Source organism: Toxotes jaculatrix, chromosome 6, assembly GCF_017976425.1.
Source record: "Toxotes jaculatrix isolate fToxJac2 chromosome 6, fToxJac2.pri, whole genome shotgun sequence".
NCBI classification, from domain to species: domain Eukaryota; kingdom Metazoa; phylum Chordata; class Actinopteri; family Toxotidae; genus Toxotes; species Toxotes jaculatrix.
This window is the reverse complement of record NC_054399.1, coordinates 21,568,153-21,640,241: the sequence shown is the minus strand read 5'-3', so window position 1 is coordinate 21,640,241 and position 72,089 is coordinate 21,568,153. Positions and strand designations below refer to the sequence as shown.

The window sequence follows — 72,089 nt, the reverse complement described above, 5'->3', positions numbered from 1 at the left end:
ATTGATGAAAAATGGTTAAATTGTAATTGTCTCCATCTCAGATCCAATGTTCCTAATTAACTGCTGTTTATGTTTATGTATAATTGTTAAATTATTATTATTTTTTTTCACAAGAAACAAGTCAGTTTTTTTTATATTGTCAAAATTGTCAAATTAAAATTGTAGCTGCACAACTGTGTCCTTGTAGGTTCAGATTAGACTTCAAATTGGAGTTGATTTCATTATTTACAAATTACCTGAGTAGCTTGTTTGTTCTCTTTGTCAGTTTGTCAGCCAATCAAATTTTTCCTATTTTGAGCTTGTACACATTCATTGATTCCTTCTTTGAGCAGCAGCAGGGTGCTGTGCTCCAAACATAAAGGCCAACTGTGTAGCTTCATTAGTTCACACAGTAGGCCAGTCACTTACATCACTTAGGGTTTATCAGACTGCTCAATCTCAGACTGCTCTGAGCTCTGGAGTTTGTGCTTTTTTTTTTTTTCTTTTATTCCCTTTTCCATTCCCGTCATTACATCTGAAGGACAGATTTTTTCCCTCATTGTCACTGTGAGATATCCTTATAAAATCACAGGTCCATGCAGGGTTGTGTGCCAGATGGGTCACCTGTGTCCTCGGCCACCTGGAGGGAGGTGAGAGAACACAGCAGGCTGTCAATCAGCCCTGGGAACAGAGCGGAGGAGGGAAGAACCTGAGAAGAAAGAGAAATGAGTATTAATGGGGAAGGGGCGCAGCATGACATTTCTGTCGGTGTTGGTTTTAAAAAAAAAGTGAACAAATAGATTCAGGTTAGATTCAAATCTGTAGGAAGGAAGGCAACTGAATTCATGAAAAACGGTGAAGGGGTTGGTTGCATTGGTTACATGAAAGTGTTTTTTTGTCCAGAATGCACCTGGTAATTAATCTCACCAGAAAGAGTGGACACACAAGATGAAACCCTCTCAAGGCCCATGCACATTCCAGGCCTGGAGAAAACAAAATATGTTCTCCAGGCCTGGCCAAAACAGGCAGCTGGGTCCTGGCAAACAAGACCTGGACCCTGTTGGAGAGAACAGAGATGCTACCACTGTCCAATGTGGTTCTCTCTGAGCCCTCAAGACAATCTACTCTCAGAGATGAAAGCATTCAGACTTGTGCAATGATTGATGCCAACCCCTAACCACTATTTATCATCTCTTCTCCTAATTCAGTCCCATTTACGACGGTGCCACAGGTGTGCCTCTGCTGTGGTTTTGTTTGCAAAAGTTACGAAAACTCTGTTTGTCCATGTGAACCACCGCATGCACCTGCTCCCTGAAGAAGGTGACAAAAGAGTCTTTAAATCTTGAATGTCACCACATCTCGGAAACATGCGTTGAAATATCACTATTAGCCAATCAATGGCAGGTTTATATTGCATTACACTGAGTCATCAGAGTTCATGTTTCAGTTGACAGAAGGTTTTAAAGTCCTTGTCTAAAGTGGATGTGACAGTTGGCATTGCTACAATCAAAGCTTTCATCGTGACTGATCTGCACAAAGTGCAGGGCATTGTAATGTTTTGTACAGCCTTTCAAACACTTAAAATGACCTCTGTGTACATATTCTGACAGGCAAAATGTTTGGAGCAACCTGTTTTTGTCATTTATGTATGAAGACTCGTTGGCCTGAAATACCAAAGATGTGAAAAAGTGCACTTTTTCTGTTCTAGTCAGCTAAATATAGGAACAAAACACTGAAATGTAATTTCCTTGTGATTTTAAAACCACTTAAAGCTTTTGTAGTTTTATAACAGAACTGACGGTTAGCATTGCATCATGATTTGTACATGATGTGCATGCAAACATTGTTCTTCTGCCTTTATAAAGACTGTTACCCTTTCTGTTGTGACTGTTTGGAATGCCTATAAAAGGATTTGGTGCAATTGCTGTCAACCTTCGACAGTGTTTTGATGTCACAGACGTCAGAGCACACTGCATGTCAACACATTAAAAGATTTTTTTCAGTCCACCTGCGGGTCTGAGATGTAAAAAGGCAGAAACAAACAAACGGAAATGGAGCTTAATTAGACCCTTCTCTGATAAAGGCTCGATATATATTGAGTATGCGGAGGTCTTCCAATAAATTCTGGGGAGTTCCAAATGAGAAGGCAGGAAACAGAAGTGCATCTGCTTTAGTCAATCAAGTGCAATTAATCTCAGTTGTGGGTGAAGGTATGGGTTGGTTGTAAAGTGCCTCACACCCCTGGCATCATTACACACTCGGATGCCCGCTGCCTTTTAAGAGGTGTACTGTGGTGGTCTATTTGTGCATCGGACCGTGCAGTGTACAAGCAAGGCCAGGGACATTACCCTCACTGTGTGTCGCGACACTGTAGCCTCATCAATGTAACCTGCAGGGAGACAATCTGTGAATGGAATTTGTCAATGCTTTAATCCAAATGTCACTTCCTTTTACATTACATTTCTTTTCCCAAAGCTTTTGTCTAAAACAACTCATATTTTTACATGTACATATAAATAAGGACCAAACTGTACAAACCAACCCAATGGCTAATGACTGACATACTCCACCAACTGAGCTATGGCTGCCACCGCCAACTTGTCACAGTGGCTGACTGGATCTTTACATATACCACACAGCATGTGGGTAGGTTGGCCTCTTCCTGCTGAACTGTGCACTGCATTTTTTATGTTTCATATTCAGGTCTGTAGGAGAAGGATAGGGAAAAAATGTATTGGGTTGTTTTACTTAAATAAAAAGTAGTGTTAGTACTATGCATAATACTCCACTTTTAGGGAGAAAGGTAATACCAGCCAAATGCACTTACATATAGTCTGACATCTTGTAGGCAAAACACTTCTTTCATGAGACACTTTGCACTTTGGGAAAAATATCTTTTTTTTTCTTTTTTTATCATGTAGGTATTTGAGAGGGTATAAAAATATATAGAGACCTCTTTAGAAATCTGCTCTGTGGCACTTCTAATATTAAAATATATATTTTACTGTGGATTATTACTGATGCAGTAACCTACAGTGCAGGTAGTATATCAATGTTGTAGCTAGTTGAGGTGGAGATAATTTATCCTTCTGCTCTGTCTGCCTGCCGACCTGCCTGTCTCTCCTGTATTTTTCCCTGATGATAGTTGGTAGGTGGAGTTGGGAGGGTCGCTGAACCTGTAACATCTGGGGCAGGCCTAAAGTGCATACAGGACTGGCCTTCTGGGCCAGCTTTCTCTCTCTCTCTCTCTCTCTCTCTCTCTCTGTCTCTGTCTCTAGGCTCCTGGCACCCTCCCCAGCCTTCTTCCTTTGTTTACCTGTTTGTTCCAGCACACAATAAACCATTCTTACACTCATACATACCGTGTGTACACAATCTTCTGCAGTACTTACACACCTTGTGTTGAATTTTTTAGTTATTTAACTTCAATGTTTTATTTTTTTGTATTCTAAGTCTGTGTGTGGATGGATTACTGGTATTCCTGCTCATACCATTTAGTCGGTTATTCAACAGAACTAACTTTGTAATGGTAAATTCTGTATCCCTGTACTGCCCACGTGAGATAGAGGCTGGATAGCTGTCTGGAACCCTCTTTCCTGGAAGGCATTAGCAATGAGGGACACTAGCTGTCCCCATTGACCCATTGCAGTAAGTGGTTAGAGCATCCAGCATAGGTGCACTTCCGACTGCCTAGGTGATTTTCAGTGTGCCAGAAATAAACCAGGTCACTGGGCTTTGTGCTTGTTGAATTCTTCCACTATTCCTGCATGAAGTCTAGGGTTGAGCGGGCCTTAATCTATTACGATATTAATCTGCAAAGTAATGTAACTAGTAACTGTAGTGATGACGTCTATCCCACTCCATTACCAGTAGCAACCACTATTGCTACAGTTCCACAGCAGCTGCAGTTTAACTGACATTTTTTACATCTAACAAAATATGGCATCTTTTCTCCACCCTCTCTATGCCCTTGTTGGGCCATTATCTCCAAATATTTCTGTCCTTAGAGCTATTTGTGAGGCTGTTCTTTTGTATGTTTACTGTTGGGCAAACTCTTATGTACTTTACTCATTTTATTTTTACTTTTGTGGACTATATGTGTGTGGTTACCAACTTAATTTTGTCTGTGGAAACTATTTTTCTTACAAGCATGAATGACAGTTTGCTACTGTATCATCTTTTTCTGATATAATCACTATAATTTCAATTAGTTGTATGCAGTGTTTCATAGCTAAGCACCTTCATGCGCAGTGAGTACAAAAAAATGTAGTGGAGTAAAAAGTACAATATTTTCCTCTAAAATATAAGGCACACAAAAAAACATTCAAATTAATTACAATACAGTTCTTGAAAAACTGTATTCCCCTGCTGGTCTGTGGTCATGCGTGTCTTTTGATTTTAGAAAGGTGAATTAAGTCAAAGACTTGGTTTTTGGCCTGTTGTGCTCTTAAAGATTGACTTTTACACATTAATTCCCCGCATCATATTTTATTGTAGTTTGCAATGTGCAATACACGGATATTCCAGTGAGCCAAAATTCTATTTTAGTCAGGAAATATGTCAAGTATTCACATGACACAACCAGACAATTTGTAGTTTTCCTCTTGATGAATTCCCCAATGTTATTAGATGGCCCAGTGCTTTCAGCTTAGCAAACATCCAAAAAGTCACCATGGTACATTTATAGTTATTAGATTTTTGCACGGACGAGAGGAAAATCCTTCCCCCTTTTGGTAATGTAATGTATATTAATCTGTTCATCCATAAAATCAGATCAAGGATTATGAGAAACGCTGAATCCAATACTTTTCATGATACATTAACCTCATATGTACTTATCGCAAATGGTGTTTGTATCATCAGCACAGTGATAACAAACAAAACCACAGGGGAGACAGAGCAAGGCAGAGATTAAACTTTCGTCTTCTTGTAATTCCAAGCCCTCTTCCTCCTCCTTTTCTCTGTTTTAGACTTTATTTTGTAGTCAAACAATGATTACACCAGAACATAATGGCTTGAACGACAATAGACTATTACTGCTGATGGAAAAAGCCACTTTGACTTTCAGGATTTCACAATTCACAGTCACTGGTGATATTCCTTTTGAGGATATGCAGTTACTCTGAAGGACATCAGACTTGTATTCTTGTCAGATGAGAAGCAGCAGACCATATAACCCTGTCCATGGTAGTAGCAGATAGGTTCAGACCTCATGTTTGACACCTTTACAATACTCTCAGAAATCTAATCACTGACACTTCTGCAGCTTGATCGTTTCTTGAAGGTACCATGTTGCTGCCACACAAGTACTATCACAGATGACATGCACCATATTTCCACGTTTTCACTAAGGAGCCCAAGGATTGCTCAGTGGATGGTCCTCGTCCAATGCAATTACACATTTTAAAGGCTCCGTCTCCCCTGGTCTGTTCCTCAGAGAGCCAAAATAGATCCATGACCAGGAGGACAAGTGATGTCAGTTGCCACTTGCTATGAGGCAGAACGTAGATGAGGAATGAGCAAGTGTTTGGGCAGATCTTGGGGGAGTTCAGATCAGACGCAGAGTCTTCATGTATTCAGGGAGAAGAATGGACAAAGGGAGGGTGGAGGTGGGAGGGAGGATGATGGAGAACAAGAGGCCAGGAGCCTGGGGAGATGGCAAGGTGAGTGTAGTGGGAGGAAGGTTCAACATTCAGAGCAGAAATGGGAAAAGTGCTTCTTTGTGCTATAATATGTGTCACCCTGACCCTTCTTCTGTTGTGGGGGGATGCATAGATCACTGGAGGGCTCTGGTTTGTTGAAGTTTGTAACAGAAAGTGTAACATCTTAAAACAACATCAGCACATCCTGCAAATATGTTACACTCACAAGACTGAAAAATATTCTTTAAACTTTTGACAAATACTGTTATGGATTATCCCAAAGTAAATGAATAGTTGTCTCAGACAATGTTAGCCTCAGACAGCAAATGCAATGATAACAGGAAAACTAAATTAACAATCACAAAACTGCTTTAAGAGAGAGTTGGATGATGTTCCCACAAAGCCAAATGTGACATAGGTAAAATCTGCTTCAATATTTGCTTGGTCATAGAGAACATTTGAGAATGTGAACTGCAACTGATGGGAACTGAAAAGCAGACTGTGACACTGACTTATTTTGAAAGACATGCCTTACAAGCCTCCTAGTGAACAAGGGCACTCACATGCAATAATTTTTATAACTCCTTGCTTTTTCTTTGACATGGGCATGTGCTCCTCTTTTTTACTTTATACCAGGAGGCCAATTTCTAACCGTGAACACAACAATGTTTTCAGAAAAAAAAGGTCTCTTTCCTGAATTAATTTGTCTTTTTGTGCAACATGTTAATTTTGTTTTGTTTAATTTGGCCAAACAACCCAAACTGTTGTCTCAGTTAAATGAATGCTGGTTATAATTAGTTTTGCCTTTTGTAGAAAAAGCAAAACTCCAAACATTTGTCATTTATATATTTTGAAAGTAAGCACGCAAAAGCTTTTATATAAACAAGGCTGTTCACATGAAAACAGAGCAAAGGTTTTGAAAATTATATTCATATTTGCTTTATTGTCTGACCTTCACTGGCACCAAAGACCGCATTTTTCTCAATCACAAAAAAAGAAAATCTGACATGTTTGCCTGAGGACCATTCCATTTCAAAGGTGGATTTTGTATGTAGACAGCAACCTAGTAATTTCCCTCGGCGCAGCAGCTGAGCACACTCGTCTGTGCGATGACAAACGGAAAGGGTTATCCGGTCCCCTCAGAATACCTCACAAACATCGCTCAGATAAACCTAATTTTGCCCAAGGCTCTCTTCACCTGTTTCAAAACTAGAGCAATAAATTTGCAAATATCTTCAAGAATTCCCACTTCTCTGAACCTGCAGTAACTATAACTCCACAGGGGCAAATCACTTTCCCTTGAGGACTTTGGGAAATGTCATTGAAGCCTTCATTTTTCTTTATTTTAATTAATTAATTTATTTTTCCAACTATATCAATTACAAATGTCTTTGAAGAAAAATCACAAGCTCCATCAGGAGCCCTGTAGCACGTTTTTTACAGGTGACATTGCCAAATTTGTTGGCTGTTTATATATTAAGTTTCTCTTTTCTTCGCATAACATTATTCATGAATATTAATGTTGCCTCATGGTGGGAACTGTTTGCAGTACTCAGTTGGCTGGAAGAAGCCACGAAACAAAGCTGGAAAAAATCTAACTCCCCAATGTGAAGTGGGAGTTGTGGGCTTTTGGTGCAGTGGGATAACTGCTCACTAACAAGTTTGACATGTTTTTAATATACATGAACAAATGGGGGAAAAGAAAAATCATCAAACCAGCCAAAAAACGGCAGTTTCCACTCAAATATTTCAGATAATTTTCTCTGACTTGCCAAAGAGCTGTCCAAGAAAAGCTTCACACCATTTTCCAAGAATAAGTCATACGGTAGCTTTGGGCTGACCTATAGTGGGTCTTTACCCTGAGACTAGAGCTGCTTTTAGAACAGACAGCCAAACTTCAGGTCAGCAGGGATTAATTAGCTTTCTGAAACCCACCCAGCAGATGTCAAGGTAATCTTGGGATGCGGGCTGCAGAGGTCAATGCAATATCTCGGAGCAGAGGGATCGAGAGCTGATCTCACCATTGTCCAAGTCTCTGCCATGCCAGGCATTGGTCTCAAATAGGCAGAGTCTGCTCAGTGCAGATCTCCAGCCCTCATTCAGGCCTCATTAATGGCAAAGCACATAATTGGGTCACACTTTTCATGCCTGCAGAAATAAACACAACTTTTAACTGTTTCATTTCAAGCCATCCATGTGTCATTGTGCAGCAGTAGAGTATGTGGAAATTGCGTTTATTGCACGAACAAAACTTAAGAGACTTTCTGATCTCCTCAGATAGATCAAGTTTTCACACATTCATTGATGAGAGATTGTCAGCTTTCCCTGGTCCCTTTTTAACTAGGTGAACAGAGTCTCACAGTGCCAGGCCAACCTCCACAGTTCTGGAGTACTGTGCCAGCACAGGAGGAAGCTCTGGCCAAACTCATTATTATTCTGTGAAAGGTGAGAAAACACTCCGGGTTGAGAGGTGTTGAGATCAGAATTGTCAAGAGCTGGTGTAAACTGTGCTAAACTTGCTGGGGCTCTTGCTAAAATATGACAGGGACATTGTAGAACATTTCAGGGACAATAACAACACTTTAGTATTTTCAGGCAATATCTTTGTGTATTTCATCACAGCCTCTCTGCAGATTACGCTGTGCTCACTATTGTACAGTCTAAATAGTTTTCTTGGGCATTTTCCATCATCAGCAAAAATCAAAGTATTAGAATACTTTTGACGTCATCATGGTGTTAGATAAAAGGTAAAGAAACACCAGCTTATTACAAATCACCCTGATGGTGACATGATTGTCTGTGCCAAAGTTCAACTGGTTCCGTCTGTAAATGGGGAAAACAGTTTTGGCAGGCGAACATTAATTGCACTAAGCCAATGTTGTGCAACAATTTGCACATGCATAATTAAACACTTGCCATAACGAGTCAGTTAACATTTGAGGGCCTTTCTCTTTTAAATAAAAACTAAAACAAAAGTTCTATGCAGATCTCCAAGATAGTGTACAGAACTAACCCAACAAGTCTGTACCACTGCAGGATAGAAAGCAGTGCATTGCAGCGGTGCATTGATGATTCAGACTAAAAAAAATGAAAACACACAACTGTCGTGCATGAAGAGGAGCTGACAAAGAGGTGACAGGTTGAAAACAAAAAGCTCACAGTATATTCATACCAGTGGTGGAGAATAGCTGGCTTTCCTTTGTTCCTGGTTGAGCCCACTATTGAGAATTGGTGACCTGCTCTGCAGGAGCACTGCATTAATGACTCAGAAAATTCAGCCATACTGATGCTTTCATGGTAGCATCAGTATGGCTGCTGTAACGTTGGACGTGCACTGCTTTAATAAGCAGGTGCAATGCTTGAATGTAGGTCTCATCAGATCCAGCAATTATTAAGTTTAGAGGAATTTTGATGGTGAGCATTTATTTCAGTAATGGCCCACTAAAAAGTTCAAAGTCATACATATAAATACTGCTCTCTGTATCCCTCTTTATATTTTGCAGGTGTGCCTGGTTATTATTCATACTTTATAATGGAATGCTATTTTCAAGGTACCAGGATATTCGAGAAATGCCACCTACATTGCTTCAGAGTAAGTGCTGAACGCAGCAAAGGTTTCTCTGAGAACCTGCAGCCTGAAGGCTCCTGTACTCCCATAAAAAACAGCTGAACTCATATCTGCTACAACAGTAACAGACACCCATTCCGATCAATGACGCTAACATTTTTGTTAAAGTTTCAGAAATAAGCTGCATGAGTGAGTTTTATGTCAAACTGTCTCATTATTTCAAAAGTGAGAAACATTTCTTGCCACGTTGACTTATAATAAAAGCACAAATCCTTTTGCACTGTATGGTGATATATGTTAGACTGTCACACTGCAATACAGAAACCCAAGAAATTTAAGGGAACAGGTGTGGCAGAATGAACCACAGGGTTTTACTGGCAAATTAACACTTCCAAAAAGTGATTCAGAGACACTGCATCAACTGAGACTTCATTTTAGGAAACAAATTGATTAATTTGTGCGGAAAAAAATGGGATGTTAGAGGGTATGTATTTCTAATTTGTGCCCCAGATGAATTTCTCGTGCATGGGCATTAATAGCTTTTGCATGAAAATTTGCAATTTGAGGTTAAGTTTTACTAATAATGAAAAATTTTACTCCTGAAACTTGTTCAGTTCCACACAAAAGGAGCCATATGACTGTTTTGCTTATCTAGTGCCCCCACTGGTATTGTAAACCATGAAAGGCAGCATAGACTACAAGTGTTTCAGATTCTAAGAAATGCTGTAATGCTCTCAGTCTACTGTTGATGCGGGGTTGCACAGTCTACACAATCTGCAATAGATTGATTAGAAGATTATTCTGGCTCAAAAGATTCACAACTAGTGCAAATGGTTGTAATATTCAGCAAAATCACAGGAGAGGTAACTGTGTGTGTGTCACTACTTCCTCTGCTCTGGTTTCCTCCGATCGCACCTACATTCTCAAACATTTTCATTCCAAGGTGCTCCGACTACAATTACATCTTGTTTTTTGCTACCATAAACTCAGTCATCTTTGAAACCTGTTGTAACATCAGGGACAGCTCACAGCAAGGTCAAGAGGCATTTCAGAGCTACTCAACATAGACAACCTGTCATGACGGGAAGAAACGTGGATTCCATGTTGACTAGAAAATGTGTCTGCTTGGAAAATTATAGCAGAAATCAATGTAGTAGCTTACACCAAGAATTGGCAGAATTGATATTTTAGAAAAAGACAAGATTACAGCTATTAACAGTTTTTTCATCAGCCTAATTTGTGTTCACCATCCACAGCATCTGCATGATTCACTTTGCATCAATGAGCAGCCAGTGCTGTCATTAATTAGAACTCTGTCCGTCATTTCCTCCTCAAATCGAGGTACATTTCTAGGCATTAGAGACTGTATATCAAACACTGTTTTGCTGTACCTTCTGTGCAGGTTGTTGATATTTCTTACATGCCTGCAGTGCAATGCAGTTTGAAAAAATAGGTTATACAGATAAATAATTTGTTAGATGCAAAAACACCAAAAAAAAAAAAAAAAACAACACTGCACAGACAGAAGGTCAGATGGATTGAAATAAATGTTTTAGCTGCTGTAATTCCAACAACATAATTTTGGACAGAAAACTGTATTATTTTTTTTCCTTTTAACTACAATTGCTTTTATCTTTTTGGCACCAAAAATTACAATCCTTTGTCCTGGTGATTTGAACTGTAGGCAGAAGGAAATATTCTAAAAGGGCCAAATATCAGTTGATGGAGAGGCTGCATGAGATGAGATGAGAGGGATACAGTGTAGCTCTGTGCAGTGAAATTCTCCTTTTTCTTGTCCCCTTCCTCATGGCAGCCAAAGGTCAAGGTCATCAACAGAAAAGCCACAGAGGAGCTGTTATAAAGATTCACGATCTTGCTTAAGGATACTTCAAGGTCCTGTACAGTTGAATGAAAGCTTCCCAGCCCACTATGAGACTCCGACGCCCCACACTTGAGATGTGCAGAGACAAAGACTCAGACAAAAAGGTCAGATGGAGAAAGTGACTTTGTTTCATTAATATTCAAAGTGCAATGACATTGTTTGGCAAAAATGAATTGCTGAGGAGTTCGTCACAAGCACATATTTAGCCATTTCACTAGCATTCATCCAACTGAGAGTAGGAAGGCAAGGCGCAGGGGAATCGGTTAATTCACAGTGACCATCACTGACGCAATTTACATTTGTTAGGCTAAGCTTCCAGTCTGCTAGCCTGCAAAGATAACATCAGATTGCCTCAAACTGTTAACTATCTTTGAAGAGAGGACGGATTGAGGAATAAAATATCTGGGAAAAAATGCTATCATTATTCAGTGACATCACTTAAAATGAAAGGGTTACTTTTTCATCTGCTGTATGTCACTTCTGTTCCTACCAACCTCAGTCTAACAGTCTGACATATAATTACTCCTAATTATGCCACATACTGTAGCTAAGATACTGTACACAACAGAGAAATGTCCACTGTTAACAGAGGCAGTGTGCCATTGTTTCCTCATAATTGGTTATTGTGGAGATTTCTCTTTGTGGAGTGTAGTCAGGCCTGACTGTGCAAGAATAGACCTGACATGACTGTTGTTCAGCCTATAAAGTGTGACAAGAAATTTGTTTTCAAAGCCATACAGTTTTACCTTCTGCTGCTGACAGTGGAGTATCACATCCAGTTTGAGACCCTCTTTGAAAACTGATAATGACTTTCTGAAAAATAAAGTTTAAAATGTAAATAAGGTTTAACCAGTTTACTTTGGAGTAAAGAATCTGTAAACCTTTATCCTTTTCTACCTCAGAATCTTGCTTTAGCTTTTCTTGTTGCTGCTAACAGATTTCATCAATAAGTAAGTAATCAGTCAGTCTTTGATCAAAACAGTCCTGCAGGGAAATATTGTGCTTATAGGCATGACAGATATGAGGAAAGAATAATTTTTTAAAAAATCTCTTATGAGCAATGTAGCTGTATTCTTCTTCATTATCTTTTAAAGCCAGCAAGGGCTTCACTGTGGCTGGGTTTTGTTCCCCTTGAGAAACCATTTACCTCCGACTGCATTTCTTTGTTTTTCCTAATTCTTTGCAAGTTGGAGAATGTGTTGTCTTTGTTCTTTATGAATTCTACATCAGAGGGAGGTGTTTATTCAAAAATGTCACATTATTCATCTCCAAGAATCAAAATGTATCACAACATCAAAATGAAATAAAAAAATAATTTAAAAAAATCATAAACTCAAATTTATCATCTGTTATTTGTGAGGAGGCCATGATCCCCAGATATACTGACCTCAGGTGTTTTGTGTGCTATCGGCCCTGTAGCTGCTATTACAGATTGTGCAGATTATCTGCAAGAAAAAGTAAAGAAAAACAGTTGTGACCTTACATAGCGGGATTCAACAGAGTTGTTGTGAGAAACATAACACTGAATACTGAATTTCCATATGAATTTAGGGCTGAGAATTGAGGACAGTCTCTGAATGTTTAATGATCATTACATCATCCCAGCCTGATCAAATGATCAGATTTGCACTTGTTTTTACTCACACTGTGAGTTTGTGTAATACACTTTTGTTATGCAAGCTAAGGGATCTACCGTATGCCCTTGGAGCTGAGATGAGAATGTTCTGAGTCAACTAAGAAGTAATCGAATCTTTATGGGTGAGAGATGGGCGTGAAAACAGGAATAAAAAATATCTACTCTATATCTACTCTTTTGCATGTAGTTTTAGGCTTTTACTTTCCAACATTAAATAACCCCCCTCCAATCAAAATCACCCCACTATAATGCTTCCAGGCTCAAGAGGACATTATGTGGGCTTTCAGCAGTTTATCATCAGTTCCCACTGTGTAAATCTCAAGAACATAGTGATGAGAACATGATGGACAGCTTTCACATTAGCCCTTGTGTTCGCCCACAGAGGTATTCATTCATATGTGGGCGTAAATGTGAATGTACATAGCCCTGCAATCTGTCATGCCTGGTCACAGTACACTGGGGAGCAATTAACTTTAAGCAGGCTTCAACTGGGTCAGTAATTCCAAAAGCAATCATAATACTCCAGATATTTTGTCATGTAGACTTTGCACCAAGCTTGTTTCTTCAACAATTGATTCACTGTTAGTAATTCTAGTTAACCATAAGCATAATCGTTCACCAAAATTTGCAAGAACAATTGGACATGAAATGAGGTGAAATTTAAAAAAAATTAAATTGCCCTAAAGATAAAAATGATTTTCCAAGCTCAGTAAACAAAACAGCCAGCACCTGCAACGTGATCCAAACATGTGAGTGTGTTTGATAAGGGCCCACATTAAAAGACAGCAATACAGTAACCGGCGAGGGTCTTATAAATAAATTAAACCCAGTCTCTATTTACACCTTATGGTAACAGAGGTCTACCCAACCTTAGCACACAGCTCACAATGATGAATGAATTGTATCATGACATAAACATGTATATCACACCCAGTTATGGGAGACTCTTTTCATAAAGAGTGATTTTTTTTTCCATCCTTGTACTTCTACTTCCAGCTATTGTATAAAACCAAGCTCAAATACTCTGTCAGTTATTTCTTTTCTTTTCTGTTTGTTTGATGGGTCTTTTAAGCTTGGCCTAGTAGAGCCAGTAATTATCTGTGAAATATTAATATTGCCGGACTGACTTAAATAATCAGAGGCAGAGCTCAGTCAATTCAAGTTAAAACCACCTAGTGCAATCATTTCTGAATTTTTATTGGGGGTTAAAAGTTCAGCTATCTCGTTGAAAACTGCGGAAGCTGTGGAAGGTCTTCACACTCCAACCACAATAAATTAATTATTTCGTGCAGTAACACACTTCCAGAGCCAAAAGCTCCAAATGTTTTTCAACTGTGACTGCACTAAGAATAGTTCAAGTAAAACAAACTTTTGTATAAATTGCCACACCCCCTCCTCTTGAATTCCTATCCAGTCCCTAAAAAGGTTGTAATCATCCAAGGCTACTTCAGAATTATTCAGTGCATCTTAACCAAGTTTCAGATGGTACCACAATACAAACCTTTTCCTATTCTTAAAATCTAAAGGATTAAGGATAGGTTGTGGGGCAGACTCTGACTTTAAAGAAGCAGTGGGGTCAGACTTCAAAACCTGTGAGACTGAGGAAGGCTCAGATGTACACACTTGTGAAAGAGTGTTAGGTTTGGTAAGACTGACCTGGCTGATACTTTAAAAGCTTGTTAAGATCCTGTTTTAGTGTTTCTGACCTTTGGTCCCAGATGTCATTACACCCCAAATGGATAATCACATTCTGTACATATAGGTACATATTTAGTAAACTGGGAAGATGATGTAAAATGTCGGCAACTTTGGCTCCTGGAAAAGAGTGGATATCAAGGCAGGTATGGAAGCAGAAGCATCAGCCATAGCTAACATGGAATCGAGCAGGGCCTCATCCTCTCTGATCTGGTGCAGCAAAGTTAATCCTGCTTTCCAGCTCGGTAATTTTCTCAGACAGACGGGCACAGCTTTTGCAGGCGGTTGGGGAGCAGACTGGAGGTATGACTTTTCAGAGTGGAGGTATGCTAGCTCATGGCTAAAAACAAACCACAGCAGCCCTGGTTGAAGGACAAATGTCTGATCCAGGAAATCAAAACAGAACTTATCAACTTATTAAATCAACAGAACTTATGACAATACAAAAAATTAAAAACACAAAGTGAAGTCAAGTTAGACAGCCAGTCCAGGCTGAAAAAAAAAAATAGGTGAACAAACAAGTGCTTTAATTACATTCAATAATAAAATAAATAACTAATTTGATCGTAGAACCGTGGAAATACTTGCAGTCATTACTTGCAGCTCTATGGTGAACTGTAATTCTTTATGTAGCCATGAACATTTGCAGTGCTGCACTTTTCTTTGTAGATTTAAGCTGTGTGTGTGTGTGTGTGACAGTGTACATACAGTATGTGTGTGTGTGTGTGTGTGTTTGTGTGTGTGTGTGTGTGTGAGTGCACATACAGTATGTGCGTGTGAAGTCCTTGTTTACATCTGTTCCAGTGTGCCGGGTTCATTGTGAGTGAGCATTAATTCGATAAAGGCTTAGAGGGATTTGAGATGAATCTTGTTTTTCTGTCCTTTTCTGCTCCCTGTTTGATTTTGGTATGAAGGCTGAAGATGAAGATTAGAAAGAGCTGTGCAACCTTACAAAGATGCGTTACGACTATCTCGGAGCTGTGTGCCTTTCATTTGACCCCTCTGCTGATTTATTTGTGACTCAATCTGACCCTGTAACAATTCAGATTCAAAGGTAGTGTATTCATAATCACTCTAACCTGTCCTTCGGTAACAAAATCCTATCAGGGTCTGACTTCTCACGCATCTTGGTGGTTCTTTATTCAGCATGATCCTGCTGGCCTCCTTCAAAATGATGTCACCTTGAAATGAAAACTTCACATTCAAAAACCTGAACAAATTCCAAATTTGCTACTGGCTCTAATCACACACATTCAAAATAACCTTGCTCTTTTGAGAAGACCAGACTTCATTATATAAAGAGTCAAAGCTGGAGACAAGCCAGTGATTCACCCTGTTAAAATAAAATAAAAAAAGACTGGTCTGTGAATGGATATTTGAAGCTCAAATTCACATTTCAACTTGCATCACTGACCGACAGCTGAATGTGAATACTATGCCCACACAGGTATCAAAAAATCAATATTGTCTGTGAGTGTTACATTGCTAGGCCAGCACTAACCTTGCATGGAAATTCCCTGGCTCGAAAGTCATAAATGCTTGTGAAAATGTGTCTCTTTAGAGCTAAAAAGCTGTAATCTTGCTGTTTTTGTCATGTCAGGATCTGTAGGATTCTCAGTGGAGAGACAAATGCTGCACCTGTTTGTGTCAGGTTGATAGTTATGACATAAGCTACATGATATCCTGCTGCCCTGGCTTATCTGATGGGGCTTCAAGCTGACACATTACCGAGGACACTGGCATCCTTATCAATATTCACTCTGAATCCTGAACCGCAACGAACAGATGGCTTTGCCGCTCTTTTTACATAAACCCACAAGAAATTGTTACAACTCATGCATACAAAACACAATGTAGGCTCAAATGCTGGGGTGGCACTCTGCATAATGTCCACATTTCTGATGGATTTGGTTTCTTAATGGATTTTTAATTAAAGCTTGTAAGTTCTGAAAGGTGCTGGTGCCCGCACTAAAGATAAGCTGCTCTAAATGTCCCACGCTCGCTTCTTGGAATCAGTGGACGTGAACGTGATGATGTTGATGGTGATGATGATAACAGCTCTATGTGTCTGTGCAGGCACCAGTCTGCCATACATCCATCTGCAGCGCTCTAATATTCTTGAACTTGGACTCAGAGCGTCATTTGTCTTAAGTGTCAAAGGCACTTGACATTACGGGCCCTGCGGCTCACATCTCAAAGAGAGGCTGACAGGGATCTGCCAGGCGATCTGGAGCTATGTGAGACAGCACTGATCCGTCAGAAGTCTCTTTCATGCACTTTAAAAGTTAACCACCAGCATTACTTTCAGGAAACTCGACCTTAGGTCTGAAAACCTCAGTCAAACATACAAGGGGAAGTAAGTCGCAAGGCTGTGGCATGCTGGAATGAGAAGATGAGCAGATTATTCACTGAGCACTGCAGCATGATGGGCTTTGGCTCATTTAGCAGTTTATCCAGAGCTGGTTAAGTGTTGGGATGCAGGATAGCAGGAGGCAGAGAAGCACTTGAATTGATTGTGTGAAGCTCTTTTTCTTATGTGTCTTATAGATCTAAAATGATCCAACTCTGCATACTCCCTTCACTATCTAATTTCTAGACTTTTATGTATCAGAATTGGTTTTAAGAAAACAGAAATTGATGCAAATTGCATTAAAGTGCAACCTTTTTCACCAACTCCCTTCCTGGTCCAGCCAATCTGGGGAAAAAAAAAAAAAAAAAAAAAAAAAAAAAACTTGAAATACTGCTATGTCTTATAAATGTCTCAGCAATGATTTATTTCTACCAGATACCCATAACGTCACCGTTCTGTCAAATTCATTCACTCTGATCAAGGAGCAATTTCAGCAGATACACTAGAAGGGCTTTTTGATTTATTTTTTGACATTTTTGCCAATATGTCTGACATGCAATATATGCAAATTGAACCTCTCTAATAAGCATCTTCTTTGGTTCAATTGGTTCAGACCTTTTTTCTCTCATCTGACAGTCTGCACGTCTAATTTTGGTCATGAAAATAGCCTTATTATTTTCCTGATAAGGGCATGCCTATTGAGTTGTCACTATTCTGTTCTCGCAGAGCAATCACCCCATCCATTCGATTTGGATTCAAAATATCACTTGCACTTCTCAGAGGAGATTGTTACCTCTCCACTGCATGTACGTAGGTACATACACAGATGCATGCACACACATTTTGGAGCACCTCATCATTGTCATCTCAAATGAGACTTAAATGATGGATGGTTTTGCAATGTATTCAAGGCTAAATAGGAATGCCGAGTTCCCTCACCTAGCTCCTCCAATTTCTTGCTCTTTGCTGTGACAGAAGAAGTGGCTAAATGTGGCATCAATATGTGGCATTGATATTTTCCTCAACTGAAGGTAAAACAACGGGTGGTTTGAGTTAGGGGTCAGTGGGAATCACTTTAACTACCTGTGGGGGGAACAGCATCAAAGATATATATAACCATGCCCTCAGCCCCTAGGAGGTTCTGATTCCACCCTGCATGGTCCCTGCACTCCCTCTATGGGTGTGTTCCCCCCGAGAGGTTGAAAAATGAATGGCACCAAAGGCGATCTGAGGAACTGTTACCGAGCAGCTGCACTGTGAAATTGATATTAATTGAAATTGATTATTCAATCTGGGACACATGGGTCATTAATTTCTAATCCCTCCCTTCAATCAATAATATATTCCTCTCTCTAAAGCATCTTTTACAGCTTTTAACTCTTGTTTATGAATAAAAATGATTACAATGATAGCATTCCTTAATTAAAACTGAGGTTTCCTAGCCTCTTTGTTATTTTACTGAATTTCATGCCTCTACAAGAGGAAAAAAAAAAAAACAAATTAAGGCAAAAGAAAAGAAAAAAGTAAGAGCAGGAGGAAACTCCTTGTTTGAACTCACTTGTTTGCATCAAATGTCTGTACTTAGATTCTGCTATACCCGTTGGATTCATTTTGATGTCAGAGACAAATGTGTTGTCTAACTCATGGGTCTGTATTTTTCTCTTAGCTATACAGGCTTTTTTTCCATCAGTGTAGGTTTGGGAGGGGACAGCACAGTCTATGAGATGATATATAGAAGGCTGTCGGGTAATTTAACACACCTTTTGGCAGTCAAGTGGAGTCTTGGGCAGCAAAGATCCAGCCTCATCAGATTATCCAAACTTTTGCTCATAATGTTGTTGAATTTGACCTGCAGACTCACAACTGCAGTGTGTTTCAAGTTAGCTTTGCTTTTGGTTTATGTATATGTATATGTGTGTATATATATATATATATATATATATATATATATATATATATATATATATATATATATATATATATATATATATATATATATATATATATATGCTTACTAGCTTTTATCATAGCTTTCACCTTCCTTAAGTTTGCTTTCTTATCACTAAGAAAGCTCAGCTGTTATCACATGACCCAAGTGTGGCACTTAGGTTGCATGATAACAAGTATGGGTTCGTAGGTGGGGCAAAAGGCAGAGCAGGAGATCCTCCAATTCATTAGTGCACTGCATTGTGGGACAATAGTATCCAAAAAGTTTTAGATTATATGCTGACTTTTTTGAGTATTAATTAATTAATTCCATCACTTTTCAAGTGTGAGCACAGTATAAACACAAAACCTGCTTAAAATTAAAATGTATGTAATATGGAATTAAGATATAGCTAGTAACCAAAATCTGTTAACAGTCACATTTCCTTAGTGTAAAATTCTCATTCAAATGAAAGCAACTTATGTTCTCACCACCAACCACTTTACATGGACACAGAAAATTAACATGGGCTTCTTCAGGCACAGTGATTTGCCACAATACAGCCTGATTGGGCGATGATTATGTTTGTTGATTCAACCTTAATTATCCCTGCTGTTTGGTATGCATCTTCTGCCTCTGACTGCTGACGCATATCACCGTGAGGTTGCGAGGAGCAGCATCCTGCGCTCGTCAACAGCAACGTCTCAAGTGCCACTGAGGCTCCTAATGATCATTTCCCAACACTCCAGGCTGCTCCGGATTTGATTTGGAGTGTGTGTGTGCCACAGGAATGAGAGCTTGTTTCAACAAATACACACAAGTATTGCTTTTTCATGAACTTGGCTATTCTTGAAAGGATGTTAAGATGTGTTTGGCTCTGAAGTGATTGAATTACCTCTTTTCTTTTATTTAAATAAGTATCTCTGTTCATTCATAAGCATACACAAATGCTTTAGATGAAAATACAGTATATTTTAACTTTGACGCACATAGAAGGATTTTATTGTGTGATTTGAAGCAATTGTATTATTCCCAAAAGAAATGATCACAATATACATCCCCAGATATGTACAGTATGTGTATAGACAGATAGAAAGATGGATGGTGATGTTTGTGTCTGTGTATGATGTGGCTTTACAGGACTGAAAGAAAGAATACAGTCAAATCAACATAAACAGTGGCTGATATCCTCTTATCGCATTAAGATTTGTGATAAGAGACCTACAATATCCCACAATCCTACAATATAACTACAATCATGCAATCATCTCATTTGATCTTGTGATAGGAGCCAGGAGGTGGATGAAAACTGCCATCATACAATCCAATCAACATGTAAACCTTGATAAGTTATAAGGAAAAAAGCATCTCCACATGAATTATAAAACAGACTGTTCCTGAGACAGCAATCCAAAAAAAAAATAATAATAATAATAAAATAAAATCTAAATCAAATCAGATCCAAAACCAAAACAAAACAAGCAATATGACAAACATGTAGAAAGGAGAAAAAAAATCAACAATCCTCATTTGCATATATATCAACAAATGACTTGTATTCATATTTGGGATGTCAAGGATAACATGTTCTTCCCATATTCCCATAGTCTCTAAATTGATAAATAAAATGATATTTTATTTAGAATGGCCTTAGAAATTTGAAGAAGACAGTGTTGTTCCCTTCACATGGTAAGTGATGTCCACCCTGCCTTCTCTTTGGGGATACAATGTTGGATTCTAAAACTGTCACCTGTAATAAATCTGAGCGCCCTGTGATACTCAGGTACTTGAGGGTGTGAACAACAGAATGCATGTAAATTAAATCTGCATAGTTAAGCACTCATAAAAATGTTGTCTGTACAATCTGTATTCTTCTGTCAAAAGAGAGGCACTGCTTGTTTCTAAAAAAAAAAGAAGCCTGCATTGAAATTTAAGTTTTTCAACATCAGTTTTAAAAGATAACTTAACATCTAATCACATATTCAGGTACTTGTAGAGTGAGGAGTTAAACACTTGAATTCTTTTTAATAACAAAAAATCATTGGCTTACACATCAAACAGAAAGGAGAAACTAAAGTCCAAACAGCCAGGAACAAAATCTCCTCTTTGGATTCCAGAGGAATCCAAAAGAACAACCAGACAGAGAAAAACAAGGAAACTAAGGAAGTCTGATATGAACACACACACACGCATGCATGCACGCACGCACGCACACACATACACACATACACACACACACACAAAAAGAAGGCAAATCCAGGTGAACACAGAAACAAACTCAGGAGCAAATCCAGCATTCACACAAACTGACACAGGCAAGCAATCCAGAAACAAACACAGGGACAACCACAGACAAACAAGAAGAAAGGGGGGACACAAAGACTTAAATACACAAGAGGTAATTGGGAACAGGTGATACACATAAGGGTGAGGCAGACAATCACAAAGGAGGGAAAAGAGACAAAGACAGGAAGTAACTTGGGATCAAATATACAAGGAACACAACTTCAAAATAAAACAGGAAATGCTAAACCAAAACACAAAAGCCAAAACTAAGGGGGCTGATCAGGACATACTTTATGTCTGTAAAGCTGTACTTTATGCACAGCTTTTATTTGTCCTAAACTGTTGTGTTGCTCAGATCTATAAGAGAGGATGGGGCTAAAATATGGGCCCACAGTTCATTTTTGCCTCAGGGCAAAGGATGTGAACACTTCTCCCTCTACTACGAGCTTAAGAAAATGACATACCTACCTAGGTACATATCTACCAATAGTATGAAACAACGTAGCCATTTCATTTTCATCAAACTCTATTTGCAGCTTACTTTGCTTTTTATACACAGTATATATTCAAATTTTTTTATCCACTTATATTACCTTCATGAAATATTACATAATACGCTCAATTTAAATTACCACACTTCACCAGCATTACCATCATCTAAGGGTAAGTCTGATGTTTGATAAGTTAAGTTGGCAAGTAATACTTTATTCAAGCATCACAGCATTGCATGGCCTCAGTTTACCAGAGAAGAAATAGTGTTGATTTCACACTCCACTCCCCAAACACACAGACAGACTCAGACATTGACTGTGGAGCGGTGTATTTGTAAAAATGTGACACAAATCCAAATAATTCATAAATGACCTTGTGTAGCACCGGTGCCTCAGTCCTCTGATGAGTACATGTCACAGCAAAGGATTGTCTAATAAGTGATGCATTGGAAAGCCTGGCCAGAGGATCCCTAAAGCAATTGTTTTGTAATTGATGTTGCAGCATAAAATGGCTCTCAGAGGGCCAAGCTGATTGGGTCTGTTTTTTGTTGCTGTCTGGCCGCTCCCCTCTCAAAAACAGTCAACTACCAGGTGGAATGACACCACATCCAGTTATCCCATTAAGCCGGATTGCATTCTTGTGTGTCCCGTCGTGTGTCTCTCATCTCATCTCTAAATGCGTGTTTGCAGACCAGTACGGTTTGCAAATTAATATGAAATCCTCATCACTGACTATCACTTTTATTGATAAACAGCGGTGAAAACAAACACAGACAAGCTGCTGGAGTTTATTCCGGAGTAAGGAATGCAATTTATAATTTATGCGGATGAATAGAGTGGGAAAAAAAAAAAAAAAAACTCCTCTTTTTCTCTTCCTTTTTTTCCTCTCAGCCCCTTTGTTTTATTTTCTGTATTCACTGCCATGTGGACTCTGGGGACTCAATGCAAATGTCCTGGTGTTCCACTTACTCCTCAATCCAACAGGGTTCATCGAGTCTAATCAGATCTGTTGACTCCCCCTCCTTGTAACAGACACAGAGAAAAGAAAAGAAATATACTTATCTGTCTTGTATGCAACCGCTTAAATTCACAAACCATTTTAGTGTATTCTGAGTCACTACATAGCATTATTGTATAAGCATTGCATGGCTGATTTTAGTACACTGTGCAATATTATACATCCTGACACATCACACATTATACACCACATATATACCCTGTAAAATATCAACTATGTTGTAAAAATCAACATAGTTTTGTGTTAGATTACCATGCAGATGTCCAGAGTAATAAACTCTGTAGCCCTTGCAAACAGCACTGTATGTAACATATGCTGCAGTTATTTAACAATTATGATAATGCTCTAAAATGAACCCACAACGTGCGTTTGTTGATCTGTGAGCAACATTGTGTATACTTGTGTTCCTCTGGGGTGTCTGAACACTGTCATTCGTACAAAAAAAAATTTAAAATTCAGTCATCAGTAAGTTATCTGTAAGTCAGTTCTGCTGTTTTACCATATTTACAATATGCATAAGTTCATAGTCATCAGTTAATTTAATTAAAAGCAGAGACAGTCCAATAATACAAATATATAATGACAAAACACTTTGAAACGGGTCCTTTATATTTACACTCTTAAATACATTTTTCTGACAATACACTTTTAGTAACATTTTGAATACAGTGATATCTACCATGTTTGCAACATGAAAAAGCTAATTATAACATGATAAAATAGTTAGAATATAACAAAAGATAGTTAGCAGTGTATTGTACTTTTTATCTCTTAGTTTCTTTCTTTCTTTAATGTTCAAATGATGACGCTTGTTTAAAGGAACACCATAATTGCTTTATCTAGTAATTGCTCTGAAATTAATGCTGAAAAAGATAATTAATTAAACAGAGATTCACCCCAAACACCAAAACACTATTCTTCCAATACATCTTTCACTCAATCTCGGCACATCCACAGTCGATGCAGCCTTTCTTCCTAATGAATGGCATTCATCTGGCACCCTGAATAATGTCATTTTATTATGCATCATAGCGGCTAATAAACTCAGGATTGATTTGTGCTTATACAAAAACACATCAGGCGGAAAACATCACATCGGTAATAAATTGATGCTGATCTGGTTGTGCGGACGGAGCAGCCAAATGCCAGGAGAATTTTATTTATTTATATTTTTTTTCTTATTGGAGGCTCCTCAGCGGTGGAATCGATCTCAGTGCAGAGCCTTTTGTTCTCTGAAGTAATAAAGCAGCATATTGATTTATTGGCGGGCGACAGTTACCTTTCGCCTCCTCCTCCTGTTCTCTGTTTCGTTCCACTGTCGGGTCCCTGGGGAGGAAAAGTTTGGTCTGTATGGAAGCTGAAGCCCTACACTTTGCTACAATACAATGCACATCCATACTGACATTGAGATTTAAGCTCCCTGAGAAAATACAATGCAAGCAGTATTGATCTGGACAAGTGGATTTTTTTGTGGAATGGTTACTGGTCAGGACTGGGGGCTTTATCACTGTGTACAAATATGTTTGTTGATTTTCTGATCGCCACTACTAATCTCCACTCAGGGATAAATAATCTCCTCAGGTTGTCATAATAGGTGTGAGCAGCCATAATCGTGTAAATGTCAGCAGGAATTAATGCAGAAGACAAAGTGGCAGATGTGAGAGCAGAAGCAACCTGACTCAGCCAGACATCACTTGCACTAACACCAATAGTACAGGGCAACACACCCAGTCATTTGTTTTTATATGAACTGGAATTATATTATATAATTATAAGGAAAGTTCACCTTAAATGCATTTTGCACAGCGCTAGTTTCCTGTTATAGGATGGCTTTTTAAATGTACATCTCCACGGTACATTACCAAAGTACTTCCTTTTCACTTGTGCAATCTTCATTTACACTCTAAAACAATACAGTAGAGTCCTGGTGTTTTACTGAAAGTGCACTAACAAATTAAGTGACTGGATGTGTCAAAAATTTACATGTTGAAAAACACCATGATTCTTCTGGACCTGCACTGAGAATGCATAACTGTTTTTATTTAAACTTTATTTTATTTTTGATGGTTTTATTAAGGAAAAAAAAAAAAGAGTTTCCTTCAGTTTGTTGTACTGGAAAAAAAAATGCGTTCTGCATGCAAGCTCACAAAGAACACTGGGTCTCTAACCAAGGTCACATCACTTCAGTTCTCAGGTCTCTGTCTGGGTTTCAGTCTGTTCAGTCTTCAGATTTGATTTTAAAATACAGCTACTCATTTATAAATCATTGAAAGGTTTTCAGGACCAACCTACATCTCAGATGTTCTGCAGGAATATCAACATAGCAGACCTCTAAAATAAACACAACATAAAGGCAAAGATGCTTTGAACACATCTCGTTGTAGTTACTTTTAATTCAGACATATGCTAGTTTCTTTTCTTCTCTTTTTCTGTGTGAAATGTTCTACAAATGAACGTGTTTGCCTCTCTGGTTTCCAGTTTCGAATGAGAATTGTTCATTTTCCCAAACATTGATTTAAGCTGCCCAAGGTCGTCATCAATATGAATGTTCTACCTCTTCATAAAATTTTCCCTCAGGTTCAGTCAAAGCAAAATGAAAAACCAAAGTAAGTAAAATCATCGTCACTAAATCACAAACAGAGAATTTAATCAAGCAGATTTACAGTGATTTGGTTGGGCTTTTTCTGCCTCAGATACCTTTGATTGACAGACCACTGAAGGTCAGAGCATCTCTAATCAAAGCGCTCTTCTTGCCACCTACTCCCACTGTCATAAAGGTGGCTGCTTAGAGTTACTGGTGGAATAAACAAAATGGAGCTATTTACAAGCCTGTGGTAATGAATTATGACTAGCTGCCTCTGCAGGACAGGTTTTTAGAAATGGTCTGGTAATTGCACGATGAGCAGAGTACTGTTAAACATCATAATTATGGGTATACTACCTTGGGATCTTTTTATTTTGCTGGAGCAGAAACATGTACTGTTGGGAAGCTGGAATTATTTTTCAGTCCTCCATTTCCGTTTTTCTTTGAAAAACACCACCAGTATCCCTAATTACTCAGGCACTGGATGTTTAATTATTATTATTATTTATTTTTTCTGTTGAAGATAAATAAAATGTATCAGTGTTTTGGCCTTGCAGTTTCTTGTTTTGTGATCCTTTTCCCTCCCGCGCACAGGGTTATACAATGGTTTGACACTAACGGTTTGCCATCTAGCTGTGAGGGACCATTTTCACGAATTTGGTGACCTCAAAGTTGAAACAAAGTCACTGTGGCCTCACAAACACAACCAGAGGTGCTGTCTCTCATTCTGTCAGAGCTGCTCTTTTCATGCTGTGGTGAAGCACTTATTTCCTCCGCATAATTGACATGGCTAGATGCAGGAAAAGACATGCTGACATTTGGTAATACATTCCACCACTCACACATCTCATCAAACACTACTCATCCATGTACAGCCCCCATCCCACGTAGCTTTTGACATGAGTTGGAGTTGATAGGAGGAGCAGATAAATTGGGGTGATGACTGTTGACCTTCACAGGTGCTTGACTTCCCTTTGCTCTGCTGTGTCACTAAAGCATGTATAAGTTAACAGATTAGGGGTGACATCGTATATCTGACATTAATAATGCAGAGAGAACCTTTCATCTACAGTAAAGAAGCACAGCAGTGTTTGGCCACTGAACTAGAAGTCTAAATGTGTGTTTAACATCAATAATGATTATTAATCTGGAAACATGAGTATAACTGATTTAAGCAAAAACAGGAAAATAGCCTGAGCTTGCCCGAGTCTGACAGAGAAGTTTACATTTTGATTTTAAACTAACACTATTACCCAACCCAGTGTTACAGTTGCTTGTTGATCCACTACTTGCTGAACATAGTTTAACATTCAAATTTCACAAATCCCAGTGAAAGCCATCCAGGCATTACTACTGAAAACTGCCAGCCAGCTAGTTAGCTAGTTCTGGGTAGCGAATGCGTTTACAGCATTTAACCATAGGCAAGTTCTGGTTTGATACCAACTGTGGTGACCCCTGAAATGGCACCACCTCTTTAATTTCACAACCATCAGCTATTCAGACCCACTGCAGCACTTTGCTGTCTCATCAAGAAACACCAGCATACAGAGCTGCCATTCCTTTTGAATAGGCAAGATTGGAAGATGATGTGTATGTGCACCTCACTATGGGATAGTTCAGAGAATGTCAAGCTAAACTGTTAGCTAGTTAGTAAGATACCACCGCACAGCAGCTGCAGATTGGTGAAAGTTAAGCCTCTACTTAAAGTTAAAGAAAGATTTGGGACTGGGCAAGCAAACTGGTATTCTGGTAGATCTGGTAGTTCTGGTATCCTATAGTTGCACAGCTAAAACAATTGGCTACGGCTTTGGGAAAGATTGTAATCGTGTTTAAATATCAGAAAAACAAAAACAACACTGTTCAAGATGGCGTCTGATGTTAAAAATAAAGCTTGTTTGCCTCGTCTTCTTCATGGAGTACGTCAGCACACTGATCTACACACACAAACTGTCTTGAAAGCACAGTTTAACAATAGTTTGTTGAGTAGCTATACACTTGAGTTCAACAGAAAGCGCAGTGTGCTGCCTTAGCTTAATTGGCGTTTGTGCCATCACCTGGTCCAAATTGGCCATGCAGCAGAAGCAGTAGGTCAGCACCATAATAACAGCAGCCGCTGTCCTCTGTCAATGTCTGCATTTAATCAATTCAACCACAGTACTGCTGTACACTCAAGACCTCACAGCCCAATACACAAGCATGTCTGTTCGTCTTTAAGTGATGAGCAAGTCTATTGAACATGTTGACAAAGGTTTCAGGTCACAGTTGCATATGTGAAATGTGAAATGTGAGTGAGGTACAAGCCATTATACAGCTGGTGTAGCCAGCTGCAGTGGTTAACATGCAATGTATTTGTTTCATCAAACAGACGCCTGGAAAGAGTAGGGAATGTGGAGATATGATGTGACTGATGTGAGAGTAACATCACATCATTAGAGACAGAAATAAATGAGAAATAGAGACAGGAAACAGCAGACAAACCTGTTTCCCACAATTCTCCCAAAAAATGCATATCCAGCTCTCGCCAACACTGAGACCTAGACTCAGTTCATCTACTACAGCAGACCTCTGGCCTTTACTGGCCTGTATACTGCACTTTGTTTTGTGCACCACTGAATCAAATTCAGCAGGGAAAGGAACTTAACACATTCATAGTATGCGTAAGCAAAACCTGTGAGCAATTAAAACTCAGAGTAAAGCACAATTTTCCCCCACTATTCAAACGTGGTAGAGTTTTAATTTCACACTAGCTTGCTTGATTGTATTACACACTGTATTTAACTTTAACAAGGTTGTTGTTTGTTCTTAAGGAGAGGGACAACAAGTAGGTTTGATTTTGTATTGTGTAATCTACTAAAAAATTGAGTAGACTGAGACCAAGACGAGTGGGAGATTCATGTATGAGAAAACTTTGCAAAGCGCCCTTGGACTTGTTTGCTTGATCTGCTAGCAGCCCTGTCAGATTTTCAGGCTTGTATAGTACTGCCAGTACGGCACCATATATTTTATGGTGAGAGAGCAACAATCATGATGAACCAGCTGATGTGGTACTGTAGAATAACCTTATTCATGAAGATGTACAATAAACTGAAGTTTAATTACATGCATTCTATCGTCATCCTTTTACAGTCCGTTTGTAGCTTAGCAAACTGTACAGTAGGCTTTAAAAACATGTGAGCTCCCTCTACAGACGTATCGAAGTAGCACATCACAACTGTTACGTCCTGTAGCCTAGTAGTAGGCACAAATGCAGAGTGAGTGCTGAAACTGGTGCATGGAGAAATGCAGGAGCAAGAGGAAGATACTGGCCAACAACCATCTATCAGCAGTTTAGTTACACAGGGTACACCACACACAACCAGGAATAATACCCAGCCGTGACCAATAACCATCAACCAGTAGTTAAGGTATACATGAAAAGCATCACACAACCAGCAGTTCTGAAGGCACAGCAGCATCTACAGTTAGTTTTGTAGTCTAATATAAACTGTTGTTGTATAGTTCTGATTTTTTTATTTGTAACATTGATAATTAGAATATTGGACTTCCAAATATTGTGTGTGTGCGTGTGTGTTGGGGGGCACCTGTATGGCCAGGAGCAGCCCTGCCTGTCAGTGTGAATGCAATGAGAGAGAGAGAGCTTGTGTAACCAGACGTGAAAAGTGTTTCTCATCCCTTTTAGTTTTCGGTTGTTTGTGCATGTAACAAATATCCTGGGTGAATTTCTGTTAAGTGAAGCAATCAGCAAAAAAAATTGAGACACATGGAAGTAATTGCAGAAAAAAAATTAATTTGAACAGAAACGCGTGGCTGTTATAATCACTTGGATCCGGTTCATTCACCCTGACTTTAATTTTTAGAAACTTTTTAAGGGTATTTTAAAACAAGAAGAAAGCTTGCTAAAAGCATGGCGAAAAATATTTCAACAGCTGGAATCTGTTATAACATGATGTTTTAATATCAATTTATCTACAAAATCTTTACTGACACCACTGTATTCTGGTCTTCATGGAAAGTGCACTGTCACTGAAGCAAAGGAACATATAAAAATTACAAACAAACAGACTGTACCATTTTTACCATAAAATGTCCATTGATTTGGCATTGGTACTTACAGTATAAATGAGCAGAATCATATTGAAACAGGGTGGTTCAACTTTATGTAGTGGTATCTGACTTTCTACTGTAGAATTCTTTTGTTAAAGAGTTTGTTCTTGAGAAATAGTTGTGCAATTTCTTGCTGATCCATCTCTTTTTTTTTTTTTTTTATAATATAGCACTGAAGTTAGTCACCACAAAACAAAAACCAAAGCAACCAGATAAGTACATTCTTCAGCTGTCCACAGCTGGTCGTCTTGTGATTAACCAAACAGTTTGGTAATCCATGGAGACAGAGCACAACTTTAAGCCACAGCGGACACAGTTCTTATGTCCAGAAGTTCTCCTTCAGGCCATTTACAGTCCAGATGTCCCTTCAAGTACCTGTTAACTGCACAGCTTGGTGGTCTCGTAATCCATTGAATTGGGCAGACGTGAGCTGAAGGCCTGTAAGGAGGCATGAATGCGAACCACCTCACTGGCAGTCAGTTTGAGTCGGTGCCGGAGAAGACACGCAAACAGGTCCAACCTCTGTTGACCCGGAGGGGACAACCGGTTCACTCTGTCTCGTATCTCCAGGAGTTGAAGCATGGCTGTGTCCTGGGAACCTTGGGTGTATGGGTAGTCCAGCTGCAGAATCAAGTCACGGATTGCTTCCGGGTCAAAGTGCATGCTGTAGCCAAAGACCTGGATGCTGTTGATCTTCATGTAGCCCAGGTTCCGAGCAGGATCTGTCATTTCTAAAGGTTCATAGTAAATGCTGTCATTCACTCCATCTTGAGTCTTTATCCTGCTCCGAAGGTAGATATGAATGGTTTCAAAGAAGGTCTTCCACTTGTTGCCCAATGTCAGAGTCCAGTTATAGCACTCAAAGGGTAGGTCCAGCTTGGTGGCCTGCCAGTCTGGAAAATTGTTCTCATTGACAGGGATGTACCAGCTCTCTGAATGGCTCCCTCCAAACGGGTTGATATAGAGAGTAAGGACAGGCTCCAGGGTGCTGTTCTTTGTAAGGCAGATCTGGAGGGATATTCCCAGCAGCATGTGGACCATGTTGGACTTGTACTTGTTGCTCTTCAGGGTCAGCAACATCCTCTTTCTCCACGATGGGTCAAACCAGCTGTTGAGTCGCATGTCATTGCTGATAAAGATGGCGTGGACCTAACAGAAAAAACAGATATGAAAACAATATGGGTGAAGAGCATACATGAACACAGCAAATCTATATGTGCAGTGAAAAAAGTTAGTTGTACCAACATAAACCCAAGATCACGTTACATGCTTTGGCACCAAAACTAAAAGATTTTTTTTTCCCCATTGTAAAATGATTTTTAAAGACACATCAGTTAGACAATGAAAAAGATTTTCTGAGCTCCACAAACACTCTAATAAGCTGAAGCCCAGAGAACTTGGCACCCGCTGAGCACCCTTTGCTGAAACGATTTGGGTATCTTGGAACAAGTTATCCTGTTTTTTTTTTTTTTTTAAGACATCTGTGAGCCAAAATGGTAGCACAATTATTTTATAGGTATTTCTTTCCAGATGGAGTTGTTAAGAACAATTCTATCCACTAAGGAGGGCCATGAGATGCATCAAACTGCAGTCAAGAATGACACTTCACATTCTCTTATTTTTATTCATATTAAATAGGTTTAAAGGCCAAAAAAAAAAAAAAAAGTTACTTGCTGTTTTAGTATATGCAACACTGTTGGAGTAGGTTTTATCAAAAATCAAACAATGTCTGTTTGCAATTGGTAAGTACACCACTACATATCATCCACAGTTCAAATATGTATTGGTTTGTATAGTATTATTCTGAAAGAAAGAACCACAAACTGTCTCAGACATACAGAAAACATGGTACATAAATAAATATAAAGTAAAAACATGGGGAAACTATAAAGTTCCTCAGTAGCCAGAGGGGCAAGGCTTTGTAATGCTGAGTGGCTCCCATGAGTAAATGTATCCTCCCCAGGCTACTGCTGTGAAAGGCAGCTCCGCTCTCAGTCAGTCTGACATGATTAAACAAAGGCTAAAAGAAAAATACCTCTAGCCTACGGTCAGCTCTCTGCAGTAGGTAGCCCAGCTCCAAATCCTGGAGGTCCGTCTCGAATCCCAGGTAGTTCTCTGTAGAGTCCGCCACCATGGGCCTGCAGGCCCCTTGCGTCAGGGAGAAGCCCAGGTTGCAGCTCCCACAGCGGGTGTGGTTGTCTGGTGCGCACACCGCACAGGCCGAGCCTTCTCCAACAGTGCAGGGCGGAGGCAGCTGACAGGGGCTGTGTTCGTATCGGCAGCTGCAGCTGTGAAGCTCCTCAGAGAATGCACCAAGCTGGTTGTTTTCTGAGCAGTACAGGAGTGACTGGAAATGACTCAGCCAGTAGGACTGAGGTCTGGACCAGGGAAAGAGGAAAAACAGAAGATGGAGCGAGAAAGAGAAGCAGAGAGAGAGAGTGCTTATTGAACAGGACTTATAGATGGAAAAGGTTTAATAGGTAGAAGCTTTGTTAGTTTGTCTGGGCCTGCAGACAGCTTGCTCGTTGAGAGTATAAAGTATAATCAGGGTAATATGAAGCCTCCAGACACGCCTGAAAGGATTCCAGTAAGCATGGGTTAGGTAAGGTAATTTGCAGATCAAGAGTCCTCTGTGAAACCTGTTTTTTTTTTCTTTTTTAATTCTCTACTTCTAAGTCACATAACCATTATTTCAACAGCATTTCAGTCATAATATTTCAGTGCACACTCTGGACTTGCTACACAGTAATATACTGTGTATAACTTTGACTCCCAAAAACCACTTTTCAACCACATCACTTTGGTCACGTGATGAAAGCTGAATTATCTCCATGACAAGTGACCTAACTCCATCCTAATGAAGGTCATGAGATGTGGATGATGCTGAGCTTGACACTCTGGGAAGTTTCTACATTGAAGTTCAGAATTGGCTCACTTTAAACCTAAACCTCTTAAATGTTTTTTTGGACCACACCAAATCAGTACTGAGTGTGAACTGTTAGTGTGTGACAGGAAGATATGTGTTAGAAAATTACTGTCCTTTTGGAATTTACGAACATTACAGCATTTTCAGTTTTATTTCAAATAGGCAAAAATGTTTTGCTTCCCAATTAAATACACAATATACCTCTTTCAGCTCAATATTTGCAAGAGGATAATGATCTCAAAATTGTTCCAGAATAATCCATTAGGATATCTTTAAGATTATTTGGAAGTGTTTGCAGGAATACCTTCATGTTATTGAGTTAGCCTCAAGTCAGAATTTCCAGTGTTCATGGTTTTGTTTTCCTTGAGTGCCTGATCATGCAAAGAATATGGGCGCAAACATCAGCATTTGAAAAGGAAGAAAAAGCGAGAGACAGGAGAGAGAGACAAAGTTGTCTTTGATCAGTTTGTGACATAAATATTAGAAGTGCGCTGCAGCTGTAGGGTAACTTACTCTCAGACATACATATAATTCCCTGATGTGGGCTAGAGTTTGATTCCCGTCTGTAGCACTTTCTTGACTGTGATCCCTATATGCCTTTTATCCTCTTTACTTGCTGAAGAGAATAAATGCACAGCACATACTGCTGGCTTTCCTTTTCAAAAAAAAAAAAAGCTTTTCCTTTGATGAGGGTGTATTGTGGTAAACTTTATGCTAATCTGAAAATGTTTGGTGGATTACATTTGGGGCATCCTTCCTCTATATCCCAATCTTATTGTGTGCTTGGCAGTGGGAATCAAGTCTGAGTTCGAAAATCAGCAATTTTAATATCAAAGCCCCCTAATGGGAAAAAAATGGTCATAGGAAACGAACCGAAAGGGCTCTTCCTCTCCATCACTTGCTACCTGTGGGCACAGCATTTCACCTCCGACAGCTTCAGCAGGGCAAAGCAGTCGCCAAGACAAGACTGCTGTTGTGCTGTTAGTTCCCTGGTGTGATTATGTACAGCCTTCCTGATCCCTGCAAGTCTTCTTCCAAACCACTGCTGTAAATTACAGTGTCTTATAGCTTCTGTGTTAAAGGAGTGGGAAAGAGTTTTGAAAATGAAATCAGCCAAATACACATTTAAACACAGGGACTTTGACTTGCTGAAGATTTGTGGACTCGAAAATTAAACCCATAGTGGATCCCCTGACACAAGACCAGTGATTTTTGAACATCTTTCTCAATCCATTGCCATTAAACTGCCACCATAACAGTCTACAGTCCTCTGAAGCTTTTGGAAACCTAGCTGAAGAGATTTGCTTCTATAAAGCCACAAGAGCATTAATGAGATGAGGCACAGATTTGGTGACTAGGCATGGCTGGCAATTAGACTTCCAATTTATCCCAAGGTTGTTAGATGGAGCTGAGGTCAAGGATCAGTGCAGGCCAGTCAGCTTCTTCAGCTCCAAACTGGGAAAAATATTTTTATGGTCCTGGCTTTGTGCATTGTCATGTTGAAACAGAAAAGGCCCTTCTCCAGACAGGTGCCATAAAGATGGAAGAGCACTGCTGTCTAAAATACCATTGTATGCTGTAGCCTTGATGGTTCTTTTAATTGGAATTAAGGACGAACTTAAAAAAATAAAAAAAAATAAAAATAAAAATAAGCAAGCAACAAACTAGAAGTACGAGGGCAGGTGTCCAAATATGTTTGGTCATATAGGGTATGAACAAACAATGTACAGCCACATCTTACTTTTGTTGTAATTGTATTGCAATTCTCTTTCCTTTTTTTATATTATTTATAAAAATTACTGCCTTTATCTTGTAATCTTTACTCCATTTCATTTAATTTTCATTTGTTTTGTGCATCTAAAGATATACATGCATGGCAAAGACATTACTACATAAAATCATCAACATTCAATGTTTTATACTATTTTACTACAAATATTGTCAGACCTGTGGTAAATAAAGAAGCACAATAGTTATTATTTCCATATTCTTTCTTACAAACTGTTATGGACTATTTATGTTCTGTGATACTGTATACATTAATACATGCTATTAATAGAAATTTGTCAAGCCAGTGAATTAATTAATACTAAGCAAACAATCAATATGAAGAAGAAAAGAAAATGAAGAAAAGGTCAGTATTATGATGTGCAATCATCACACTATCTGGCCAGTTATTCCTTTGTGGGAATTAATGCGACTGAAACAGTGTGAGGCTGTAAAGATGAAATTGGTCTGAACGCCTTGACAAGTTCATTAAAAACCTATTTAACATTTTTAGAGTCAAATCTTAATTGCACTCTCTCAGTAGTCAAACAAAGATGAGAGGACTTCTGTGAAGCATTCAAGACCCTGATGTATGTGAAAAAAATGTGATATGTTTATTTGTGAGAAGCCCATGCATAAGAAAGGCAAGTTCTACACTGATTAAAGTCCTGAAAACATATCTTGAATGACAATGTGCACCATTATGCTTAATGGCAAAAGTTTGAACACAAAGTACTGTACTATGCAGTTTTATCATTACCTGCCTAATAAAAGCCAAGCTGACTGCTGCTATGACTGTCTTATCGCTCATAATTGTCAGTACGTAGGAAAAGTAGCCCCCAGGAAGCAAAATCAATCACATATCTCTCATCTATCTTAAGTACCATGAACAGGATGTTAAAGGAAGAGTGAGTTTCTTTTTTTTTTCAACATCCCTTTCTCAGTCTCTTTCCACAGAGTATGAAGATTTCTGTGAAGAGAGAAAAGAAAGGGAGAGCTTCACAGTTGACGGTAATAATATAGATAAACACTGCCTGGATGAGGGCGATGCCGCTCCCACTCCTTTTCCAGGCAAGTGGGTGGGAATATCAGCTGCAGAGATCAGTGATTAATGTGTGCTTTGGCAATGTGGTGGAGAGAACGAGACAGATTAAGGAGGGGGTACACTGAGACAGAGAAAAGAAACAGAAACAAAGAGAGGGACTGGACATTGAATTAATCTATACAGTGCACTGTATAGATTAATCTGCCAGTTGATTCATGTGTTGTGCTCTGTACCATCACTACCATTACTACAAACTGAACGCTGTGTGACAGACAGTGGTGGTTGGATTCATCACTGTCAGCTACCGCCCCCTTTGCCCCCTTTTATTCAGTTTTAAAACACTAATCCACCAGAAAAACAATGTGAACTATGTACAAAAAGCAATTCTTTCTCATAAAACAATTTTGAAGCTATAAAATTAATGTACCAAAACCACCAGTAGTTCACTTAATTCCTCAGGTAGCTCAGTTTGCCAAAACTAAACCTTGACCATAAAAGTGGAAAATTATAAAATGCTACTGTGAGGGACAGTTGTTTTGGTCATTTTGGGAAACAAGCATTTAGGTATGAGATGGAATTATGTTTTTCTGTCTATAAATACAAGTCTGGCATTGGTTACGACAATGATTTAAGAAGAAAATCCTAATGTAAGACTTTTCATTACCCTTAATGGGAGGGGGGTAAAAGTGATGCGCAGTACCATTATTTATAATTAGACGACAAATCAACAAATTTCATCTGATACATGATTTGATAGAACTGAGAATCTGAAAGCTATGGGATTATAAAAGTGGAATAATTTCCTCCTTTGTTGCCATGAAACCAATGCAGGGAATCTGCTTTCAGAGAGATTTCGGAGGATTTCATGGAGATGAAGTCCAATGAAATGAAATTAAGATTTCATGATTTTGTGAAAATTTCATAAAGCTTCATAAAGATTGAATGGAGCTGAGACTTGTGGATTCTGAAATTAAAGTTTACTGTTGTAGCAGCAAAGAAAGCCAGGTTATGGTGATCTGCAAGTGAAAAGACATGTTTCTGTTAAAACAGATGTCTAGCTTGTTTTACTGGCATTTTGATGACTGCATTCCAGCATTTAGTGGGATGTATTGGGATGCATATATTTATTGGTGAAAGCTGTACAAAAGAGATTAAAAAGGCAAATCCTCTGCATACACTAAAAGGTTATTGCGAGGGTAGAAAAGTGAAATGCCACCCAAACAATGGCAGCTTGTTTACATCCACCTACATCCCTGGATTAGTCTATAGAGAGAACTGCAGGCTGTGACTTGATGTACAGTAGCTTTGGGCAAAAAAAATGCCAGAACCCTGCTTCTCCTGTGTGGGTATATGTCAACAAGAAAGGGGAGAATGTACAAAAAGAAACAAAAGTACATTAAAAAAAAGCTTTAATATAAATATATACTGGCTGCAGTCTGTTTAGTCAGAAACAAAGTTATCCTAGACCAAAATGTATTAAAGTAGCCCCCCCAAAAATATCAGATCTACTCTACACAGATAAGATTCAGATGTGGAGAATAAAAATGTATATTTCAGGGGATGTGCTCACCTTTCTCTTGGTATTCGGACTTTGGGCTGTCGGTGACACCTTTTACTGAGACTGAAGAGCTTGAAGATGACCCTCTGGGCTCGTCTAGATAGGACCCGCATGCTGTTCTCCAGCTGCTCATATCGCCACTGGAACAAGCTATCCAGGGACCACAAGTGCTGGATGGTTGACACGTTGAGGAAATAGTTCTGGGGCAGCCTCACATAGAATGCCTTGAATTCATCTGTTACAACAAAAAAGACACATGAAAGGAGATATCTTATCATTTCAATATGAACAGCATTGTTACATTTATTTCAAAAGGACTATTAGCATCGACTGTCCTCTGTACTACCTGCAGCATTGGTTACTACCCTGACAGATGTTGGTTATGACACCCATATTTATACCAATAGGTTGATTTGATCTAGGAGTTGTGTTGAAACCTCCCCACGGTCCTAACAAAGATCCACCTGGGACAGAAACATTGTCTGTTTAAATATATTTGTGGCTTGGAATTGATTTGCAGGTGTTTTCATTGATGCTGTTTTTCAACAGCCCTGCATCAACATGTAATGTGCATATAATTACGCTACTCCTATTGAGGTTTAAATGCCAGCAGCTGCAATTTAGGACAAGTCTAATGATAGTTTACATTATGAGTTGTGACATTTTGCTTCAATTATAGACAACTTGCAAGTGGTGTACCATGTTAACAGTGAATATGTCTACATGTCCTAACTTTGATTTTTCTGTAGTGAATTGTTTTATTTGTACCAGTCAATGATGATCACCTGAAACCGAAACCTTAACAAGAATTATATCAATCCTCCATTAAAGAATTGACAGGTGCACACTGGATTTTGAGGTGCTGTAGAACCCAGAGGATGCAGCAGTTGTGTCCTCCAAATAGAGGAAACAGAAGGCTGCATCTCTCTGTCACATTTGAAGGCACTTTTGAAATTGGACAGACCTTGGTAGCCTGTTCTATGTGGGGTACAGCACTGGACACAGCACTGGAGGAAACAAAATGTTTTTGTGGGAACTGTGGTCTCAGTCTTTTGAAATCTTGAAAAAAAAAACAAAAAAACAAAAACAAAACACTGGCACTACACAGATTAAGCCATGCTAAGGTATCATTATCATTCTGACCTTGATATATTAATGTTGAAACTACCATATCTGTACTACCATTAAGAGTCAGTCATGACCATTATTATCTCCTTAAGGAGTATGTAGTATGTAAAATGGAGTATGGTGTATGTAAAATTTCAGCCTCTGAAATCTAGGAATGAACCAAATAAGTCTGGCCTAAAATAATAGGTAAGCATTTTAAGGGGAAATACAATTCTGATTCTATTATTTCATTTTGGTTCAGTGATTAGAATAGCAACAAGGCAGGAATCACTGTTCTTGATCTCCTTCAGTGTCAGTAGATAAACCACTTGCTGGCATCTTCTTCTGCTGATAAAGCTGTAAGGTAGAAATCTGTGATATCCCTTGCTGAAGGACACATTTATGATACTTGTAGGTATCTGCATTCTGGGCACACTTCTGCCCTCATTTCATACCCAGCTATTAAAACATAAACTTTGAAAGTAATTGCACTTAGGGATATTTCAGCCAAATCTGAAGAGTAGAAAAAAAAAGACATCCATTTTGATTTCACCTGAGTAATAACCACCAAGGCAGGGTGACCGAGCGCAGCAATAATAACCAAACATTATGCTAAGAGCTTCTATTCAAACTCTGTTTCCCTGGTGATATGAAAAGCTGGACTGGCAATAAATGGGTTTTATAGCTGATTAATCTGCTGCAGATATATTGTAAACTACCTGAGCCGAAAGCTGTTGATTTTTTTAATCCGGTTCTGTCGCATTGTTAATGTGCTATATGCTGATAGTGTGCCAGGACCCAGGATTCACAACCAGCTATTATCATTCACCTATAAATCATAGACTAGGGAGAAACATACATATAGGATCCTCACTCAGATTTAACGGTAGAGATAAAACAGTTGAATTCATCTTCACTCCCTCTCATATGAATGATTCATATTCTAAAACTTTGATTTTCCAGCATTTAGCATGAGACATGCAATGTGTAAGGAAGTAGGAATCCATTATTTTCAAGAGGACTTTCTTACCTGATTCTTCAAATTCTTTATAGAGCATCCCCCATGTCTCTGTGATCCTCTCCAGGCTCTCCTCCATTGCTTGGATGTCCATATAAGGGCAGTTGCACTCTGGGAACTTGGGGTCGCAGTTGCACCAGCAGTCATTGTCCTTGCAGACAAATTCGCCTTCTCCATTGCAGGCTATGTAGCTGAGAGCAGCCTGCACAAAACTTTCTCTCAAGTAGTCTGGAAGGATAACTTGCAAGCCTGTAAAACGAAAGCTGGGTTTAGTACCATCATCAAACTCTGAACTTGGGGAGTGACAATGAAAGTGCAGTGGCGATATAGTACTGGCTGAGCTTATAACTTTCTAAATCAAATCTATAAATCTATAGTTGTATGCCACTCTGTTACAGATGTTTATCCCTTGTGGCATAGACTTGATCTTTAAAAACACATCATGACAATCACAGTAAAAGTAGTACAAATCAGACAAACCTTGGAGCTGGACTTTATTTTCAGGGCTCTGAACCAGCACAGAGCTAACAGAGTCAAGGTTGTCATAGTTACTGCATCCAAGAGGGCCAGTGCGGGTCTCTGTCACCTGGGAAACAATAAATAAAAAGCTGAAATACAAATGCTCCACAGCATCCATTTCAAAACAAGTGTGTGTTTAAATTCTTTACACAAAAATAGAGTTTTAGGTATATTTCTAAACTTGATTCAAAATTGGTTTGAGAGGAGCCAAACAAAATGAGACTTCTGTAACATAAACAGCTTTCTCTGTTCTGTGTAAATGAAGCAGGTTTCACACAGTCATTTGCACCTGTGAATATGAAAGAAACAGAAAACTACAGTAAGCTCATTTAGCTTTTTCTAAATTGCTGTAGGAGTGCCTTTGCTGCACTCATTTTTCTGCTCGAATGCCACACGACATTTCTTTTTTTTTGTCTACTCACTGATTGAAGACGTTTTGATTGACCTTTGCCACAAAGCAGCATCCCTTTTTCACTTCATTTGCAAGAGGAGATCTTATTTCAGTGCCTTCCTTTTTCTTGCTGCGACATGGTGGGGAGCACCTAACTGATTCTCATTTTTCTCTCTTTGTGGTTGCTGGACACCATATTTTGTTCAGCGATTTGTCCTGGTCAGGCTTGTCAGAGGACAGTTGGTGTAAAGTGACAGATGGATGAGGCGAGACAATGAGGGCCAGTCGATCAGTAACACAGTCATAGAGGGCTGAAGGGCTTGAGAACTCATATGAGGCTGGTGCTGCAGGGAAGTGAAAACTCAGTATGGGGCTCTTTAATCAAAAGCCTAATCCAGAAGAAAGGGGTTTGTGAGAGGAAGAATAAATATCCTCTGTGAATAGGAAAAGGAAAATGAAGATAATTTTGAGTGCAATCCTTCGACTATAATATTTATATCACATTATATCCCTCGTTTCCCTCATGAGGGATTTTAATGCTGATATGAATATGAGGAAATGAGATACAACCCTCAGTTTCAGACCACATGAATACTGAATCCATATAAGGAATTATTTGATATGCCATATGAGATGCCATATGGCAGAATATTGACTGATGAGCAGAACATTCAATTTCCGCTTTGCTTAGCAGCTGCTATTCACTGTAGATACATTCTGGTATATTAAAAATACTTAATAGGACATTATTGGCCACCTGTATCTTGGCACTTGGCTGTTTGAGTGAATGAAGCACAGGCTGGAGCTCTATGGAAGATTCGTCTATCTTTGGTATATTTTCCCTCATGCCGTGAACTTTTTCTCCAGGTGCTACAGGGCTGAAAGTATGTTCACTGACTCATTCAAACAGAGCCGGAGCTCGAGGAGCACAGGAAGCAGACAATTTTGATCATTGCCACAGACAGCAGATGAGTAATCTAAAGGCTGCAATCTTCTTATGCCAGAAACATGCTGTAAAAATAAAGGTTTGAGTGTGATCATGGATGATCAAGTTAGCCGTCTATCTACTCTATGATAGTCCAGACAGCAATCGATCGAGTCATAAGACTGGGAGCACAAACATGAGAGCACAATGCCGTCAAGAGGTTGTTGAAAATAAGAAACCAGCGATTCCAGCTGTTTCCTCATTCAAACCTGTCACCTTGTTCATCAATGTGAGCAGACAGATTGGCAAATACAGCCCAAGTCAGGAGGGGATATTACCATCGATTCAGTCAAGGAAATTCTCAAATTGTAACAAAAATTATCCCTGCCACTCTCAAACAACTGGTGTCATTACTCATTACAAACAAGTTGGTCTGATCACAGGCGCCGCTCTGCGCCGTGACTTCTTTAAGAGAGCCCAGATTTCCACAGCCAATCCCCAGCACACTACAACAGTAACAGGCTTCTCCTCCAAAATGAGCTTCAATTTCCCCTTTGCATGGAGACAGCAGGGGGGTCTTTGCCTTCCCGGCCCTCTCTCATTCATTCCTCAACTTGTTCAATTTGAAATTCATGCAGGGGAGTGCTCAGTTGCATCTGTTCCGCTACTGTGTGGGTCAACGCCCTGTGGAAATGATGCACGTGCAAGTGTGGAGGAATCTGTCGCTCCTTTGACTCACTTTCTACCAGTGATGGAGGTGAATCTCTCCTCTTTCCTCTTTCCACCTGTCAGTTACGCCAGATGACTGCCTTTGGAGCATGAAAACTCACTCTCTCTTCTTCTCTTCCTCTCTGTAACTACAAAACCCTCCCTAATTCCCAAGAAATGAAACAGACAAAAGCATCTGCCTCTGCACCTCAGATGTGCCCACCTTAGCTGCAAAGGAAATACCCTCCCTGAACACAATGTAGTGAGAGGACGAAGCTTTGATATAAGTACAGGGAGTCTGATTCATGTTCTGCTGCAGAAGAGAAAGCCACACTTCACAAGCTGACTACCACTGTGTTCCAAGGAATGAAAAAGGCAGAAAGGAGGGTCAGCCGCCCCTCTGTCACCCTATTAACCCCATGCTACCTGAAGGTGACAACCGGAGGCAGAAACCTGTCATGAGCTGTGTTTCACAAGATTCATTTATCTTCCCCTCACCATATGTGCTCATCATGGCGCTTCCTCCAGACTCGATGTGCTTACGGCGGCTGAAGATCATATCTCATCACAAGCAGGCTGATAAAAAGCATCATCTTCCACTTTATTTTCATCACTGTTATCATTGTATCATAACAAGGAAATTGTTAGCAACGGTAATGACACGCAAAACCACTTGCACAGCTTTAAGAGAGGCAGTTTTCTACACTACAAAGGACACTTGGTAGCAACAGACAAATTTAAACTTGATAATGGAAATTAAAACTGAAATCTTGGTTTCTTATGAAGAGAGTCTAAGGTACATGGTGGGGTGTGGAAATGCAATGAGTTTACATAATTTCACACTTTATGTATTTTTATAGAACACAACTCACACAGAACTCAACATATTTCTATATTTCTATAGTATTTTTAATTATGTTTATATCGTATAGATAGATGGTATGGGATACAATGTCATATCATATCACTTATACGCATACTCCTCACTACAGTAACTGTGGTTTTCTTTCTTTTGAAGAAGGGTTTCATCAGAAGCTTATCTGGGAAGATTTCCATGTCCAGATGGCAGTGAGAGGTAAATCCCAAATCGTAAAAAAAAACCCAGAAATCATGCACGATGATTGCCTGTGTGCTCATGTTCACAATCAGATGCAGTGAGATGCAATGAATAAAAAAAGAGAGAGGAGCACGAGGTCCTATGTTTGTGATTCCAGGCCCCTTGCAACAGTGCACACTCTCTGCTGTTCCTGAGAGAGGTTTGCACTCTTTGTGGAGAAGATTTGTAAATGTTAGTGATAAAAATACCAGTTTTGATTGGGCAACAAATACTCTATAGTTTGTTCTGTGTCATCCTACCTTTGTCTAATTTAACTACTTTGTTTATTTAGAGTATATCAAAACTGTGAACAGGCCACTATTTTGAAAATGGATTGCCAATTTGTCTCCAGTGGTTCCTGCAAATTTACCTGCCTCTTATAAGAGTAAATGACGGGTTTGGCTTGGTATTAGCTAAATAAAATAATTTGCAAAGTAAGTGATAGACACAGGAAAACAGTTTGACTTTTTTGTTTTGTACAAATTTAACTGAAGATGGCAACAAAAGCAAAAGATGGCTGCCAAAGAAGTAGGAAAGACACCAAATTGCCAGGACTACCAGGCTTTTAGCTTTAAGCCATGTAAGGCTTTCACTTCATTGTCGTGATCTAATGAGTGTGACTTGATTGATGACTCATGGGAGATCAAAGTAGATAGAATCTCTAATAACCAGTGCATTAGTCTGTGAATGTGCCCCGAGAACTCAGCAATAGAGATACAAAGGCGGTACCTTGATGGCAGTGGAGGCAATCTGGATGTGGTGCAGCTTGCGGAGGGTGCTCTCCCTGTCGATGAAGTAGGAGGCAGCCAGCTGGTGCAGAGCTTCCAGAGTCACAGTGGAGGAGTTACCCGAGTAATCGCTCACCTCTGCTTTCTTACTCAGTTTCCTCTTGTCCACAAATATTGTTAAGGCCTCTTCTCCTGCACAGAAACGTAATAACAAACATTTTTTTTAAATTTGCAAATACTTTTTGAATTGATGTAGTGTGGTCACATTATCTACTGCCATTGAGGGCTTTCAGGTATAATCTCACTTTTAGCCTCTCGAGGGCTGAGCTGCACTTCTCTGACATAAAATCAAAGCGTTAATATCTTAAGTGTTTAAGTGATTTTTGGTGTTTTCTCTATCTTTGGTGCTAAGCACTCGTCGCTGAGGTGTTTATGCACTGCACTTCCCACAAATCGCTTGTCAATCAAAAAGCGTGCCAACTTGTGTCAGATCTTTTCACTTAGATTTTCTGTTAATGAAGCCTGAGTGTCTGCACTTGGCAGTGGAGGAAAGTAACTAAGTATATTTATTCAGGTTCTGTACTTACGTAGAATTTTGAGGTACCTATGCTTAACTTTTCATTTTATGATACTTTATTCTTCTGCTCCACTACATTTATTTGACAGCTTTCATTACTACTTATTTTTAATATAAAGATTTTACAACAAGTTAATACAAGTTTTTAAAATACAACACATTGTTAAAGACTAAACCAATGGTTTCCCACTTGTTTTTCCCAACAGCTCTACCAAATAGTGATATTTCCCTCTAAACGTCTCACATGGTTTCATTTCAATCAAAGTTCAAATGATCCAATATCTCACCAAAAATCAAAGATTAGAGAAAAAGTTCAAAAACTGAAAACATATTTGAGCTTCAGAACTTTGCTCTCCCATTATTCATCTCACAACCCCTCAGATTTATCTGGTGTCTGTATATCAAGTAGATCAGACTAGCTCCACCTCTAGCAGCTACAGCAGTAACACGCTGCTCATGCACTGATGCTTCTCTATTAATCATCTAATGATGTCATATATAATAATGCATCAATTAAATACTTTGACTGCATTTTGTTGCAATACTTTACTTGAGTAGGATTTTTCATGCAGGACTTTTACTTGCAATAGAGTATTTTTACATTACTGCTTTGGTACTTAAGTAAAAGATCTGAATACATCCACCACTGGCATTTGGCACACTTTTCATGGCGGCACATTGCTCATGATCCAATTAATCTACAATTTAACACTTTGCCATAATTTAAAATCTGCCACCTGCTGTGCTCCAAAAAAGACACATTCACTGAATTCCAGGCAGAAAGGGCACAGCAATACCAGAGCTTCTGAAGCACAAAGACAGCTGACTTCAATTAGGATACGCCACATCACCCTGTATCAGTAGCCACTGATCATAGCAATCAGCACCTCATACGTCTTGGGGCCATGGTGCAGCACACTCTCTTTGCTTTGAGAGTCTCCGAGACTCTGCACATGATATTTCTCATCATAATGCAGTGTTAATGCTTCAGGGCCATTTTTCTGCCCACTGCCTTTCTTTCTCAGTTGCTGAAGGGCACCCTCTTAATATCACAATCTATTTATTATTTTCATTAAGTCCATATGTTTCTGAACACAGAGGCAATCCATTCAGAACCACAGAGGCATGTCTCTGGCAACAATCCAAGACAAACTCCTCATTCTCCTCTCTTAATACCACTAAGTACTGGCAGAGAGCCAGAGTGTGGGGCTGCATCAGCTCAGGCAGCTGGTAGGGTAGCATTATATGCAGTCACTCACAACAGCGACCTTTCCTACCCTAGGAGTCAAGTCTAAAGTAATTGACAAGTGTTGCTCTCTAAAAGCAAATCTGCCTTCTAAGACCTGCCTGGACCTCTCGGACATCTTAAATGAGTTTTTTCCTTCTTTTTTCTTCACTCAGAGGACCATTAATGCTTGTCCATTCATCACACTACAGAAAACTAAAAAAACTGTGTGACTGTGGGAGTGTGGAGGGGTTACAGTACAGAGGCTTTTACATATATTCATAGATCTCTGAAGAATGATTTCTGTGCTGCCAGTGGCATATTATACTGCTGTGACATAGGTTTCAGTTCCTTTCTGTGATCGAGTTATTGTGCTGTTTTCCATACGCAATACCTATGAGAACAAATTCTAAAATCTTTTATCAACACCAATTGCTTTACTTAAACCTATATTATCAGTGACAGAAACCAGTACTGAAAGCATGTTTTTCCTCATTCTGTACTGTAACACTCAGGATAACTAGCTCTACTGTGAAATACAAGAACAATCCTGCTCCTTAATTTCAGTGTATTCTTTGTGGATCATCAGCTGGTAAGAGTGCTGATTTTCTGAAGACCTTTTTGCAGGCTTCTAATTTTCAGTCGAGTTGAAACATTTAAAAATCAAGCAAAGACAGACTTTTCATCCAACTCACAGACTTCATCTCAATTATTTGACTGGCTGATAAAATGTACTAGCAACAGTTATCATTTCACCCAGCAAAACTGATGGTTGCTTGCAAAAAAATACAAAGGCTGCTTTTGTCTACATCTGTGTGAAATCAAAGATCTGTTGTTCCAAAAACCAATGAATTTTGAATCTGCCACCATTCTTATTGAAGACGTGCTGAGTTATAATGCAAAGCTTGAAATGAAAAAGTAAGGTATATGGAGCTTAGTGAACAAACAAAACAGTAGTTGGGGCTGTCATGGGACCAACTTATGCCCAGGAGTTCAGTCACTAAATGTATGAGTGTTTATTTATGCTAAACTTTGTAATCAACCTACAGTATATACAACAAAGCAATTTTTGTTTCATTGTTTACCTCCCAGCGTAGCTGACAACAGGAAGTGAGTCCCATATTTCCTGATCAGGTTGTCAGTGATCATCTGGGTGGTGGGCCTGCGGCCCAGGAGTCGGATGTTCCTGATGAACTCAGGCGTCAGAGGTAACGGAGACTCCAAGAAATCTCTTCTTTCCACAGCCAAGTTGTTCACTTTCCATCTCCCAAACTCCCTGCACATTAACACAAGAGTACAAGATATATCTATATTAGTCATTAAGTCATTAATGCACCAAAAGTGCCAAACATTTTCTAGTTACAATTATGTAGAGATTCTGCTTTCTCCCTTTTAATACTGTGAATTTGAATTGTGAATGGACTGTTGGTTAAGCTAAACAAGCAACTGAAAAACAATGCCTTGGGTTTCGGGATTGTTTGTTCTTGGTTTTTTTTTTCAGAATTTGTTCATTGCATAAACTAAAAGATTAACTGATAAATCAAAAAATAATTAACAGATTAATTCACAGTGAAAGCAATCACTGTAGTGCCCTAGTACTAAGGTAGAGGACATAAGCCTGCAGATGCAAATTTGCACTTCTCTACATCTGGTACATCATTTGCTTAAAGCTCACTAGGTGGAATAAATGGCTAGAAGAGAGAGACAGAGAGTAAGACAGAGCGGGGACACACACACACATTTAATTCTTTATGTCACTTTGTGCTTTTGCAATGTAAGGAATCCCTCGACCGTGCCGACATAGCCTGAACTGAATTGAAAGTGAATTGATGGAGAAAGAAAGGGAGAATAAGAAAAAGAGTGAAAGCTTGTGAGAATACAGGGGGAAAAAATACATCCAGACAAAAACCTGGTATCATTTGAAACCATGATTGTCACCTGGGATGGAAATGTGCTTCTGCTGCACAGCTGACAGATGTTTTCCTTAATAGTTCCATCATGACAGACATATACATTGAAATGAAAGAAGTACAAGGTGGTACAAGGAATAACCCCATTGCTCAAATACAGAACATGTTTCATAATGAGAGACAAAACGAAGGGGGGAGCAAAAATGTCATAAAAACGGTGAAGGCACCATGAACAAAAGACTCTGTCAGCCTTTGTCGCCATTTCATGTTCTTGCATTTCCTTCTGACAACTAACATGTCTGACCTCAGCCATGAGTGCAGCTTACATGAAGCATTTATATGAATTGCTATTGTCATTGATTATAATATGTCTGGACATGTTCAAATGTGAATGTATCTAACAGCTTTAAGATGATAAGACAACACTACTGCAGACAGGAGGAAGGGAACAGGAGTGAAGAACTTTTATAAAGCTCTGTGTACTGTAAATGAAGAGGACTTTTCTTCCTCCCTATCTCCCTCATACAGCTTTTGAGCTACTGTGACTTTCTACTTCCATGAATAACCTAACACATACATTGTGAAAGGAACCAATAGATATGTAAAAGGCAGCAATGGTAAGCTGAACTGCTTCAAAAACTCGAGGAACCAAAGGATACAGATGTTCAATCAATAAAGACCAAGCTGGCATCCTGCATCTTGTTAGCATGTTTGCAGAACATTTGCCCAAGGCACAGCTTTTTGAGCCAATGTTACCTTTATTTTACTACCAGAAAGTCCAAGGCATTTAATGTAAGATTTCCAAGTTAAGTGTTTTGTTTTTTTGACATTTGGCAAAACAGTACAAATTTTACTCTGAGAATATTGTGTTTCGAGGAGGTGTGCATGTCATCCTTTATCTGAAAAGCTCTGCAAAGTCAAGAGAGGTAAGCTGAAATATTAGAATCACAATAGCATTTTGCATTTTAACTTGCTGAAATGAAACTCCTCGTGTAGCTTTGATATAGAACAAGAAATTTAAATGTTCAACTACTATTCATTTCTTTCTGGTCAATATAATATAGCATTTATGACAGCTGCAACTGGAATACAAAGTATGTCTGCAAACTGAGAAGTGCAGCCAATATGAGTAACGTTGATAGAAGAAAGTAACTCATTTTATAATTTCAGTGTTGATCCGAGATACTAATCACTGTGAGCTTTGAAGGAGCCTCCAGAGTGTGAAGTTAATCACCAAAGAAACAAAGATAAAACTAAATCAGCTACTTCTGTAACACAAACAGTTGCCAGTAGTTGCCAGCACATACATCTAGTAGGCTGCAATGCCAGGTTGTGTAACTCAGCACCTCTCAAAGAAAAATTCAACTAATTTCAGAGAAAGTGCTGCCACTTGCCCCAAGCAGGAGAGGCTACAAGTTGTACTCTGACCACTGCTAACCTGCTGTCATAACAAATTGGATAAAAGAACCATCGGCCAAACTCCATATGACTAAGGTAGCTCAAGATCAAAAATACAAGGTCAAAACAGTTTGCTTTACAGAAAATATGCTCTGAGAACTGAGCACTGAGCTCGGGAATTCCAAATCTGTACCTCTACCTTGAGTTTAAGGCCATATAACACCTATTTTCTGAATCAACTTTTCAACTAAATATAATCCTGCACAGACACTACTACCTGCCAAGGTTAGAACAGTTTAGGTTATTTCAAGTGACAGATTTTTGAATTTGTGTTTTGTATGTACTTTTCTCTCTGGATTGACTTCTTGGAAAAAGGTGATATCACGTTCTACCTACAAATTGGAATTTAGAATATACTGATCAGAAGCTCTGAAGATCTGAAGCTCATAACACATTCAATTTTCAAACACTGATTTTACCTTTTGGTGAGAAGATTTTGTCAACTGCTACTTATGGGGTCAAAAATGAATTTCAATCTCAATTTTTAAACCAGCATGCAGGAGACATTCTTAAAGTGTTCTGAAAAATATGGAAATTTGTTTCCAAAGCAATGTTCAGTCTCATTTATGAGGTTGTTTGCTTATGTTTCCAGGGAAACAACTTTGACAGATCTGAGAAAGGCAACCACATTGCCAGTAATTGCTAAAGTCATTAATTAAAAAAAAAAAAAAAATAATAATAATAATAATAATAAAATGTGTTTACTCATAAGCCCCTGCTGTGTTGAAGACTCCTGGGAGGAAAATAGGGTCACCTCAATGCTATTGCAATTGACTGAGGGAAAGGCTGCTGTTTATATCTATTCACCATGCAGCAGTTCAGAGAATCTGACTCTTTGTTGGGGGACTTTAATGGGGGACAACAATGGAGACACCTGGAGGGGGCTGATTGGGTAGAACGGCCTACCTGATCTGAACCCAAGTGTTGTTTGAGCTAGTCATGAATTAGACACAACAAACACCATGTCAGAGCTTAGGGTGGTTCATGAGTGTATTTGGTACCAGAGTGCTTTAGGCCAAAGATTGATTATCAACTTTGTGGTCATGTCATCAGATCTGTGGTCATATGTCATGGACACACAAGTCAAGAGAGGAGCAGAGCTGTTAACTGATCACCATCTGGTGGTGCATTGGATCACACCTGCACTGAAAAAAATGTTTAATTGAATTTACTCAATTTTAATGTTGAAAGTGGTTGCATGCAATACATTCATCTAATGTATTGCAATTTCAAATAAATTATGTAGTTTCAGCACAAAAATTCTGAGTATTTGTTACTCTGATTTCCTTAGTAATTCTAACTAAGCCCATGTTTAATTTACTTAAATTCATTATGTAATTCATATATTGTGGTTAGCTAATTTGTTATTGTGCTTTAAATTGTTTTATTCTACATATGTAAAATATTTTGATTCAATTCACAATTTTATTTAAAACAATCAAAATGTATATGTAGATGTGGGGGTGGCCGAGAAACCCTGTATACAACAGTGAGTTGTGGCAGTGTGGAGCAATTCCCAATTCCATTTTATTTGAAAATAAAATGGAGTCTTGTTCAAAAACTTCATGGTAAAAAATGCACATTGGGCCAACCAGAAAGATAAAAGTAAGCGAAAAAGAGGAAAAAAAATTCTCAGAAGAAGAATCAAAATAATTAAATTGTTTTATGCTACTGTCACAGGGAAACCCCGTGCACTAAAGTAAGGCACATGTGCTACACATGTGCCTTACATGTGCTCTTTCTCAGGTAGATTTTATCCAAATGTTGATCCTGGTGTGAAGTGCTGGTGGTGTTGTGTGTGGTATGAACATTTGGAGGAGGGGGTGAAGGAGAGAAGTCACACTGTGATCGTGTATTTGATTTATTGAATTTAAATTGTGTTGACCTGTCTCCTTTGTTGCACTTCTTCCTCTGTCAGACCAGGAACAGCCAAACCTGAGCTGGAGCGGTCCATTTGGTTAAATAGGGGGGTTCACAGGGGAAGAAACCAAGTGTGGTAGAGTGGGAGGGGTGTTTGGTCTTTTGTGGGGAAATGACCTGTATAAGTATCTTGTTTAAAAAGAAATATGTGTTTTTAAAGTAATTTTAACTGAACTTCTATTTGATAATATGTTATTTAGTATTGGGATTATTGTAAGTGTGCTGGAAGAGATAATTGATATTGATTTCTTGGTGCAGTCCACCAGTATAAAAGTGAGGAGGCTGTGGTGGCCGGAGCCTAAAGGAGAGAAGCACAGCTTCTGAACACAGCTCCAGATTATAGCTCCTGCTATGGGCCCAAACTTTAAGGGTATAGCCAGAAAAGCAGTTTTGAGCGAATTCTTTTGTTCTGTATTATTTTGATTCTTCTTGAGAAGTGCTCTTGAGAATTTTTTTTCCCACCTTTTTGCTTAGTTTTATCTTTCTGGTTGGCCCAATGTGCATTTTTTACTGTGGAGTTTTTGAACAAGACTCCATTTTATTTTCAAATAAAATGGAATTGTGAATTGCTCCAGACTGCCACAACTCACTGTTGTATACAGGGTTTCTCGGCCACCCCCACGTCTACATATGCATTTTGATTGTTTTAAATAAAATTGTGAATTGAATCAAAATATTTTACATATGTAAAATAAAACAATTTAATTTAAAGCACAATAACAAATTAACTAACCACAATATATGAATTACATAATGAGTTTAAGTAAATTAAACATGGACTTAGAATTACTAAGGAAATCAGAGTAACAAATAGTCAGAATTTTTGTGCTGAAACTACTTACATAATTTATTTGAAATTACTCAAAAATATTAAGTACAGCCAACTTAAAAAATATGTCTAGATTTAGATGAATGTATTGCGTGCAACCACTTTCAACATTAAAATTGAGTTAATTCAACAAAACATTTTTTTCAGTGTGGTTTTTCAGTGACGGTTCCCATTTTTAAAAAGGGGGACCAGAGAGTGTATGGCGGGAGTGTGGGTATTGGGGCTGTTGATGCAAGCCATTTGGTCCTATAACAAATAACGCCATATTCTGGGAAGGAAGTCAAATATTCTTCTAGTTGGTGTTGGCGAACATCAGGGTAGTACCTTGTCACCAATTCTGTTTGTGATTTTCATGTAGAGGATTTCAAAGCGCAGCTGGAGGGAGGAGAGTGTCCAGTTTGTAGACCTCATTACCTCTCTGCTTTTTGCAGATGATGTGGTTCTGTTGCTTCCATTAGGCCGTGACGTTCAGCATGCAATGGGAGAGTTTGCAGCTGATGAGAGCCAAGTTATCCAAGTCTGTGGGCATGGTGGATTGCTCCTTACAAGTTAGGAGTGAGTTGCTGCCCCAGGTGAAGGAGTTTAAGCATTTTGAAGTTTTGTCCATAAGGCTAATATGGAGCCTTAGACTGACAGGCAGATTGGAGCACTGGCAGCAGTAACGTGGGCACTGTACCTAACCATAGCAGTGAAGAGAAAGCTGGGCCAAAAGGCAAAGCTTTTGGTTTACCAGTCAGTTTCTTTTCCAACCCACACCTATGGTCATGAGCTTTGGGTAATGACTGAAAGAATGAGACTGGTGATTCAAATGGCCAAAATGAATTACCTCAAGAAATGTCAGAAAATGGATGGATGGATGTTTTGTTCAATATCTCTGATTGCTGATTGTTTTGCAGATATATTTATTGCAAGAGAAATACTTGAGATTTCCTCACATGCTATATATACAAAGGAAATGAGTTCCACACAGTCAGTCGAATGACATTAGCATTCTTAGGCCTTACTGACTTTATTCACGTCTTCTTTTCAGAATTCACTTTGGCAGACAGACACAGAATGTAGAGGCCCTAACCTCAAAGAAATGGAAAGGAGACCCATTTAAAGAGACTCCACATTAATGAAAATGTTAAAATTCACATTTTAATACCTTAGTGAAACAAATGCAGTTTTTGCCCACACACAGTATTTGTGTCTCATCGTTTATCTTAGTTTCTGCTTGTGAGAGACAAATGCAAGGCTACTGAATTAAATTATGTTTAAGCCATTAAAGTGGCTAACCTTGTCATCAGTATCTGTGGTATTTTTCCTACATAGTTTATAAAGAGTTCTGTTTATTTGTTATTTGGTACATGGTAACACTTCAGTGTTTCATATTTGGAAATATAAAGGACATTTAAACCCCTGGGATGATTTGCTTTTAGGTTTTCAGTTTATTAGACTCCCAGAAAGTGGTGCACTTCTTATGAGTGTCAGCAAAGTAATAGCTGGCACTGTTCTTAACTAAATCTTTTTTTTTTTTTTTTTTTTTTTTTTTAGCAAAGGGGGTATTTCCTTACAGCATAATCAGTGAAGCACTACTGCAAATTCACTTTTATTCATGTCGATAAAGATATTTATTATATTTTATGTTTGGGCTAGTGTTAGAATGAAATCATGACATACAGAAACAAGCAACTGAAAATCCACCTGCAGAGAAATAACCTATTTTAACTAAATGTGGACTTGCAAAATTAAGATAATGTTCGAAGACCGGAATTACTTTTTGATGTTTAAAAACAGTACAACTTTGATTCTAGGCCAGGGGCGAGATTGCATTTATTTTTTGCAAGCACTTCCCCTCCATCACAAATCTGCATGGCAATGAATTTATAAAGAGATAGTTATGAAGTCACACACAAATATAACAGCTGTAATTATAACAGATCAGTTGTGATTACTTTGAAATTTCTTGGGGAGGCTACAGGAGTGTGGTGCCAATTTTTGCTACCCGCCTGGCACTGCCCCCAAGTTACTCACATAATCATGCTTATACGAGAAGAAAGGATCAGGAAAAATGTTCCTCAAAGAGCTGCCTGCCTCCTTAGACAACCCTGTGTTCATTTCGAAGTTTTTTTGAAGAGCTACATCCTGCTGCTTTTTCAGAACGCAATAAAAAAAAAAAAAAAAACACCTTTCTATTTGAACATCAAAACCATAAAGGACCCATGTAAAAATGAATATATTTGTCTTGGCTGACGGATTATTTTTGTCAGATATCCCTGTGTGGCAAGAAATTACAAATATTCTTTGAATGTATGTGAACTTCATTGTCCGGTCAGTCAAACTTTGCACTTTTCTCTCTCCAAACTAAAAGCATGACTGGTGTAATCAGAATGGGTTGAACAACCTTGGCTGCTGATGATGGATGGGGGGAGTTTGGCCTTTTGAAAGGGTATATATCACATTAAACCAGGAGTAATGAGGGAAGCTCGAACACCCAGATGTTTGAATGATACAAAGTGTAAATTGCCTAGAATTCTAACTGCTGCGCTCAAAAGTTAAAATAAGCTGGTGGCAAGGGTTTGTAACGCACATCGATTTCACTTTCAGTTATATAATCATGAAACAAGACACCGATTCGCACAGTATTAAGCAGAAACTGTAGGCAGAGTGTGGGAAGTAAACATAATGATGTTAAATGGATATGTGGTGCCCGTTGACCTTTTTGCTGACACTGTAGTATTCAGACAAAGCCTTTGACTAATCTCTTGCTCAGATATGTGTAGTGTAGCTATTAATCTTCACCTCATTTCATGCAATACAAATAAATGACCTCCTCAAATGGGACACTGTGTCTCTTGAGTTCCACTTTGCAGAGTGAAAGCACTAACACGTTCTGTGCAAAGAGGAATGCACAGGAGTGAGGGAGGGAGAGGGCGCAGAGAACAGGTACAGAAAGAGTATTCGCAAATCCCTGCTGTCGTTCGCTTCTTCAGTTATCGTTGACTGTGATAAGCTAGCCCTGTCTTATCTTAAACCCCTGATAGGCCAAATGGTTCATCCGGCAGGGAGAGGAGGAAAGGAAATGGGTTTCACCACAGAGTTGATTTTAGGGGCTACAATCCTCTGTACAACCAGCTAAGTCATTATTATTATCAATTTCATTGCACCTTTTCGCCAAGGTACCTCAGTTTCATCAGTTTAACTCTTTGGGCGCTATGATAGCCAAGTTGTTAGAGTTTTCTCCAACTTCAAAAAGGCAGTTTTTTTTTTTGTTTTGTTTTTTTGCTCATTCATTGTGTGGTGGAAAAAATGTACATTAACTCGAATGCTGCACTTAAGTACAATTTAAAGACAATTGTATTTCTGTTTTATATTTATTTTTACTTCTACTCCTCTACACATTGGAGGGCAGTTATTTATTTACCCCACTTTATTTAACATTTATTTATGTAACATTTGTCAGTCTTACATGTTAAAAACAACATTATATACATGTAATATGCAGTGTGTTGTTATGAGCTAAACCACTTAAGTTTCTCCACCTTTTTGGCTCAGATGGTTATATTTAACTGTTAAGGTCCAAAAAATATAAAATTATCCAATATTTCACAAAAAAAGCAAAGGCTGGAGAAAAGTCTAAAATCTGATATTCATGTAATAGAAACTTTGTTCTCTCAACCCCTCCCATATTTATCTTGTGACCTTTTGGAGGGTGTCCAACCCCATTTTCTGCAGAAAAAAAGAACTTTTGGCTTTTAACCTTTGATAGGATTTAGCTGATGATACTTAACTTCAGTTTTGAATGGGTGGCGTTGTCGGTGATTTCAATCCTCCCCTTAGTGTCCCTCGCCACAAATACAAAACATTTACTTGTATGTTTTTTGGCTGGAGTATTTTTATATAGGTGTAGTGTTACTTAGCTTAGATTAAGGGTACCATTACCTATTCTTCGGTTGTGCTTTTAACATGTCTTGTATATCTCCATTTATTTTCTGGTGTGTGGCCCAATGTTTGAACTCTTTAATAATATTTAATGAGCATAATGAATTATCCATGGTTACAGAAAACAATATTTAGAGTGAAATCTTATCCCATTAGCTAAAATAAATGAATAAATAAATAAATCGCATGCATTATCCAAATGCAATATGTTCAGAACATGGCCAAATACATGTCAACACTCCTGCCTTCACCCTCGTGAATATGGCAGCTTTCCCTTGGCAATGTTTGCTGTGGACAGGTGGCAAAGGCGGAAGGCGCACATTGTGTTTGCATTGGAAGCAATGGATACGCTCTCTAGCGAATCCCCAAAAGACACACACTCTCTCATACACACACACACACAAACACAAATCCTCTTTCATTTCCTTCAGAGGACTTGTTAAAAATTCTTTCAAATTCAATCAGTGAGAAAGGTGGGAAATTGAGTAGAGGGGTAACGTGGTGTGAATTCATTACTCCATCATTGCTGAGGTAGCTCAAACACTGCAACTCGAAGAACCAATTCTGGTAATTCATCTTCTCCTGTCATTGAGCATTTATTAGGATTTAGCAGAAATCTGGACTGAGGCACATGAGGAAGACCAGACCAGACAATAATATTGTCACTTTCAATCACCTCTGCCCTTTATTCTGTACAAGTGATGTGCCTCTGAACCCAAAATGGACTGTCAAAAATTATAATTTACAACAAACACAAGCTCAGAATTTATTTGTCCACGTTACTTATGCTGAATCTGCTCAGTGGCTACAGACATTGATGAAATGTCCTCACATTGTTAGAAACGCAACTTCTTGTATTCAGGACAGAAGCTGCTGAGACAATGAGATGCTAGCAGGTGCTACTGTTTCCAGAGTCAGTAGGATTTATTCTCTGGGGGACCATGGATGTCTGTGCAAAATTTCATGAAAATCCACTTAGTAGTTGTTCAGATATTTCAGTGTAGACCAAAGTGGTAGACTGAGCCACTGGCAGACTTAGATTGCCATCCATCCATGCTGCTAGTGTGGCTAAAAACATGAGATAAGGATAGGAAGGGAAACCATAATGAGGATCCCACTCTTTTTACAGTGGAATCACCCCTTTTTACACTTTTATGATCTTTATCGAATCAAACTTAAGCGAGAGAGTTGCCTGCAGCATTAACAAATTGAATAAAAGTGAGAACTAAAGTAAAAACTGAGCAATTAATGGGGCTAGCTCAGGGAACAGTGTGCCTCTCTCCTGACTTCCAAAATAAGGAAGAGCAAAGAGACCAATATTTTTTTTTAATATTTTAAATCACGTTTGAGGAAAAGTGTCTTGAAAGTGAAAAAAAAAAAAGACAAAACAAAAAAACAAAAAAAAAACAAACAAAAAAAAAAAAAAAAACAAACTACAATTTATTACAGTTCTTTCACCAACCTATTTACCACAAGGAGCAACTTGGAGCTGCTGAAACCTCTGAGGGAATTTCAGGAGAGGAGACAAGACAGAGAACATCAGTAAGAATCTAGCAGTGGGATGTTGAGAAGCAGCGCTGAGGGAGTCTGCTCTAAAACACTCACCTCAACCCTCTTCAGAGCACCTGCAGACTCCCTTGTGGTTTAGAAAAATGTGCTGTTGTTCGTTGTTATTTGAAGTGGTTCTTATATCAAACAGGAAGCCGCTTTCTTTTGATCAAGTTATAATCAAAGGGTGGGCATGTCCTTCCTGCTCCGGTTTGTGGAATAAAATAATTGCAGATAATTCCCCATTTGTGGATGCCATCTGACTCACTGACACTCTGTACTGTAATTTACACCTTTCTTAACACCCAGGGTTCTTCTCTACTGTAGTTATGGGTGTCCTTCATTTTGAGTATAAAGCAATTACTATGTTGATAGCAGCGTCAGCAGCCTTGCTGTGGAGGTTTTAACCAGGAATGAGTCCCTGGCTGTACTTCATTGTGTCCTCCTAACTTTCTTTACACTTTAAATCATGGTCTTTGAGCAACTTATTTGATATCTGACCTCAAAGTGGTATTCCACCCAAATTGCTTTAATGCCAAATACTATGTTGACTTGAAATGTGACCATTTATAGTAGACTACAGTAGCTTTGATGAACTTAAGTTAATTTGAAGCCTATTATTATTTTTTTATGTTCTATTATTTTTACTGTACAAACTTTTGATTGTACCCTATCACTTTGCTTATTTAATCGCATCCACTTTCTGTGGAACAATGGAAAATAAATGCTAAAAAATCTGATTATGTCTAAGAACCAGTTCCATTATTATGGATATCTGCTTTATTACTTTTAAAGTTTGGCTAATGGCTGTTTATGTATGTGTGAGCTCTCTTCTAAAAGTCAGTGTGGCATAAGGCAAGATTCAACATAATATATTAGATTTGTTTGCTATTGATTCTGTAGCCAATTTTATTTAAAAACTCACTGAATAAATCTAGGCAGCTGATAATCACTGAGTTGAAAACTAATTGACATAAACTGAAAATCATTCAAGAGACTGGACTCAACTGGACACAATTGGCTTGATCCAGACAGGTACATTCAGATTCATGTTAGATGCGTCTGCAATATTTAAGTCTAACCAACAGTATGTTAGTTTTAGGTTTGAAAATGCAGACTGTGGAATTGAGCTTCACTATTTCTATTTTTCTTTTCCTGTATGAGCAGATACATTACATTGATACCATATGTTTCTGCAGCATTGAGTTTGAGAAACTGTCAGCCATTCAAAGTTGGTTTCCAGTGTCTTAGTCTTTTTTACATATTGTTTGAGCAGATGTTCTTCATCAAAATCAGAAAACTCTGTATTTTATACAGGCAAAGTTTGTCTTTTACAGTTCTTGGTCTTAAGGCAACATAAAATACTGCACTGAGCGGTTTGGGATATTTTGTTAAAATGAAAATTATATTACTATAAAATATATTATACATCAGACTAAAGTACAGTTAAAAGCATTATTTTGTCATCAGCACTGAACTCTAAACCTGTCTGGGCTGCCATTATTCAAATGAATCAGGCTGAAAAGCAAACATCAGCCTTTAGTTGAACTGCTCAGACGTATTTTCAACCTGGGGTGAGCAGTGGCAAGCTGACACACTTTGCCTTTTACAAGCCAGAGGGTTAGAAATTGCTGCCACAGAGCATCACTTCCTTTTCTTTTTGGTACACGAGGGTTAGAGCTTGATTCGGAAATATAAGGACGTCTGTTACAGAGTAACACAGCAGGAGCACAGCTACAAACTCTGCCCCCCTAGAGAGAATATTGCAGTGGGCCCACTTCCTTTAATAAAACAACCGTACTGAATATTTTATGAGCCAGCTCCAGGTGTGAGTTCCCAAAATTATCACCACATTTCCCTCCACCAGCATCGGCACAGAAAGAGAGCTATTATTTGCCAAAACAGAAAAACAGAACCTATCCCAGAGCTGCATCCCTCCCGTCTTCATCACATTCCTTTCTAAAATTGAATGGGACTGAATCCAAGTGAATTCAATTTGGGAAGATTTACAGGCTATTTACTTTTTAGGTTAGTTTTTCCTTTTAATATCATCACTATTAATCATTGCCGCATTGTGGTAATCTAGAGGGCCTCAAACACAACCTTGCAGCTGACAGAAGCCTCTCAGGGGATTCTGTGATAATGCAGAGTAATAAGTACTAAGAGCTCACTAATCACTTGGCCACATGATAAGACTATTAATCTTGCCGCCCATGCAGCTCAGCTCCAACGGACCACTGCCTTTTGCCAAAGGAGGAAATATTAAAAAGCTCTAACGCGGCAACCGATCACTAAAGCCATAAAGCATCCTTGCACGGATCCATAGATGTCAGGAACCCTGTCTGTCTATTTCCAGAAGCCTGGACAACATCCTCCTAAATGACGATGGAAATGATTCATGACACAGTCTCCACTAATTCGGTCGCATGCCGATACCCCAGACTGTGTTGCTGTCATGACAAATCATCATTTTTTCCCTGTGCTAATCAACATATTTCAGTTGACCACCTGATCAGGTGACTTCCTGAGGGTTTGGGCAGCAGAATATGATATACAGCCAGCTGATAGCAACATGTCTACGTGTAATACATCATGATTCTGTCAAGGCATGTGCCAGATATCTTGTGATCACTGGCAGTGAGAGACCTTTCTGCATGACAACACAGGCCAAATAATACAGACTGCCTACTAAATAGCTATGAATATGGTTTTCATAAAGCACATTGTCCACTGTGTGCACTAATATCAGATGTGCAGTTGTGTTGCATTTTGTTCCTTACATCATTTTGATGTTAGAATAAAAAAAAGTATGCCGGGAAAAGCAAATGTATGGGTAATAAAAACCCTCTGCAGCACTGCTGTAACAGTAGTGCACATATAACCTTATCATATATGTAGGAACAAATGTCCTTAGAATGACCTTGTCCTCAACTACAATCCGTTCCTCCACCAACATACAAATCGTGGTCCACGTTAATTATGGAAAACACTTCTGTAAATCTATATATAAATCTTCCTACCTCAAAATATATGCAGTGTATATACAGTATGCATGATTTCTCCTTTCCCACATTATGAAATGATGCTGAATCTTCAGATTCATCTGCAAAAATCTCTTTTTATATATTATTTCCCTCTAAACCAACATATGGATCACACAATGAAAGAAAATGCTGACGAATTCACGGTAGATAATTATTGCAGGGAGTGCATTTGAAAGCTATATTGGAGGTCCTCGGTCTTTGGGCAGCTGTGGTTGTAAAAAGCTAACCATGTCATGGCAGTGCTAACTGTATTTGAACAAACAGCTCACCCTTTTGTGAAGTATGCCACTCTCATGTAGCCCACTGTAAATTTGAAACTGTCTAAATTCTGCAAAAAAAAAAGAAAAAGTGTAAAATAACAGCGTGTGGTTTTATGGGAGGGCTGTATGCCAGACTATTTTTATTATGGATGGAACAAACAACATATATAACTTTATTTAGTGTGCTTTAGAGTGGGTAGATAGGTTGATTTTTTTTTTAGCTTTGGACAAACCAGGCCATCTGTTTCGTGGTTTCCAGTCTTTATGCCAAGCTAAGCTGCCGAATCAATCAACTCATCTCGCGCTTGGCAAGAAAATGAATTAGCATATTCCCCATGATGGCATGGGTCACTTCTGTGCATTTCTGTAGATTTATGATTTAACCATTACTACATCTGCTCAGTTTGTGATTGCAGTGTCAGTGTTAGCAAGATGTAGCATGTGGACAGCTAGCATTTCTATTTTGCTCTAAACACATCTGAGTAGCAGTGAAAAAAACATTGTTATCAGTGGCTAAAGTGGCATCTTCACATGACCAGTGAAGTCTTTCCTATAGCTTAAAGTCAACAATAACCTTTTTGTTCATGTTTAATGAGTTGAATCTTATAGCACAGGTCTCAGTGTCTCTGAACGTAGAATACGATTAAAAACACTGTGACTTTGTAAGTCATACTGATGTAAATATGTAAGCACTTGAGCATAATCATATTATGAATGTGGTCTTTATTTATACACAGCCAATCTTTCTCAAGACAGCCATGGAGAGTGTTTGATGTGGCTGCTGGGAGATTTGTCATGCATATAATAGAAGTAATGATACAGAAGTAGTAAATTCAGTGTAAAGTGCCTCTTCATCCTGCAGTCATGGCTTACCTATATATCTTGTATCTGGTGGAGAAGCCTTGCCGGTTCTTCTCCACAAAGTCAATGTACTCTGGGGAGTGGTGGAAAGGCCCCTTATCAGACAGGAGCCAGTCCAGCGGTCCCCCAGGCCTGTCATTGGGGAGGCTGGCTGTTGCTGCTGCTGCTGCTGTCACCGTGTACCATAAACACACCCAGCAGTGAAGGCTGAGGCTGACGACGCCCCATAGAGCCATCAGAGATGGAGGGAGCAAGGGATGGATGCGGGTGGTGGTGGTGGTGGGGGGCGTTCAGCGGCCAAAGCCACTCGTCATTAGCTGGCTCCTCCACTTGGATGACCGGGTGACCTGCATCACCTGAACGCCCCCCGAACACCTAAAGGAAAACACAAACGCACAACTGAGTATACAAACAACCACATCTAGCAGAGACAACAGACCACCACAAATGCAGACATAAAAAAAACACCCTCACAATAGTTCAGACTTTAACAGCTCGATGTGGCAGAAAGATATAGATGCTTGAATTTTCAGATAATTGAAGGATTTTCTTTGCACAGAAGTGCTGTGATGTGATTAATAAACTACACACCTCTTTGGACTTGAAATTGTTCATACGTTAATTAATCATCTATAGACAGGAAATTGTCAACAATGTTGATAATGAGTTGACAATTAATCAAGGAAAAATTCTAAACATTCACTCACTGCAGCTTTTCAAATGTGAGGATTTGCTGCTTTTCATTGTTTCTCTGTTTCATTAGAACATCAGCGCTAATTAAATATCTTTAGGTATTGAACAGAAGCAAACAAAACCAACTTGACTCAACTTTTAAATGTTGCAGACTTGAAATGTCATCCTCTGTTTTGGTTGTGATCATGTGCAATATTATAGCATTGTATTATCATTTTACCGTGCCGTGCAGAAATTGGTCTGCTTAGAGACATTTCATTACTGAGACAGGAACAGCCTAAGTGCTCGAACTGTAGAGAATACCATCAATCATGTGCACAACGTCAGTCTCAGTCTCATTTGTACGTAATAACCACATGCATGATAAATGCGTGTGGAAACATTATAGATTATAATAGCACAGAATTACAGCAGTAACAAGATTGCAAGAATTGCAAGAACACACAACAACAAAAACAAAAAAAGAGAAGGTATTGATGAGTTTGACGCCCCAGTGCATGTCGACAGGCTTCCCAACACACTTGGGATGCTTCAAAATATCATTGAACACAAACTACTAGTAGGTTAACTCCAGTAAGAATTATTCATATTTGTTCTCCACCATTGCCTAGACCTGATGATTTATTAACGAATTGTAAGAATAAAACAAATATTGATCAATCATAAAAGTAATCATTAGTTAAAGCCCTACAGTCTGTAACACTGAAACTGTTTTGTTTGGCTGGTGGGGAAAAAAAGGAAGTCTTGAAATAAAAGAAATTCACAGCACTCTTAAATTAAATGTACTGTGATGTGCTACGAATTGATCTTCCTTTGGAGAGAGAACAATTTAGCTCCTTTTTAAGTATTTCACTGTCATTCATTGGTTCCTGTGAGTTAGAATTTTCATATTCAACAGAGAAACTTCATTTGGATAAAAGGATAAAAGTTTTGCAGGCTTGGTTAGTAACCTCACACATTTCTGTTGCAGTCTCACTTTATGAATTACAGAGGTATTTTGAGATGAAACTCTTGCACAGGACAAGTGCCTCTAAACTGCTAGAAGTCATGATTCTAATTGTGAATTAATCCAACAAATAATTGCTATGCTGCTGTTTTACTCATCATACTTCAACATGTGCTTTACTGTAGCACTGCAGCACATCTATTAAGAGTCACACTAGCAAAGTCTTTGGTTGCTAATTTAAGAAGTCTCGGTTGCTGTGTTTTATCAGACTACCTGCTGTTCAGACTGTTGTCCAGGGCTCGCATTAGTCTCCATCACCATCGCGAGCCCTGTCAATCATCTCTTCCGCAGTGACACACTCCTTTTGCAATGTGTGTGTGCTGTGGTAAAAGGGGTTTGGGTCCCATTACAGTATTCTGATGACAATCTGTCAAGTTAACTCAGCCATATGACTGTGTGTGTGTGGGTGTGTGCTCATGTGTGTGGGTTTCAAAAATCATTACTGTCAGACAAAACAGCCGACAGCATGGGAACAACACACAACTGAGGCTGGAGCTGGAGGTGGATAGAGAGTCAAAACAGATATAACATGTAATGTTAAACACTGTTACGCATTCAGCCATAGAAAGAGACAAACATAAGGGTTAATTAATGAAAGTTAAACATGCAGGGGGACTTCAATTTAGAAGTTTTAATAAGATGAGATGAGCAGTCAGTTTTTAAATTGATTTCAGTCTGACATTGCTGCCGTTTGCTCCCTAGCTTCGGCCTGTCTAACCCCTGTGCGTGTGGTAGAGTGTATCCATTTTTATGTGTGTATGTACTCCGTTTTATACTTTAGCATGCCATTAATTGAAATTTGACTGGTTTCTAATGCTGCTCTATACAGTTTTTATTTTTTAACCCCTCTCATTCTTTAAATCATGTTTGTTTGTTTGTTTGTTTATTTTTGATAAAGCCAAGACATTCACAATAGCTGCTTTTAGCTCGTCTATCAGAGCAGGTTTCGAGTCCAGTTTCAAATCCTAAATGCCAGTCTTGATCTAAGGTGGTGGACATTTCATGTCAACACTTTTCTGTCTTTATATCATCAACAATTCTCTACTTTGACTTTAGACTCGATATTTATGTTTTCAAGTCTAAAGTCAAGTTTCAGAGTAAATGTCAGGGAACAGAATTTAAGGATATTAAAACCTTTGTAGGTTCCCACACACATATGCAGAAAGGAGCATGTAACAAACTGACAACAATGGACACTTTGGACCATTGATTAGAGTTAGGACAGTGGGAAAACCCCCACAATCCCTTTCTTCTGTGCCAAGACAGAAATGTACATACATCAAAAACAGCTAGTCTTGCTAATTTATGCTGCATTTTTACAATGGAAAGGCACAGAAACAAAGGAAAGGGCTAGATTTGGACAATGGTAAATAGGTAAATGTGGGAAACAGGGACTCTGCAGAAACAGCTGGAGGATCGAGAATTTTATGAAAATGAGGTGAATTTTGCTGGACAGTTATTAACTGTTAAACCTGACAAACTGGATTAAAAAATCATTTTCAATCATAGCACCATAATGCTTTACCACTTGCTTGGCTCGCTTTTTTGCTTAGTGTTGATTCCAGTTGTAAAAATAATGTTTAAAATGATCACTTTGGGTGGAGACTTGATCAGAACTCCCATGATTATAGTAACTATATATGATGCCAAATATACAATCATGATGCCAAATCATAATCAGCACTATAATCACAACATGTGTGCCTGCCTTACGTCTGACTCAGTTCCAGTCTCTAATCTCAAGTTTATAGTTTTATTTCCACATTACGCCTGATCTTATGTATAGCATGAAATAGGGTGCAGGTATAAATGTGGTACAGTTCTGTTCCGCACTGTAACAAATGGTGAAACAGGGACAGGAAAGTTACCCAACAATGAAACTGAGCAAATTCTCCCCAATTCTCTTTTAACTTCTTTTGTTGTTGATGCAGTTAAACTGTGAACGGGTCCTTTAGCATTTTCTGCTCTCATTCCTGCAGTGTTGAATACTTTATTCGCACTGAGACAGAGAGACCTCTGTCTTCCCAGTTTTGCTGTTATCTTCTGCCATGCTCTCTGTTTGAGCTCAAGCACTGCACTTTTCTTTCTCACTCTCTATTCCTTCAGCCACGGAGGGCCACACAGTCACACTTTGTGTGTGTTTCAACAAAATCTGACACCAGAGTTCTAGCTTGCTATTATATTGTACCGGGAATGAGAATACATTTTTGTATGATAATGCATAATAACAATGTGTCTACACAACTGTAAAACTGGTCCCAAAACAGCTACAGTGCATGTTTTGTTGTTGGATCCAAACCCACCCTTAGCCTACACTTTAGTTAAACATTATAGGTGAAGCACTACCTTGCTTTACATGGTACATGTTGTGTATAGAGTGACCTTGCTCAGAGGGAAGTGCAAGGCTTGTTAATATCATAATACAGAGGTCAAAAGACTCTTTAATCCTATCATCCAACAGGCAGCTATCCAAAAAGCTGATGCAGGAAAACACTGGCCTCTCTCTTTTCCATGTTGCTCATTTTCTCCCTTTTCCTTCCTCTCACGCTCTGTTGTCTTTCTTTTGTCTCTCCTTCCTTAAATAACCCACTCTCTTCCTCCTCCAGAATTGTCAAATAGTAAAAACTAAAACCCACTTTTCACTCACATCCTCTGTTTTTTTTTTTTTTTTTTTTTTTTTTTTACACACTTGCTGTGACAGTCTTGTCTGTAAACATTCATTGTTTTCAGACAGGTCTGCGCCAGCCTTATAATCACATTATCACCCAAACAAAGCCATCCACTAAGCCTTTGTTATCAGCTGCCTGGATGATATCAGATACATGCCATTTTCACTTTGCAAGGGCATTATGTCACATTTCCATCCTTATGTAAACACTGCCTTTCATAAAACAATGTTAAAAATGCTCCTCCTTGAGGCAGGAAGCCCTCACATAATCTAGAAACAACAAATCAAATGTTGGGTGATACAACAGGAAAGAATTTTCAATTCAAGCAGTAAGCAAGCGCCAGGGCTCCAGTGTATCCACTCAAATGTGATTTTGCACAACGTGGGCCAGCAGTAACCCGGGGCTGTTTGGAACCTCTGTATAAAATGAAAGCTCTGTTTGTTCCTGTGAGGTCCTCTCAATGGAACTGTGAGGAGAGTGCAAATGATGGGGGAATAGATTTTCCCACACATGAATGTAATGAGGACTTGCGTTCCCTGAAAAAGGAAATGCCAAGAATAAGATCAGTGAATGGACAGATATGGGATCATATAAGCAACTACAGCCCTTCGCCAATTATTCATGTTGATTTTAGCTATCAAGTGACTGGAATCTCATTCCAGATTATGAAAACCTTGCCAGACATATTCTCAGAGCAACAAGCTAATCATAATTTGAAGTTAAATTAAAAATGCTATGAGCTTCCGTAAACATTTTTCATGCTTATGAAAAAATCTGTTATGGGGCCCTCAAGGTTTAGAAAAAGCTCCTTGGTGGAGTTGACGGTCAGCGAGTGTCTCTATGCACAATCACTTCAGCCTTGTCACATGACACTCAATTTTTCTTTCTTTCTTATGTTTAGAAAACATTTGCACTGGAAACATATAACGTTTCTTTAAGTAGAGAAAAAAATAACAGTGATTGCAATTTATCTTTGCAATGACACCTATGGCAAGGTCCTGTTTGTTTCTGCAGGCAAGAAAATCCATTTGAAAGTCTTTTTTTTTTTTTTGTTCTGCCAGCTCGATAGAGAAAGGGGGGTGTCAAACAAATGGCCATTTGAGTGAACTACAGCCAACACTGGATCAAAATCTACAACATTTTTACGCCCACTGCCCATCATAATGACAGGCTATATTCAGCAAGCACCACTGAATATCAAATACTTCAGCTGCAAAAATACCTAACAAGTCGCCTGTGACTCCCATCATATGCAAGATTTAATATCTTGTTATTACTTGACCGAAAGGCCCAGCAGATCAATGGCTGAACAAAGAGGGCTGTGTATACATGGTTTTCTCTCATCCTATTCACTTTTTCACTGAACCTTCATACACAAAATATTGTTAAAATGGAAGTTGTGGAAGTAAATGTGAAACGTTTTCACCAAGTGTAGTGGTATATACTATCAAATCTTTATTTTTCTTCTCTCCCTCTTTTTATTAGCAAAGATTACAACAGATTATATTCAGTGTCAATGTCTTATATTCAATATTCAATACCATTGTTTCAAAAACAGTTTCCTTGGGGAAACTACAGAATGATCAAGGTAAGAGAAGTAAGGAAAAGCTGTGTGTATGATAGACTATAGTGAAGGTTCTGTATCTAAAACAATTAGGGTTTGTGAAACATGGTTACACACAAGTTTCAACCCTATCCACCACCTGAGACTCCACAGCCTTACGTTCTACTCTGCTACATGAAGGTCTCGCTTCTTCCTACATTGAAAGTGACATCTCATAGACATTACATGTTGGGGAATTGACCAATCACGAGTTTTGTTACTTAAATTTGAGAGCCCTACGTAAATATATCCATTTAATCATTTGAATGAACTTTTCTGTGGACTTACATTAGCTGGCAACTCAATTAAGACAAGCTTGAGACACAGCTCTCCCAACAATGTGTTCATTCAGGGAATTCAAGCAGGTCTTGTAACGTCTGGTTGAAAAGAAAAGGAATCCATGTTGGAAGACCACCACTCAAACAAAAAGGAAAACAACCTGAGGCATAATGTTAAAAAAAAAAAATTAATGAAATGATGAGACAGTGAGTCAGAGGTATTTTCCAATACTAGCACTACTGGTAGTTACATAAAGGACATATATATATATATATATATATATATATATATATATGTGTGTGTGTGTGTGTGTGTGTGTGTGTGTGTGTGTGTTTATAATGTTTGCAAACTTGTCATTCAGTAAGAGTTAATTTCACAGAAGCTATAATTGCTAATATTCTTGACATTCCTATGTGATTGATTCACAGACTTTCTGAGCTAAATTAACTAAATTGCCAGTGTTGCCACTTTGAGTTAATATCTCATTTGATTTTGTCAAAGAGACCATCAAAAACAAGCTCATTTATTGGCCTCTCCTACCAATCTGCTACATTTGTGATGAATAGGCTCATTTTGTCTTTACAAAATTCTGGAGCTAGTCCTTCAGACTGTACTGCGACACTTCCTGTAACTCTGTATAACAGCCAGAATTACATGTTTCCTCTAGAGGTATCAACCCAACTACTGATGGCAGTGTTGGATCTCAACTCTCCCCCTGTCTTTTGGAGGATAAAGTGAGCTTGATGAGATGTGGGAACTCCCAACCCTAATCTTTCTTGAGAATTTCAGCAGCCGTTTTCATTGGAGACAAGGACAAAACAGAGTATTCAGCCCCAAAACATCTGCTCGCTTATTGTAGAATGCCAGAGCTGTAACGGTCACCTACCTGAGCTCTGTGTGAGAGTGTGTGTGTGTGGTTTCATGCAGTGTGGTCCATATCCATGATTGGAACACTCACCACAGCAGATCCGCTTTGTTGGCACTGTATGTATGCAAATTGAAATGAGTCTCTTTTTGTGATGTCTCACACTTTGAACACATTTGAAGGAAAGCAATGTTAGAAAAAGAGATGGAGGGGAGGCGCACACTTTGCAGGGGGGATTTGATTAAAACATTTCATTAGAATTTCTTCAACAGGATCCACTTTGTAACTTGTCTGCGAGCCAACCCCAAAACCATCCTCAAAGTAGGGAAACAGGAACTGATAAACTTTACATCTTCCCCTCCGTGCTGACTAATGAGGTTTTTGGCCCTAATTAACCCAGTTATCTTCCCTCCTACAACTGTCAACAATACCTCTCATACCAGCACCAGGGGTAAAACACAGCCTTTGTGAAATTATAATATGACTGCCAGTTGCACTCATCCGGCTGTCTCACAAACAAATACAAAGGATGAGCTCCCATGGTGTCCTGGGAAGAAGACATCAAAGACAAAAAATGTCACTATGTAAGCGCTTACACACACTGTCATGAAAACATGCATGTTACAGACCTACAAAAGTGCATCTATGAGCGTCAGACATAAAGACTCAGAGCAATAATACATGAACAGCAGAACTAGGTTACTGTGGGGAAGGTCAAATGAAGGTGTGTATGCAGTGTAGGTGTGTGAGGGTGTGTTTTTCTGCACTAACTGTTGTGTAGGCGTTCTGTGGATTCCTAAATTTACTTTTGAGCCTCCTGAAATTGTTGTGAATGGAATTTGGTGATGGAATTTCACCACCATATTTTTATTTATTTACTTTTTTTTTTTTAATGTTTTTTTTTTTTTTTTTTTAATCCAGCAAGTGCACATTCAGGTTAAGGAAGTGGACACTGTGAACCATAATTTTATGCACATTAACTCAGTTATTTAAATAACTCCTGCTTTTATCACTATAAAGTTTGACTGAAACTGGGATCCATTGCATTTTAGCTGCAATATTCTCTATCTCTTCTAATCCTCTTTGTATGTAAATAAGTTTTAGTGAAGTCACACACACACACACACACACACACACAAAACTTATTTAAATTTCCTATTTACATATATATATATATATATATATATATATATATATATATATATATATATATATATATATATATATATACTTTAAGAAGAATACAACACAAACTGCAGTTTTCTTGACCCTTGTATTTTGTTAAATGTGGCTTTTCTTTCCCATTGTTATGAGCCCCACAGATCCCACTGCTGTTTGTGTAATTGTAAGAACTGCAAAATCAACCAGTGTTTGTTTATTTTAAAATACTTTGTCTTGTCTTTTTTTGTTCTTAAAGCCAAATATGTCAAAAAGTATTGAAGTTGAGCACTTACTGTTTGCCACAAAGTGGGCTGGCACATTTGATGAAGGTGTGACCATAAAGTTATTACAAAACAAGCAGCTGGGTTCTGCTATAGTATGCTTGCTATTGTTAAACAGAAGTCAACCAGTCCAGAATGTCTTTGTTCTCCATATGAGATGAGAGCAGCTGATCAACAGGGGAGCCTGATAGAAGATAAACCAATAAACCCGCCAGTGTTATTGCCACAAATGCTCTGTGGGACTTTACAGTGTTACAGTGTGTAGTTCTATTTAAGGCACATAAGCACATGTCACTTCAGAGTCTGTGTCTTTGTAAAATCCAATTTAATCTTTCTGCCACTGTTACAAAATAAGACGGTAGCTTATTAAGGCGGAAGAACTCCAAAGCAGACATCATCTGGGCCAGCATGGAAACAGATCAGGCCAACAAATCCTTCCTCTCACAAATGCAAGATGAAAACTTGGCTGAAGGAAGCAATAAACTGAAAAAAAAAAACAAAAAAAAAAAAAAACAACAACATAACAAACCAGCTCCTTTTATTACATTAACAAGTCATTATGGAAAATGGATACCAAGAAGTCCAGTCACACACTACCATGAAAAATTCAAAAATCTGTAATGATCAGAAAAAAAGTTGCCTCTTGTTTGTTCCAGGTCCTTAAAATCAATTCAGAACAAATTTTGATTTTTGAACATTGATTATCAATATAATTATGTTAGTTTCAGGCAGAAAGTGTGCGTGTGGTTGTCAGACTGTACACAGTGTGTATGTGTGCATTGTCTTTGGTGGCTGTAGCAGCAATAGAACATCAATTATTTAGGCGGATTCAATAAATTACTCTGTTGGTGGCTTCTGTCACCGTCTAAATGTGTGTACATGTGTGGGTTCTAGAAAGTTAAAACTGAGCATGCGACTTTTTATCTGCGCAGGTATTGTAAATCATTTTTAGCTACATAAAAACCCGAGCTGAAAGCAAACAGGGGAAAAGTCACCTTAATGATTGCTTCCCTGACTGTAAACTTCTCACTTGCCCATTTTTATATGGCTGCATATCACCAAGTGGCTGAGAACATACAGAGAGTCAAGCTTCTATAAATTACAGTAAAAAACAAATAGACTTCCTCTGCTGGTGGCCTTGTACAAACAGGGACAGAGGCTGCTCTTAAATTAAGGGGACTGTTTCCTTCCTTTCTCACTCCTCTGTCTGGCTTTTTTTTTTTTTTTTTTTTTTTTCTGTTTATGTCTACAACTGCTTCACTGGTTGCTTGAATACCCCCAAATGCAACAAATTAGAGGTTATTTTCTACAATTTACACTTCACTTCCTTTCACAATAGAAGAGGCAGGCTAGAGGATGTAGAAAGTATGCAGCGTATGCTAATGGTTTCATGTTATCATGTCATCCTATTTGAAGCTGAACATTTTGTACTTTCTATGGGACATAATACAGTGATGTACATTACTTGACTTGTACATTAACTTCAAATTGGCTTATCTGTAACAGTAACTGAGGATGCCTTAAACTGGGGTTGTTTATACCTTATTCATGAGTTGAAGCCATTAGAACCTGATGTGAAGCAGTGATCACAATTTCATAAATGAGCATTGTCTGCAAGATCAGAGTTCAGGAGTTGTGTGGGATGCTGATATTTTCACAAATGCCGAAAAGCATGGATTTTATTTTAATCAGTTACTTTTGTTTTCCAATCTTCTCTTGCTCTAAGTCCCTTAAATGTAGAAAAAACACAAAATGATTAACCATTTTCTGAATGGATGAATCTTAGCTGTTGTCCGATGCCTGCCTGTTTTAGGTAGTAAGCTGCACTTGATTTGTAAAACATAATGTGAAAATGAGTACATTACTTTTTGTGACTGCAAATTTTCTGTAAGAGCAGCCTCCTGTCTGTCCGTTATTGTGTGTGCTTTTACACATTGTGCTCAGACTCAACATTCAATTACCAGTTGCCTCAGAGAGAGATTTCAGTTTAATGCCCCAGTCGGTCATAATCTGAAAGATTCTATTTTAACGCCCTAGTCAGTCACAAATCCCACAATGAGCTGTTTTTTCCCTCCTTTTAAGATTTTCTTTCCTTTTGCTTTTATTCTCATGTTCTCATCTCTTCAACTTTTCCCACTCTCCCTCCAGCCGCTCTTCTCCATAACTCTAGATTGGAGTCAAAGTCGCTGGTTTGCTCATTATCATAAAATAATGGGCTGTGGATATTGAACAGATTCTGGCAAAACCTGACCCTGAAATAACACCAAAACCTGCACAGTCAATCTGTTTCGTCTTTTCATCCCTCTGTCTCTTCCTTTCCTTCTTTTCCTTCTCTTCTTATTTCAGACATCATTTTACCTCTCTCTTCCAACTCCCACTTCCCAGCAAATAGCAGTTATGATCTAATATACTGCAGAGGCATTTCGCACAGCAAGGGCCCTCATTCATTAAGTCGCACACTTGTTAGCATTCTCCCCCCATTTCCACCCATCTACCCAAAACTATGTGATGGAGACCATTTTGCATTGCACTGCAACTGTATTTACTCCACAGAGTCTTTTCACTACCGTGTTGTGTTTACAGTGTCTGTGGGAGGAGGGTTGCAGGGATCCTTTCGTTTCCTCCCTCCTCTCCCATTCTCTTCTCAGGCATCACACCTACGAATGATGCCTCATCCGGTCCTATCAGCCACCCAGCACTAAACTGTAAGAACAAGGAGCCCTCTCAGCCATGTAATTCCTCGTATTGGCATTAGCTATAAAGCCTATAGATGCTCTGCTCAGTCGCAGTCCTCATGTAAAAGTGTTTTTCAAGCTCAATTTGTCTCCTCTCAAGTATGTCTGTCACAGGCAGCGGGTCTTGTCATCAGTGTCCTGCCTGAAGAGCATGTTGAGACACTCGTAGATAAATAAAAACAAACCAAAAAAAAAAAGACATATAAACATCTAGGCTGGCTGGACATCCTAACAGTGGAAAAAATGTAGAATCTGGAAATGTGATGAGCTGTTAGCTTCTGTCTTTTTGTG

The 72,089-nt window shown here is 38.7% G+C and overlaps 1 protein-coding gene across 2 annotated transcripts; it reads right to left on the bottom strand.

Annotated features, from left to right (window-relative positions):
• Nucleotides 1-29,540: 29,540 nt before the first annotated feature.
• On the bottom strand, nt 29,541-64,945 carry brinp3a.2 (bone morphogenetic protein/retinoic acid inducible neural-specific 3a, tandem duplicate 2). 2 transcript variants are annotated; one of them, XM_041040526.1, is made up of 10 exons: nt 64,936-64,945; nt 60,697-60,750; nt 60,519-60,666; nt 45,838-46,028; nt 42,952-43,142; nt 39,064-39,169; nt 38,596-38,832; nt 36,471-36,693; nt 31,198-31,540; nt 29,541-30,311 (listed from the first exon to the last, which is right to left on the bottom strand). In XM_041040526.1, the coding sequence occupies exons 2-10, from the start codon at nt 60,740-60,742 to the stop codon at nt 29,541-29,543; spliced, it is 2,256 nt and encodes a 751-aa protein (XP_040896460.1). In that variant the 5' UTR covers nt 60,743-60,750; nt 64,936-64,945. The 2 variants fall into 2 exon arrangements, with proteins under 2 accessions (XP_040896460.1, XP_040896459.1); XM_041040525.1 differs by lacking the exon at nt 64,936-64,945 and having other exon boundaries at nt 60,519-60,751.
• Nucleotides 64,946-72,089: the final 7,144 nt, after the last annotated feature.

What these genes read in the sequence shown, in the direction of transcription:
- brinp3a.2 (XM_041040525.1), bottom strand. Translation starts at nt 60,742, where the DNA reads ATGGCTCTATGGGGCGTCGTCAGCCTCAGCCTTCACTGCTGGGTGTGT. An exon ending in ACCAGATACAAGATATATAG is followed by an intron (nt 46,029 to 60,518) that starts GTAAGCCATGAC and finishes GTTAATGTGCAG; the next exon opens with GGAGTTTGGGAGATGGAAAG. An exon ending in TAAAGAATTTGAAGAATCAG is followed by an intron (nt 36,694 to 38,595) that starts GTAAGAAAGTCC and finishes TTGTTGTAACAG; the next exon opens with ATGAATTCAAGGCATTCTAT.